The sequence below is a fragment of the Carcharodon carcharias genome, chromosome 13 (assembly GCF_017639515.1).
Source record: "Carcharodon carcharias isolate sCarCar2 chromosome 13, sCarCar2.pri, whole genome shotgun sequence".
In the NCBI taxonomy this organism is placed as follows: Eukaryota; Metazoa; Chordata; class Chondrichthyes; order Lamniformes; family Lamnidae; genus Carcharodon; species Carcharodon carcharias.
The window spans coordinates 137,091,168-137,163,256 of NC_054479.1; positions in this window are offsets into that span (position 1 = coordinate 137,091,168).

Consider the following 72,089-nt stretch of genomic DNA (forward strand, 5'->3'; position numbering starts at 1 on the left):
TATATTTAAGAGGGAGCTAGATAAACACATGGAGAGAGAAAGGAATGAAAGGTTATGGTGATAGCGGGTGGGAGAAGGCTCTTGTGCTACATAAACACCAGCATGGGTCAGTTGGGCCAAATGGCCTGTTTCTCTGTTGTACATTCTATGCAGTGAAACAGTGCCTCAAGGAGAGGAAGGGGGCACAGAGGAAATTTTAGAAATAGTGAATGGTCTGCAAAAGCATTTTTCTGATCTTTGATCTTGAGATAGCACCAAACACCGTTCACCCATCACCCCTTTGCTCGCTGGCCTACACTGGCTCTGGATAAACAAGGCCTCGATTTTAAAATTATCCCCCTTGTTTTCAGATTCCTCCATGACCTCTCGCTGCCTTACCTCTGTAATCACCTCCAGCCCCACAAGCTTCCCAGATACCTGAGCTCCTCCAATTCTGGCCTCTTGAGCATCCCCAGTTTTAATCAGACCACCATTGGCGGCCGTGCTTTCAGCTACCGTGAGTTCTAAGCTCTGGAAATCCCTTCTTTAATGTCCCTGCCTCTCTGCCTCACTTTGAACAAGTTTTGGTCATCTGTCCTAATACCTCCTTACATGGCTCAGTGCCATACTCAGTTTTATAGGGCTAAATTTTGCCATCGGCGAGCGGGGGGGTGCGGGGCCCACTCACCGACACGCAAAATGATGCGGGATGATGTCGGGAGGAACCCCTGATGTCCCCGCCCCATTTAAATCTTCAGGAAGGCGGGGGCACAGCTGAATTCGCTGTGGGCCGGCCGACCTGTCAGCGGCCAATTCAGGCCATTGACAGGATCATTAAAACAATTAAAGGACCTGCCCGTCCAACCTTAAGGTTGTCGGACAGGCCAGGAGCCCCGGTGGGCAATAGAAAAAACATGAAACCTCGTCCACCGGCGGGTTGAGGTTTCATGTAGGGATTTGAAAAGTTTAATAAAGTTTTAGTGTCAATTATGAACATGTCCCATCTCATGTGGCATTGTCACATGAGGGGGACACGTTAAGGTATTTTTTTCTCTGTTATTTAATGTTTTTAGAACCGTCAGCGATCTCCCTGAGGCAGCACTTAGCCTCAGGGAGATGTGTGCACTCTCGCATTTGGGGGAACCCCCTCCCCGCCTGCACAGGGAGCGCATAGCGCTTCCCACTGGACGTCACTCTGGGCGGGCCTTAATTGGCCAGCACACTTAAAATGGCAGCGGGGCCCCGGCAAAGCATCTTGGGACATTTTGTTACATAAGAAGTGCTATATAAATGCAAATCGTTGTATCCTTGCCATAATGAAAGAAAAGTAGTTTATACCACATGAAGTGGATGTTGCTTAATAGCAAACCTTTGTAGTAGAAACCTCGAGGCAGTTCTTGACAATAATCTTAAGGGATGTTGTAAATGGTTCTAGAGATATCAGATTGTAAATAGGTGTAATTACTGTCAAGCTACTTAGTTTAGTGTAGGTGTGCCGCTTGTCACATCCTGGTTAGCACTGAAGCAGAAGAGTACTTGGGATATGTGCTAAAGGGCAAAGCCAAGGTTTTGGGCTCTGAGGTTAAAGGAAGAGGCTTAATCGAAAGGGATATACTAATAAATCAGCATATTTAATATCTTACTGCGTAGAGAAAGCAAACTTGATGTGGGAGGAAAGTGTATGACAGCTGGTCAGATAGCTATTTTTAAAAGACATAAATGATGGCAAGGAGGCCTCTAGGCCAGAATTTTACCAGGATTTTGGCGATGGGCTAGGAGATGGGAGGGCTGGCAAAATGGCACAGGAAGGTATCGGGAAGGAAGCCCGACGTCTTCCTGTCACCACCCCAAATAGCGGTGGGAAAGCTGGCAGATCAGCCACCCGCCCAGAGCCCAGTTGAGCCACTTAGGTGGTCAATTAAGGGTCACGTCCATCCTCTGGGCCCTTCTGTCCACGTTGGGGAGACTGCCCAGTGAAACCTGACAGCAACCCAGTGGGGTCCGGGGTAGGGGGTGCTTCTTTTTTTGGGCACTTGATGGCTCATGGAGGCACCTCCACCCCTGGGTAGCAGTTACCATGCCCCCATAGTAACACAGCCACCTGTTCGAAAGATCGCCCCCCCACCCCCCACCCCCTCACCCCCCACATGCCACTTCCTCAAATGCCAGGGCCTGCCAGTCCCCAGTATCCCCCAACCCCACTTACCCCTAGCTGCTGAGCTGCTGGCCTCCTGATTGGGCTGACTGCTCTTTGGGGGCTGGACCTTCAGCCATCCCTGTAAAATGACAATCCTGGAATAAGATGGTGATGACACACAACTCATGTTCCAATGGTGACACTTAAATCCACCATGCAAATATTCTTGACGTGACAACGCCTTTGTCCCATCCCACAGATATTCACCCCATTATCTGTCATGAAGCAATATTCACTTTAATATTCGCAATATTAAGCCCCATGTGTTTTCACTTTCCGTAGAAATTATTCTTCTGCAAATTGCTTACATTTTCAAGCTCCCATGCTTAGCCCTTAGTCTTCCAGTTAAAACAAAGAAAAGTACAGCACAGGAACAGGCCCTTCGGCCCTCCAAGCCTGCGCCGATCATATTGCCTGTCAAACTAAAACATACACTTCCGGGATCCGTATCCCTCTATTCCCATCCTATTCATGTATTTGTCAAGCTGCCTCTTAAACACCACTATCATCTCTGCTTCCACCACCTCCTCTGGCAGCGAATTCCAGACACTCACTACACTCTGCATAAAAAACTTGACCTGCACAATTCCTCTAAAGTTTCCTCCTCTTACCTTAAATCTATGTCCCCTAGTAATTGACTCTTCCACCCTGGGAAAAAGCTTCTGACTATCTACTCTGTCCATGCCACTCATAATTTTGTAAACTTCTATCAAGTCGCCTTTCAATCTCTGTCGCTCTAATGAAAACCATCCGAGTTTCTCCAATCTCTCCTCATAGCTAATAACCTCCAGACCAGGCAGCATCCTGGTAAACCTCCTCTACACCCTCTCCAATGCCTCCATATCCTTCTGGTAATGTGGCGACCAGAATTGCACGCAATAAGTGTGGCCTAACCAAGGTTCTATACAGCTGTAGCATCACTTCCCAGCTTTTATAGTCAATATCCCTGCCAATGGAGGCAAGCATGCCATATGCCTTCCTGACTACCTTATCCACCTGCGTTGCCACTTTCAGTGACCTGTGGACTTGTACCCCCAGATCCCTCTGCCCCTCGATGCACTCAAGGGTTCTGCCAATTACTGTATAATTCCTGCCTGTATTAGACCTTCCAAAATGCATTACCTCGCATTTGTCCAGATTAAACTCCATCTGCCATTTCTCCGCCAAGTCTCCAACCAATCTATATCCCGTTGTATCCTTTGACAATCCTCTTCACTATCTGCAACTCCTCCAACCTTAGTGTCATCTGCAAACTTACTAATTAGCCCAGTTATATTTTCCTCCAAATCATTTACACATACTACAAACAGCAAAGGTCCCAGCACTGGTCCCTGCAGAACTCCACTAGTCACAGCTCTCCATTCAGAAAGCACACTTCCACTGCTACCCTCTGTCTTCTATGACCAAGCCAATTCTGTATCCATCTTGCCAGCTCACCTCTGATCCCATGCGACTTTACCTTCTGTACCAGTCTGCCATAAGGGACCTTGTCAAAGGCCTTACTGAAATCCATGTAGATAACATCCATTGCCCTTCCATCGTCGATCATCTTTGTCACTTACTCGAAAAACTTGATCAAGTTAATGAGACACGACCTCCCCTTCACAAAACCATGCTGCCTCTCACTAATACACCCATTTGCTTCCAAATGGTAGTAAATCCTGTCACAAAGAATCTTCTCCAATAATTTCCCTACCACTGACGTAAGGCTCACTGGCCTGTAACTTCCTGGATTATCCCTGCTACCCTTCTTAAACAATGGAACATCATTGACCATTCTCCAGTCCTCTGGGACCTCACCCGTAGCCAGTGAGGATACAAAGATTTCTGTCAAGGCCCCAGCAATTTCCTCCCTTGCCTCCCTCAGGACTCTGGGGTAGATCCCATCTGGCCCTGGGGACTTATCCACCTTAATATTCTTCAAGACGCCTCTAACACCTCCTCTTTTTTGATCTCAACATGATCCAGGCTGTCTCCACACTCTTCCCTCGACAAAGCCCCCCACATGTTAGTTGTTGATTTGCCTCCAGTCTAGATTCCTCAGTTCCTGCCTAACATTGTTATAATTAGCCTTCCCCTAATTAAGCACCTTAGCCCGAGGACTCCTGTTATCCTTATCCACCAGTACCTTGAAACTTACTGAATTATGGTCACTTTTCCCAAAATGCTCCCCTACTGAAACTTCGACCACCTGGCCGGGTTCATTCCCTAATACCAGGTCCAGTATTGCCCCTTCCCTAGTTGGACTATCTACATATTGTCTCAGGAAGCCCTCCTGGATGCACCTTACAAATTCTGCACCATCCAAACCCCTAGCGCTAAGTGATTCCCAGTTAATATAGGGAAAGTTAAAATCACCCACCACAACAACCCTATTGCTTTTATATCTTTCCAAAATCTGTGTACAATCTCCTGCTGGCAACTGGGAGGCCTATAGTAAACCCCCAACATTGTGACTGCACCCTTCCTATTCCAGAGCTCCATCCATATTGCCTTGCTGCATGAGCCCTTCTTCCACAAGGAGAGAAAACAGCAAGTAATGAATGTGAGAAATGGATTATGTGGTGAGAAAGGAAGAAAGGACAACAGTTGTGCATGGTAACAATGAGGAATAGGTGTGAGATTTGTCAATAAGAATTGGCCTACTACTACTCCTATTTCATTAGTCCCAATGAGGGTGAGTGTCAGAGTTGGCTCGGGAGAGCAAGGGATGGGTGGAGCTTTGAAGTGCGTTGATCTGTTGGGTGTTGTACAGTGAAATGCTAGAAAGTCAGACTGCTGGGCTTGGCACCTCAAAGTTTTTTTTTATTCATTCATGGGATGTGGGAGTTGCTGGCTGGGACAGCATTTATTGCCCATCCCTCGCTGCTCTTGAGAAGGCGGTGGTGAGCTGCCTTCTTGAACCGCTGAAGTCCATGTGGTATAGGTACACCCACAGTGCTGTTAGGGAGGGAGTTTCAGGATTTTGACCCAGCAACAGTGAAGGAACGGCGATATATTTCCAAGTCAGGACGCCAAGTGGCTTGGAGCGAAACTTCCAGGTGGGGTTGTTTGCATCTATCTGCTGCCCTTGTCCCTCTAGATGGTAGTGGTCGTGGGTTTGGAAGGTGCTGTCGAAGGAGCCTTGGTGAATTCCCGCAGTGCATCTTGTAGATGGGACACACTGCTGCTACAGTGCATCGGTATTGGAGGGAGTGAATGTTTGTGGTTGTGGTGCCAATCAAGTGGGCTGCTTTGTCCTGGATGGTATCAAGCTTCTTGAGTGTTGTGGAAGGCAAGTGGAGAGTATTCCATCACACTTCTGACTTGTGCCTTGTAGATGGTGGACAGGCTTTGGGGAGTCAGGAGGTGAGTTACTCATCACACAATTCCTTGCCTCTGACCTGCTCTTGTAGCCACGGTATTCATATGGCTAGTCCAGTTCAGTTTCTGGCCAATGGTAACCCCCGGGATATCGATGGTGGGGGATTCAGTAATGGTAATGCCATTGAACATCAAGGGGAGATGGCTGAATTCTTTCTTGTTGGAAATGGTCATTGCCTGACACAAGTGGTGTGAATGTTACTTGCCACTTGTCAGCCCAAGCCTGGATATTGTCCAGGTGTTGCTGCATTTCGATATGGACTGCTTTAGTATATGAGGAGTCACGAATGGTGCTGAACATTGTGCAATCATCAGCGAACATCCCCAATTCTGACCTTATGATGGAAGGATGGTCATTGATGAAGTAGCTAAAGGTGGTTGGGCCTAGGACACTACACTGAGGAACTCCGGCAGTGATATCCTGGAGCTGAGATGACTGACCTCCAACAACCACAATCATCTTACTTTGTGCTAGGTATGACTCCAAACAGCGGAGAGTTTTCCCTCCTGATTCCCATTGACTCCCATTTTGCTAGGGCTCCTTGATGCCACACTCAGTCAAATGCTGCCTTGATGTCAAGGGAAGTCACTCTCACCTCATCTCGGGAGTTCAGCTGTTTCGTCCATGTTTGAACCAAGGCTGTAATGAGGTCAGGAGCTGAATGGCCCTGGCGGAACCCAAATTGAGCATCAGTGAGCAGGGTATTGCTAAGCAAGTGTTGGTGACCCCTTCCATTACTTTACTGATGAGTAGACTGATGGGGCGGTAATTGACTTGGTTGGATTTGTCCTGCTTTTTGTGTATAGGGCATACATGGGCAATTTTCCACATAGCCGAGGAGATGCTAGCGTTAGAGCTGTACTGGAACAGCTTGGCTAGGGGCGCAGCAACTTCTGGAGCACAAGTCTTCAGTGTTATTGCCAGAATATTGTCAGAGCCCATAGCCTTTGGAGTAATCAGTGTCTTCAGCTGTTTCTTGATATCACGTGGAGTGAATGGAATTGACTGAAGGCTGGCATCTGTGATGCTGGGGGCCTCCAGAGGAGGCCGAGATGTATCGTCCACTCGGCACTTCAGGCTGAAGGTTGTTGCAAATGCTTCAGCATTATCTTTTGCACTGCTGTGCTGGGATCCTCCATCATTGAGGATGGGGTTATTTGTGAAGCCTCCTCCTACAGTGAGTTGTTTAATTGTCCACCACCATTCATGACTGGATGTGTCAGGACTGCAGAGTTTAGATCTGATCCGCTGGTTGTGGGGTCACTTAGCTCTGTCTATCACTTGCTGCTTATGCTGTTTGGCTTGTAAGTAGTCCTGTGTTATAGCCTCACCAGGTTGACACCTCATTTTTAGGTATGCCTGGTGCTGCTCCTGGCATGCCCTCCTGCATTCTTTATTGAACCAGGGTTGATCCTCTGGATTGATGGTAATGGTAGAGTGGGGGATATGCTGGGGCATGAGGTTACTGATTGTGTTTGAGTATAATTCTGCTGCTGCTGATGGCCCAGAGCACCTCATGGATGCCCAGTCTTAAGTTGCTAGATCTGTTCGAAATTCATCCCTTTTAGCATGGTGGTAGCACCACACAACACAATAGAGGGTATCCAATATCCACAATGACTGTATGATGGTCTCTCCTACCTATACTGTCATGGGCAGATGCATCTGTGGCAGGCAGGTTGGTAATGATCAGGTCAAGTATGTTTTTCCCTCTTGCTGGTTCTCTCACCATCAGCCGCAGACCCAGTCTAGCAACTATATCATTTAGGACTCAGTCAGCTCAGTTAGGAGTGGTGCTACTGAGCCAGTCTTGGTGATGGACATTGAAGTCCCCCACCCAGAGTATATTCTACACCCTTGCCACCCTCAGTGCTTCCTTGAAGTGATGTGCAACATGGAGGAGCACTGATTCATCAGCTGAGGGAGGGCGGTACGTGGTTACCAGCAGGAGGTTTTCTTGCCCTTGTTTGACCTGATGCCATGAGACTTCATGGAGTCTGGAGTCGAAGTTGAGGACTCCCAGGGCAACTCCCTCCCGAATGCATACCACTGTGCTGTCACCTCTGCTGGGTCTGTCCTGCCAGTGGTACAAGACATACCCAGATATGGTTACGGTGGAGCCTGGGACGTTATCTGTAATTCTGTGAGGGTGACTATGTCAGGCTGTTGCTTGACTAGTCTGTGAGGCAGCTCTCCCAATTTTGGCACAGGACCCCAGGTGGTAGTAAGGAGGATTTTGTAGGGTTGACAGGGCTGTGATTGCCTTTGTCATGTTCAGTGCCGAGGTCGATGCCGGGTGCTCCATCCGGTTTCATTGCTTTTTGTGGCTTTGTAGCAGTTTGTTACAACTGAGTGGCTTGCTGGGCCATTTCAGAGGGCATTTAAGAGTCAACCACATTTCCATGGGCCTGGAGTCACATGTAGGCCAGACCGGGTAAGGACAACAGGTTTCCTTCCCTAAAGGATATTAGTGAACCAGATGGGTTTTTACAACAATCAACAATGGTTTCATGGTCATCATTCGACTTTTAATTCCAGAGTTTTATTGGATTCAAATTCCGTCATCTGCCGTGGTGACATTCAAACCCATTTCCCCAGAGCATTACCCTGGGTCTCTGGATTACTAGTCCAGCAACAGTTTCTAGTCCAGTGTTATGCCACTTTCCTACCCACCTGAGGCCCTTGGCCCTCTCAGGTTTGAGGGACCACAGCCCAGTTACTCCCTTCCTCAGCCATTTCCATCTGTCTCCGCTTTGTTGGAATTTCTGGCCTTTACCACCCTTCCTTCGCAAACATTGAGCCATAACCTCCGACTAGTGCCGGAAAGTGCTGGTCCACAGAACTTAGAATAAATGCACATTTACCTGGTCTTGAAAATTGTGTTGCCACTTCCGTTCGCCAGAGCTACTTGGGGCCTGAAGCAGAAAAATCCCCGCATGCCCCAGCGAAGTCTAGATCCAGTGTAATCAGGAGGCTATGGTCCTTTTTTAATGGCACTAGCTGCTGTAAAGCTGGTAAGTTCAAAGGGCCAGGGACATTGACAGGTCGGGGGGGTAAGTGTCTAAGGCAAGTAGATAGGATTTGGGGGTCCGGTAGCCGGGGGGGGTGGGGGGCGTCCAAGGTCTGAGGAGAAGGTGGATCCGAGGGCCTGGAGGTTCATGGAGGGGTTGGTTTGGGGGGGGGGTTGGGGGGGTGGGGGGTGGGGGGGGTTGGTGGTGGGGGGGGTGGTGGTGGAGGGGGGTGGGGGGGATGGGTGGCGGTGAGGTGGGGGGTGGGGGGTGGTGGCACTGGGGATGGGTGGTGGTGTTGGTCTGGGTTTTTACAATAGTTACCCAGAAGTTAGAAGAGGTTTTAATACTTTACTAATACACAGCCTCCCTTTCCCTCCCTTTTCAGCATTCCAAAGGGACCATTCTCTCCGCAACATCCTTGTCACCCACAACGTCCCCTCTACTCCTTTCAACAAGCACAGAAAGTGCAACACCTCCTTTCACCTCCCTTCTCACCATCCAAGGCCCCCAAAACTCCTTCCAAGTGAAACTGCAATCTACTTGTACTTCTTTCAATTTACTGTACTGTACTCGCCGTCCTCAATGTGGTCTCCTCTACACTGGAGAGACCAAACGTAGTCTGGGTGACAGCTTTACAAAACATCTTCATTCAGCCTGCAAGCTTGACCCTGAGCTTCCTGCAGCTTGTCATTTTAATTCTCCATCTTGTTCCCACTCTGACCTCTCTGTCCATCGGATCCTGCTACACTGTTCCAATGAAGTTCAACACAAGCTTGAGGAACAGCAATTCATCTTTTGACACAGCACTCAACATCCTTCTGGACTCCATATTGAGTTCAACAACTTTAGATCATACCCTTTGCCTTCACCTTGTTCCATTTTGTCATTGTTCTCTTTTTGCTGGTGACACGACTCAGTTACCATACGTCTAAAGGAAAAGACATGGGCAAAGATGGTGGCATAGTTGTATTGTCACTGACTAGTATTCCAGTGACCCAATAGGGATTGAACCCCACCATGGCAGATGGTGAAATTTGAATTAATTAAAAGTCCGATAACAACCATGAAACCATTACTGATTGCGGTAAAAACCCACAATCTGTTCTGATGAAGAGTCATACAGACTTGAAATGTTAACTGTGTTCCTCTCTGCAGATGCTGTCAGACCTGCTGAGCTTTTCCAGCTATTTTTGTTTTTGTATGGTTAAAAACCCATCTGGTTTACAAATGTCATTTAAGGAAGGAAATCTGCTGTCCTTACCTGGCCTGCCCTACATGTGACTCCAAACCCACAGCAATGTGGTTGACTCTTCAATGCTCTCTGAACAAGAGCAGTTAGGGATGGGCAATAAATGCTGGCCTAGTTAGCAATGTAATGCCCACACCCCATGAATGAATTAAAAAAAGAGTTTATATAGCACTTTTCATAACCATTGGGCATCCAGCCAATAATGTACTTTTTGAAGTGTAGCCATGATTGTGATGTAGGAAAGGGCACAGCTAATTTGTGCTCAGCACACTCCACAAACAGCAAAGCGATAATGACCAGATAATCTGGTTTTTTTGTGATGTTGATAGGGGTAAGTACTGGCCAGGACACTGGGGATAACTCCCCAACTCTCCTTTAAAATAGAGTCACGGGGCTGAATTTTGCCGTCGGCGAGCAAGGGGTGGGGCCTGCTCGCCGACGCGTAAAATGACATCGGGGGGGGGGGAACCCGCAAAATCAGCTGTGCACCCGCTGACCTGTCAATGGCCAATTGAGGCCATTGACAGGTTCATTAAAACAATTAAAGGACCTGCCCGTCCTACCTTAGGGTTGGTGGGCAGGCCAGGAGACCCAGCGGGGAATAGAAAAAACATGAAACCTCATCCACCGGCGGGATGAAGTTTCATGTCGGGATTTAAAAAGTTTAATAAAATTTTAGTGTCAATTATGAACATGTCCCACCTCATGTCACATGAGGGGGACATGTTAAAGATTTTTTTTTTCTGTTAATGTTTTTAGAACTGTCAGCGATCTCCCTGAGGCAGCACTTAGCCTCAGGGAGATGTGAGCTCTTTCTCACTTTTGGGGAATCTCCCCCCTGCCCGCACAGGGAACGCATAGTGCTTCCCGCTGGACGTCACACTGGGTGGTCCTTAATTGGCCCACCCACCTAAAATGGCGGCGGGGCCCACTTCTCCAGCGGGGATCAGCTCCCCGCCCGCTGGAGATTGGGTTGGGTCCGCCCAACAGGCAGAAGGTTCTGCCCCATGGGATATTTTGCATGTACCTGAGCAGGCAGATGAGTCCTTGTTTTAATACCTCATCCAAAATATGGTGTAGCTGGGGAGATGTTGGCATAGTGGTTACATCATTAGACATAATAATCTAGAAGCCCAAGCTAATGCTCTAAGGTTATGGGTTCAAATCCCACCTAGGCAGCTTGTGGAGTTTAAATTTAATTAATAATTCTGGAATTAAAAGCTAGTCTCAATAATGGTGACCATGAAACCATTGTTGATTGATGTAAAAACCCATCTGGTACACTAATGTCCTTTTGAGGATGAAAATCTGCTGCGCTTCCCTTGCCTAGCCTACGTGTGACTCGATTCTTAAAAATGCCCTCTGAAATGGTCTAGAAAGTCATTCAGTTCAAGAGCAATTCAGGATGGGCAACAAATGCTGGCCTTGCCAGTGATGCCCACATCCTATGAAAGAATTAAGAAACCTGACAGTGCTGCACTCCCTCAATACTACAGTGATTTTTCTGTGCTCAAGCCTGGAGTGGGACTTGAACCTGGTGAGTCAGAGGTGAGTGTGCTACCAAGTGAGCCACGGCTGACACTAATCTGCTTTTGTGATTTTGATTGATGGATAAATATTGGCCAGAATATTGGGGTGTAACTCCCCTTCAAAATAGCTCCTTGCGATCTTTCATTTCAACCCGAGAGGGACAGGGACTCAGTTTAACATCTCCTCTGAAAGTTGGATAGAGAAGGTGTGCAAAGGCATGGGCTTTGATAAAGTGAAAAGGAAAATGATTTTCATTAGCAGAAAGGTTTCATACAGATTCAAGGTAATTGGTGAAAAAGCCAGAGGCGAAGTGATAAATCTTTTTACACAGTGAGCTATTATGATCTGGAATGCACTGCCTGAAAGAATGGTGGAAGCAGATTCAACAGGAAATTGGATAAATCCTTGAAGGAGAGAAAATTTGAGAGCTATGGTTATGGTCAGGGCTGTGGGATTAATTGGATAGCTCTTTAAGAGAACTTTGCTGTTTAGAAAAATGAGAGGTAACCTATAAGACCATAAGATGTAGGAGCACAAGTAGGCCATTCCGCCCATCGAGTCTGCTCTGCCATTCCATGAGATCATGGCTGATCTGATGATCCTTAACTCCACTTTCCTGCCTTTTCCCTATGATCCTTGATTCCTTGACTGACTAAAAATCTGTCTATCTCAACCTTGAATATAGTTAACGGCCTAGCCTCTATAGCCCTCTGCTGTTAAGAATTCCACAGATTCACTACCTTCTGAGAGAAGAAATTCCTCCTCATCTCTGTCTTAAATGGGCACCCCCTTACTCTGAGACTATGCCCTCTGGTCCTAGACACTCCCACAAGGGGAAACAATCCCTCAGCACCTACCCTGTCAAGTCCCCTAAGATTCTTAAATGTTTCAATAAGGTCACCTCTCATTCTTCTAAACTCCAATGAGTGCAGACCCAACTTACTTAACCTCTCCTCATAAAAAAATCCCTCCATCCCCACGATCAACCTAGTGAACCTTCTCTGGACTGCCTCCAATGCCAGTATATTTTTCCTTAGATAAGGGGACCAAAACTGTTCACAGTATTCTGGGTGTGGTCCAATTAATGCCTTGTATGGTTTTAGCAAGACTTCCCTATTTTTATACTCCATTCCCTTTGAAATAAAGGCTAACATTCCATTTGCCTTTCCTATTACCTGTTGAACTTGCATGCTGGCTTTTTGTGATTCATGCATGAGGACTCCCAAATCCCTCTGTGCAGCAGATTTCTGCAGTCTTTCTCCACTTAAGTAATATTCAGCTCATCTATTCTTCATAATTCTGCATAACTTCACATTTTCCCACATTATATTCCATCTGCCACTTTTTTCCCACCCACTTAACCTGTCTATATCCCTCTGTAGACTCCCCGTGTATCCTCACCACTTGCCTTCCCACCTATTTTTGTGTCATCCACAAACTTGACGATAGTACATTAATTTCCCTCATCTAAGTCATTAATATATATTGTAAATAATTTTGGCTCCAGCACTGATCCCTGTGGCACTCCACTAGTTACATACAGGTTGCCATCCTGAAAATGACCTCCCCCACCACCCCCCCCCCCGCCCCCCCCCACCCCATTTCCCAACTCTCTGTCTTCTATTAGTTAGCCAATCTTCTATCCATGCTAATGGGCTCTTGCCTTATTAAGTAGCCTTACATGTGGTACCTTATCAAACGCCTTTTGGAATGTATTACATTTACTGGTTCCCCTTTATCTATTCGGCTTGTTACCTCCTCAAAGAATTCTGATGAATTTGTCAGGCATGATTTCCCCTTCATGAAGCCATGCTGACTCTGCTTGATTAGATTATGCATTTCTAAAAGCTCTGCTATTACATTATTTATAATAGACTCCAACATTTTCCCAATAACAAATGTTAAGCTAACTGGTTTTTTTGTCTCCCTCCCTTTTTGAATAAGGATGTTATATTGGCAGTTTTCCAATTCTCTGGGACCTTTCCTGGATCTAAAGATTCTTGGAAGATTACTACCAGTGCATCCACTATCTCTGCAGCTATTTCCTTTAATATCCTAGGATTCAACCCATCAGGTCCATGTGACTTATCGGCCTTTAGCCCCATTAGTTTCCCTAGTACTTTCTCTCTAGTGATAGTTATTGTACTTATTTCCACTGTCCCTTTTGCCCCATGATTATTTAGTATTTTTGGAATGCTATTAGTGTCTCCTACCATAAAGACTGATACAAAGTACTTATTCAACTCCTCTGCCATTTCCTGATTCCCCATTATTACTTCCCCAGCCCATTCTCTATGGGGCCTATATTGACTTAGGCCTCTCTCTTCCTTTTTATATATTTACAGAAGCTCTTACTGTCCATTTCTATATCACTTGCTAGTTTACTCTCAAAGTTTATTTTCTTCCCCCTCTATTATGTTTTTGGCTTTTAAAACTTTCCCAATCCTCTGGCTTACCATTAATCTTTGCCACATTGTATGTTTTCTTCTTTCAATTTGACACTACCCTTAACTCCCTTGGTTAACCATGGTTAGTTTATCCCCTTCCTGCAACCCTTCTTTCTCACTGGGGTATATCTTTGTTGTGAGTCACGAACTATTTTCTTAAATGTCTGCCATTGTTCATCAACCATCTTTTCTGCTAAACTCCTTTCCAGTCCAATCCGGCCAACTCTGCCCTCATTCTTTTGTAATTACCCTTTTTTAAGTTTATTACATTTGTTTCCGAACTAAGTTTCTCACTCTCAAACTGAATGGTAAATTCCACCATGTTATGGTCACTGTTTCCTAGGGGATCTTTTACTCTGAGATAATTTATTGAACCTGAATCATTACACATTGATCAAAAATAGCTTGATCCTTGGTTGGATCCATAACATATTGTTCTCGGAAACAGTCCCCTCATTGAAACATAGAAGATTGTGAAGGAGCTTGACAGGGTGGACACTGAGAGGCTGTTTCTCTTGGTTGGGAAATCTTGAACATGGGTCAAAGCCTCAAGATAAGGGATTGATCATTTAGGACTGATATGAGAAGGAATTTTTTCACTCATAGGGTTGTGAATCTTTGGAATTATCTACCCGAGAGGTTTGTGGATGCTGCATCATTGAGTTTATTCAAGACTGAGATCAATAAATTTTTGACCTCTCGGTGAATCAATGGATTTGGGGAACCAACAGGAAAGTGGGGTTGAGGCAGAAGGTCAACGAGGATCATATTGAATGGCAAAGCAGGTTTGTTGGGGTTGAATGGTCTACGTCTTTTTCTATATTCCTATGTTCTTCTAAATTACTTCCTCCTGTAATGTAAGATTCCACGATTCTACTGCTGTGGATTTTTTTCAACTACTCCCTCACTTCATTGACCCCAGAAAAGCCTTCACTGTCTGCTATCCCTACACTTCCTTTACCACTCCCTGAAATATCAGGGTCACAAACCTGAGCGTACCTGGGATGCAGCTGATTTTGCCATCCATATGGTTTAACCACATCAAGCTCTATTTGGCTTTTCCCTTCTCTACCAAAACCATCTATCACGCTAGCATGAATCTGAAGGGAATTGATAACCTAAGGCTCCTTTAGTGTACGACTGACTGCCTCCTTAAATCCCACTCATCAGCTCCCACCACCATTACCTCCAACAGCAAGTGCAAGGAGCTCATGAATACATCCTTCACTAAAGTGAGGTCTTGTGTTGCTGTCTTGTTCACTTCCTGTTGTTTCTAAGATTTCATGTAATTAAGCAGGCAATGTAAAAGTTAACAATATCACCCTAGACGCACAAAGATCATTGTGTTAGTGTCAAATTCCCCAGATGTGTGCAATATCCCAGAAAGACCAAATTACAGGGCTGATATATGTGTGTCATGCGAAGCTTCGGAAATCAGACAGTGTGAATTAACTGCACATTAGCCTCAGTGCAATGAAGCTTCCTATCAGAAAATAGAAGAAGCTAGAAAACAAGAAAGAATATGAGACCCAACAGCAATGTACAGAACACTCATAGTGTATTCAGCTTTGTCTGTCTACAGTATCCCCATCAGCCGTATGGATAAGACATTGGCTTTGAAAACAGGGATTGTAGGTTTAGGTTCCATGGAGATGAAGTTGATTTTTATGGAAATGGGAGAAGTAGCTCTAATGTAGTATGAGCACAGGTGTATCTTAGGCTGAGGTTTCTTAGGTTTAATAACAAAAAAAAATTACTGAAATTTATTATAATTTTTTTTATCTTCACTTCACACCAAGGCTAAAATGTCAGTGTAAATTGAGCCAATGTAGGAAACAACACCACTTCCCACTGCTATTACTGAGTTGTGTGAACTCAATCTTAGCTCAAGTCTGATATTGCTATCTATGAGGTATAAAATTGTGCCTGCTATTTAGGCTTGCCTGCTCACTGAAAGGCCCCAGCTACCACTTCCAAAGATTTCCAGAGTTATCATGACTGTAGATTGTAGATTGTACGCCTGATGCAAGTGACATTTGCTACAATGTTTAATATTTGGCAAAACACATTTTTGTGACAAGTATAAAATTCAGAGCATGAGGCCTAGGCAATTGAAGGCGCAGCCGCCAAATGTGGGGTGAGTAAAATCAGGGATGCACAAGAGGCAGAATAGGAGGAGCACAAATATCTCGGAAGGTTGCGAGACTGGCAGAGATCTCAGAGATAGGGAGGAGTGAGGCTATGGAGGGATTTGAGAACAAGAATGAGAATTTTAAAATCAAGCTGTTGATTGACTGGAAGCCAATGTAGGTCAGTAAGCACAGGGGTGATGGCATTTGGTACAGTTTAAGACAAGGGCAGCAGAGTTTTGGGTGACCTCAAGTTTGTGGAGGGTAGAATGTGGGAGGCCAGCCAGGAGTGCATTGGAATAGTCTGGAGGTAATAAAGGCATGAGGGTATCAGCAGCAGATGAGTTGAAACAGGGGAAAAAATCCCAGATAATTCACATTCCCTTTCTATTTTGGATGTTGGCAAATGCTACCCTTACTCTGAATAACAACCTTCAAACTGTGGGTTTCATTAGGGGGCAGAGCTGCTCTTGGTCCAATTTTCCAGTATTTGCTGCACTAATGTCAGCATTGGCTCAATTGGTAGCAGGCTTGCCTCTGCATCAGAAGGTTGTGTGTCCAAGTCTCTTTCCTCTAAGACTTGAGCACATGTTTCAAGCTGCGACTGCGGAGCAGTACTGATGGAGGGTTACACTGTCGGAGGTGCCATTTTTCAAACAACATGTCAAACCTGCCCGCTCAACTAGACGTAAAAAATTCCATGGCATAATTGCAAGAAGAGCAGGGAGTTCTTCAATATTTATCCCTCAACCAGCATGGCCAAAACAAATTATCTCATCATTATCTTGCTGCAGTTTGTGGGACCTTGCTGTGTGCTGGTTGGCTGCCGCAGTTCCTACAATACAACAGTGGCTACACTTCACAAAAGTACTTAAATGGCTGTAAAGTATTTGAGGCAGCCTGAGGTTAGGAAAGGTGCTATAGACCCCACCACTTAGAGCAGGCACATAGGTGTTAACTTGATTTGCGCACTATATTCAGCAGACAGTAAAAGCAAAAATACAGTCAACAGACATTAACAGAAACAGCAACTCTCACTTAGCAATTGCCTCTGTTAATTGTTATCAGTTGCATTCAGAATCTCATCATTAAGGTAATCGCAATTCAACAAGGTGCAAACAACTGACTGAAATTGTTCGAAACTTTGCCTATGGTTGAAATTGGCAGAGGTTTTTAAATGGGTATTCATTGAATAGGAAGAATATTCATTGAACTGCCCAAATTAGTTGCCACACTTAACACATGGCCCAGAGGGGTTGAGTTTTCATAATGATATAAAAGCACCACTTGCTCACAAGGGATTGTGCAAACATGTTGGCCAGGATTTTCCAGCCCCTTAGTGGTGGGACACACCACAGGGGACGCAGCGGCCCGGTCAAAAGTCCATTGACTTTCGATGGGCCTGGACGATCCCAGTGGCAGGCAGAGCTAGAAAATCTCGCCAGTTGTGGGTTCATTTATTGGGGCTAGGCACATGGGAACGTTTATACAGAGACATTAGGTTGATGACATCAGAGCTGCAGAGCTATGTGTATATGAGTTCTGCTCAAAAGCAAAAGCGAAACTAAAACTGTATCGCAGGACACACTTCCTCCTAGTAATATCATGCTGCAATCTCTTAAAGGCGTATTACAACAAGTGGTACTTGATATAATGGAAATTGTCAGCACCATTTTCCTGCTATAGGTGGGTGTCCATGTTAAGCATGGATGGTGCAAGTTGTGAGGATTGTAGATTCATACAAGTACTTTCTGTTCTTCTCTCAGGTACCCCAATAACCCCAGGAGCAGAAACAGGAAAATATGCTCAAAAACCTTTATATCAATGAAGAAGAAAAAATGTGTGCATGTCACAAAATGTCTTCCTACAACAGCATTCCATAGAGGCACAACCCACAGTATAGCTGCTTTTGACTTGAGTTTTTCAAAGCCACCTCTCTTTTTGGCTTCTCCAAGAATGCTGCCTGTCTGAAAATCCCCCAGTGTAGTAACAACCCCTTTGGACTGGAACATTTTCTTCTTAATTAAAAGCTTTAAGAAAATGAAGCACCACCCAGGGTAATCCAACATGACAGCCTGCCCTGTATTTTAACAGGCCTGGAAAAGGAGCTTTGGATTCATTTCTAATGTGGATTCAATCGTTTTCCCAAAGTCTGAATCTATTAAAAGCCATTTTGTATAGATCTGAGAGTCGATATTTGTGATGTGAAAATTAGATAAACCATCCATAAGAGATGTTTATCTATATTCTGTTCAAAAGCATTCTTGTCCAACCACTAAAAGTGCAAGTGGATAATTGCATTCCCTTATTAACTTACAATAAAACAAGGCAAACTTTCAGAGAAGCTTCAACGATTCAGTGCTGTGCTTTCTTTCCCACTCTGTTTTGTTTCACTCTTGAGGGACTGTTACTGCAGGGCTGATGCCATTGTGTAATGACCTGGTAGCAGATGTCTCTCAGTAAAGTTACTAGTGGGAAGAAAGTGTTGTGGCACAATGTCGCACCATTGAACAAACATCCCCCTGAATGGCTCAGGCTGGGACTGACAGATGGAATAGAGTCACCCAAGCCCTGTGGAGGGTAAACTCTGTGACAGCTTGCCAGCAAAGGAACGCCAGCAAGAGTTGCTACTGATTTAACTGCTGACACCCAAAATTGGTTTGTCTGGCAATCCCTGGATAATATTTTGAAGGCCCTTGTTAACTACCCTGACTCAAATAAAATTACAGGTTGATTGCTTCGGAGGTGTGAGAATAGATGCACATTGTTTTTCCTGTGATTAATGTCAGTGACACCAAGTTCCCATTGACTAATAACTAAATTATTTAAGTAATAGTAGTCAGAGAGTGTGAAAAGGACCATAGTTGAAAAGTGATTAAGAAAAAAAAATCTATTGTGTTTCTGTCTGTTTGTATTTTTCTCATTTTATACCACATTGGTTTTCAAATTATTCTGCAAATAATGAAAATCATATAATAGAATAATCTAAAGGGAATAGGATTGCTACCTGAAAAGAAAGATTATGCAAAGTTAGGGGGATAAGGCAGGGGAGTGGGATTGGTAGAATGCTCTTTCAGGGAGCCAGTACAGACTCGATGGGCCGATTAGCCTCCTTCTGCACGGTACAGATTTTGTGATTCTAATTCTGTAATGACATCCTCCCAGGATCCTCTGCAAATGTTGACATACTCATAGAGGCTCTCTGGAAACATTGATACTTTACCAGAGATCTCCAATAATATCCACTTGCTCCTGCAGGAATCCCCTCTCCAAGCTTCCATAGAACAATGCCAGCTACTAAAATTATACTGTCATCACATAAAAATGCTTTTGTTAGTATACAACAGCAAAAATAACACACAAGGAAGATGACAAATACAACAAATGGACAATAGACAAACATAATCTGATGATGTATGGACTCCCTGGGATTCACGTGCATCTCCAAGAACCTGCAAACTCCAGCTTGAAAAGCAATGATGTAGCAACATTTCTCCATTCTCCTGCCTTCTTCTAGGTCTCCTTGCCCTAAGCATCATTGCCAAAGGATAGCTGTTTATGTTAGAATCATATCTCTCAAGACTGAATGTTTCTTTTACAAAATGGAAGGACATAGCATTATCTGCACATCTGGATGCTGACCTGGAATGCTTTTCAAAAGATCATAAGTTCAACTTGGAACTGTCAACAAGCAGGCGTCTTCCAAGAAAACACCTGACCTATATGGTACTTGAGGAAAATCTGGATGTTTGTTTTGAACTGCAATCACTTTAATTGATGGGGAAAAATACTGAAAAGGCAAAAGTTGGTAACTTCCTGGAAATCACATGGGAGAGAGAAAAAAGCTTTAAGTTGTGAACCTGCTGGTTTTGAAGGCAGTCTTGTTGGGGAACAAGCTGAGGAAGGAAGGCTACCCTAATTGGCTCTCTCTCTCTCTGCATAGTCTAAAATTGTGTGTGGCTATCAACCCGTAGAACCCTCGTCTGAGTGCAACTAGTCTGCATTTGGACCTGCAAAGCTGAGACCAGTTGCTGAGAACTTCTAGACGTCCACCAGGACCAAAGGGAACTCATGCGTCAAGACCCTGCAAACTTTATCCTTTATTTTATAATGCCCACCCTCTAAAGCCCCATCTCGGCAGAGAGACCCTATCTGTTTGTCCTTTGTTTGTCTGTGTGTTTGTTTGTGTCTGTGCTGGGGGAATTCTTTGGGAAGAGAAAGATAGTTATACTTCCCGATTACAATTGTGTGTTAACCAGTACTTGCAACTTGTTAAAAATAAGTTTCATTTTATAATAAACAATCGTTCTGAGTTTATTGAAAGAAGCCTGGTTCAATACTTTTATTCTGGGCACCAGTTGGGGGAATAGATGATTGGCTATTTTGGTGAGAAAATTAAACTTTTAAATTAATGGTATGGCCTGTGGAGTAGTGGGGCTAGATCATACACGCAATCCTCCCATCCCAGTTGTAATAGTTATATGTTAGAAAAGCATAATACTGTAGATGCTGGAAATCTGAATTTAGAACAGGAAATGCTTAGCAATTCAGACAGCGTCTGTGGAGAGAAACAGATATGATGGACGGAATTTTACGGCTCCTCCAGCCAATGGGATTTTCCGGTCCCCACTAGAGTCAATGGACTTTTGAATGGCTCACTTCATTTTCCAGCCCCACCCCCGCCACAACAGCGCTGGAAAATTCTGGCCAATGTTTCAGGTCATAATGACCCCCCATGGTCAAATGTTTCCAGATTTCTCGGGAGAAGGTGTGCAAGACCAGCATTGCTCACACATCACCTCATTTTTCCCTCCCTTGCTTTTGAGGAAAGACCCATTGTCCATTTAGAAGTCTTCTTCCAATTTGGTTAGTGACATTCTAGAGGATCTATTCAAACTGAAATGTCAGGTTTAGTCAGGAGTTGCTAGCGCAACCAAGGTACGTGTCAGTCTGACTGGAATTCAGGTGTGGTCTTGGAAAGTAACTTTTTTATCCAAATGGGGTGTGGGCATCATTGAGAAGACAACACTTATTGCCCATCTCTAATTGCCCTTGAGACAACTGAATGTCTTGCTAGGCCATTTCAGGGAGCAGTTAAGAGTCAACCACAGTGATGTACTTCTGGATGGTAAACAAAGCAGGTTTTCTTTTGTAAAGGGCAATAGTGAACCAACTGCGCTTTTACGTGAATGTATAGTTTCATGATCACTATTGCTGATACTGGCTTTTTAATTCTAGGTTTTAGTTAATTTACTGAATTTAAATTCCCCTAGCTGACATGGTGGGACTTGAACTCATACTATTGGGCCATTAGCTTCAGCCTCTGTATTACTAGCTCAGTAACATAACCACAATGCTTAACAACCATTGCTTAAAGGAAAATAAAATTTAAGACTCAAAATGATTTGATATTCCCTATGTTTTCTTTGAGATTTATGTGCACTGTGCTTCAGCAACCTGGCCACCTAGTCTTACTTTCTATTGCACCCAAACATTTGAGTAAAGAATATAAACTTCAGTTTGGCATCACAGAAAGTGTGATAATCTTAAGTCTCATAATATTTCCCTATCTCTCCAAACCTTACCGACATGTTGTAAATCTCACTTTCTTTATCTAATCCAATTGTCTTGCTTACTGAATGTAAAGGACTAAATCTACTTCTGGGTTCCTGTCCATAAACCCTCCACTCTGATCTCTTCCCAGCTCCCAAGTTATTATTGAGCCCCAAGTTTGAAAAAAAATTGAAAGTCAACTTTTGTAATTCATTTCTGTAATTTCTCTATAAAAACTCCCTTTTGGACAGATTCATTAATGGCTCAATTCATTCCCCAATGTGGGAGGGAGCTGAATGGAACAGGAAGGTGCCATACGTGGTTGCCATTTATGCTATATTAACTAATCTCGGCTAAGAACTCAGTGAAAAATGCTATAATTCACCACAGCACTCTTGGGCTATGAAGATCCTAAATGCTGTTTAGTAATTGGGCATTAGTTTGGAGCCAATATCGGGCTCTGGTGTTATACTCTTGCCCTCTTTCCGATATACTCTGAGAAGATAGTTAGATCAATGTTAGCTGGTCTCTTCATCCCCGAAGTTCAGGCCCTTTTCCCACAGAGACCCAGCAATCTCTGATATCTTATTCATTCTTCACACAGAAACCCACACAACAGGGTTGATTTTAACTGCTTCTGCCAAAAATGGGCGGGATTGGTTTCAACTTTTATACCCTGCCTGATTTTCTTTACCATCGACTTGAGTGAAAATGAAAATATGGCAGGATGTAAAGTGGACAAACTCTGTGCTTGGATTCCTATATGAAGGATAAACACGTTAGCATCTGATCTGTGTGGAATTAGACACGAAGCTGCAGTTTGCAGATTGGCAGATGAAGAGAGGGAATTAGAGGGGAAAAAGGTGAGAGGCAGCATTCATAAATGTAACCTTTTCAGGAAAAAGTTTTTATTAGAACCGGTAAATAATCTTTTTGAAGAACTTCCACTGACCGTTCACCTCCTAAACTCGTATGTTTGAAAAACACTGCACTGAATTTGCACATACTTTAAATAAAAGCTAAATTGTCTTCAATGAATGCTGGTTATTTAAATTTCATCTCAGTATTTGATGTGAGGAAGATGTAAAAGCTTTGCTTGGAAAGCAGCCTGAGATCGCAGTCTGGTGTGTGCATTGTTGCACCAATTCATGGCCACACCCATGTCACAAGGTCTGATACTTAAGGAGGAGGAAAGCCTTTCAGCCTGTCTTGATTCATCCAACCTGAAGCCATCACTCCTCCCATTGCTGCATCTAATTATTTCTCAAACGACTGCAGTGTTTTGCCTCTACTGCTCTGTACTGAAGTCCAATCCAAGGTATAAATAAAGACTTCCTTACATCAATCCTAAGGTTACCTTTCAGCAGTTTGAAACCGTGTCCCTGTTTCTCTTAACTCAGACCCCTGAAATGATAGGGTATCAGTCTTGTGACTCTCCCCAGCACTGCCTCCACAGATTGAATGTCTCCCTTGTTTGTAATTGCTCCAAGCGCAGTTTTATCAAAGCACTGTTTGGTTTGATCACAACTTCTTTTGATTTATATGCTGCCATTTGGCCATGTAGTCCAACATTCCACTCGTCAGATACGGAGAGAGTAATTATAAGCAAACTCGTCAGATGGGAAAACCAAGTGTTCAGGTAGAATGCTGGCTTCACAGCCCATCAAACAATACTCCCCATTGTCATCAATGGGGTAAAATCAGCCAGGATGTGAAACCTCTTCCCATCAGAATCAGGATTCAGGTTAAAACTTCGTCCTGTGACTCCCTAATCTTGAATCATTTTGTCAAATAGAATCACAGGATGGAATGGTAACACCCAATGTATTGCAAATATTGTTTCAATGATGCATCAACAATGTGTTGCTGTTGGAGTTGTTAGACACTGTCTTAACACACTGACAATCTACGGGTTTTGCTTCAGCAGTTAACCAGAGAGGAGTGAATCTAACCAGTTGTAGAACGAGCACGGAAAAGTACTCTGTGGACCTTTAATTAATTAAGTATGTCTCTATAAAGGTTGCAAACGCAGACATTGCGCAAGTATTAATTTTAACAGAGCAGAATATATGCATGTTAATATAATGGTTATTTGCCAATCACAGCATACTAGAAATATTGAATAGAGCATTTTCTGTAAGATAACTCTGAGTTATTTCAGCCTTCTGACAGTTGTGACACAATATCCCCAAAACAAAAACCACAGATTATGATTAGATTCACTAAATGCAGCGAAACACATGAGGTAATTAAATATAGTCGCGTATTTGGTGCATTCCTCCATTTGAATTTGAAATCTCTCATGGCCACATTTGCACTGTCCTATCTGTATCCATTCTTCCTACTGGCACCAGTATTTGTTTCAGGTTACAGGAAACTACATTAGTGGAGTGATGTAATATACTGTTGACTATAATCAGTGCGAAAGCCACATTGTTTGTTGTGGATGGCTAATCCATGTTCAGGCCTGCAGCAGGTTTGTAATGACACACGATGTTCCATGGAATATAAACCTGATTTGACTATGGGTTATGTGCTTCTTAGGGGCTTACAGTCAGGCTCACACAAAAGTTTAGGTTTTCTCTCGCACACTGATGTGTGATAAGCAAAAAGCACTATTATTGTTATTTGGTTTATGCCATCTATACTTTAAGCCCAGATATGATGGATTTGCAAACGTCTTACTGATGCATTAAAATTGAAAGAAGGGCTCGAATGACACAGGCTAATGCATGACCCGTGACACAAATTCTATTTTTTAAGTGCTCATGACAGATTTTTGTGCGAATCATAAGAAGGGAGCGCAAGAATGCAACTAACCTCAAAAAGGCAAAAAAAGCCCACCGCATTCAGGTGGCTTAAGAAAAACAAGTCAGTAATTGGGTAGGTAATAATGCTTAATGCCGATGGGTGATGAAATAGTTGACCTAATGCACATCAATCAGCTGTAGGGGTATCATCTTTTTGAGTTCTTTAAAATGTTGAAAGGCTAGAATAATGTAGGCATTGGCAAAGCAAGAACTATGAGCGCAGGACTAGAGGATTCAGTTTTAAAAATCACACACCTCAGACAAAAGTCATTAATTCTGCTGGCAAAGCAAAGGATAGGTTGAACAGACTCCAAGCAAAAGCAGTAGAACCTGAGATAAATCATTCCTAATTATCAGTTTCATCGGGGTGGGGGGCAGGTAAAATTGAACTCCGCCAAGGTCTCCAGACGAAAATGGGTCTTTTCTTTGGAATTTTCTTCCACAGATGTCTGGAGGCTGGGTCAATCAATATATTCAAATCTAAGTTAGACAGATTCTTGACTGACAAGGGGTCAAGGGTTATGGGGGAGGGGGTGCAGACAGGAAAGTGAAGTTAAGGCCACAGTCAGATCTGCCATGATCTTATTGAATAACAGAACAGGTTCGAAGGACCAAATGGCCTACACTTGCTCTTATTTCTTATGATCTTTGGATCTTATTTATGATGTAATGGGTCATTCACCCATTATACTCCCCGTCTGACCTTCCTATCCATTGACTTCAGTAGAGAGGGAAATTGGACAGGGTGAACAATTCAACATCATCCATTTTATACTATTATCCAAACTTAATCATGGCAATCAACTATTCTTTTTGCCCAGCTTTTTTAGCCATTTGTGTTATGAGATTGATATATTGGTTGATAGGATGGAGAAGAGGGGAATTATCTTTACTCATAAAGTTGTGGATCTTTGGCATTCCCTACCCAGACAACTGTGGATGCTCGGTTGTTGAACATACTCATTGTTTTCTGAGGCATTGAGACTGGTTCTGGGGCAGGTGGGACCTGTACAAGCTGGACGGGTTACATCTTAACAGGACTGGGACTGATATACTCGCAGGGAGTCTTGCAAGTGCTGTTGGGGTGGTTTTAAACTAGAACAAAGAACAAAGAACAAAGAAAAGTACAGCACAGGAACAGGCCCTTCGGCCCTCCAAGCCTGCGCCGATCATATTGCCCGTCAGCTAAAACATTTTGCACTTCCGGGGTCCGTATCCCTCTATTCCCATCCTATTCATGTATTTGTCAACCTGCCTCTTAAACACCACTATCGTACCCACTTCCACCACCTCCTCTGGCAGCGAATTCCAGACACTCACTACACTCCGCATAAAAAAACTTGACCCACACATCACCTTTATAGTTTTCTTCTCTCACCTTAAATCTATGTCCCCTAGTAATTGACTCTTCCACCCTGGGAAAAAGCTTCTGACTATCTACTCTGTCCATGCCACTCATAATTTTGTAAACTTCTATCAAGTCACCCCTCAATCTCCGTCGCTCTAATGAGAACCATCCAAGTTTCTCCAACCTCTCCTCATAGCTAATAACCTCCAGACCAGGCAGCATCCTGTTAAACCTTCTCTGCACCCTCTCCAACACCTCCATATCCTTCTGGTAATGTGACCAGAATTGCACGCAATATTCCAAGTGTGGCCTAACCAAGGTTCTATACAGCTGCAGCATGACTTCCCAGCTTTTATACTCAATACCCCTGCCAATAAAGGCAAGCATGTCTTGTGCCTTCCTGGCTACGTTATCTGCCTGCGTTGCCACTTTCAGTGACCTGTGAACCTGCACTTAAGGGTTCTGCCATTTACTGTATAATTCCTGCCTGTATTAGACCTTCCAAAATGCATTACCTCACACTTGTCTGGATTAAAATCCATCTGCCATTTCTTCGCCCAAGTCTCCAACCAATCTATATCCCATTGTATCCTTTGACAATCCTCTTCAATATCTGCAACTCCTCCAACCTTAGTGTCGTCTGCAAATTAACTAATTAGCCCAGTTACATTTTCCTCCAAATCATTTATGTATACCACAAACAGCAAAGATCCCAACACTGATCCCTGTGGAACTCCACTAGTCACAGCTCTCCATTCAGAAAAGCACCCTTTCACTGCTACCCTCTGTCTTCTATGACCAAGCCAATTCTGTATCCATCCTGCCAGCTCACCTCTGATCCCGTGCGACTTTACCTTCTGTACCAGTCTGCCATGAAGGACCTTGTCAAAGGCCTTACTGAAATCCATGTAGATAACATCCACTGCCCTTCCATCATCAATCATCTTTGTCACTTACTCGAAAAACTCGATCAAATTAGTGAGACACGACCTCCCCTTCACAAAACCATGCTGCCTCTCACTAATACATCCATTTGCTTCCAAATGGTAGTAAATCCTGTAACAAAGAATCTTCTCCAATAATTTCCCTACCACTGACGTAAGGCTCACTGGCCTGTAACTTCCTGGATTATCCCTGCTACCCTTCTTAAACAATGGAACATCATTGGCCATTCTCCAGTCCTCTGGGAGCTCACCCGTAGCCAGTGAGGATACAAAGATAGCTTGACAGGGAGTGGGAACCTGAAGGGTGGTCCAAATTGCAAGAAAGTAAAGTTGGCAACAGGAAGTAGTAGTGAGACTAGAAGGCAGGAGAAACAAAGCAGAGCATTGAGTATGCTTCAAATACGAAATGATGTAAAAAAGACAAAGTTAAGGGCGCTCTACCTGAACGCGCGCAGCATTCACAATAAGGTAGATGATCTAAAGACACAAATAGAGGTAAATGGTGTGATATAATTGTCATTATGGAAACATGGCTGCATGGTGACCAAGACTGGGATCTGAATATTCAAGGATGTTCGACATTTAGGAAGGACAGACAAATAGGGAAAGGAGGTGGAGTTACACTGATAATAAGGGATGGTTTCAGTGCATTAGTAAGGGAGGATCTCAGATCAGAAGAACAATGTGTAGCATTTGCTTGGTTGGAGCTAAGAAACAGCAAAGGGCAGCAGATATTGGTTGGAGTTGTTTATAGGCCACCAAACAGTACTGGTAATGTGGTGTATGGTATTAATCAGGAGATGAGAGAAGCACGTAGCATGGGCAATACAATAATCATGGGTGACTTCAATCTGCATGTATGCTGGGTAAACTAATTAAGCATTAATGCTGTTGAAGACGAGTTTCTGGAGTATGGTAGGGATAGCTTTCTAGAGCAGTATGTTGAGGAGCCGACTCGGGAACAGGCTATTTTAGATCTAGCATTATGTAATGAAAAAGGGCTAATTAATAATCTTGTTGTAAAAGAACCTTAGGGATGAGTGACCATAATATGTAGAATTTTATTTTATGTTTGAAAGTGAGATTGTTCACTCAGAAGCAAAGGTGTTAAAGTTGAGTAAAGGAAATTATGAAGGCATGAGGGACAAATTGGCTGAGGTGGATTGGGAAAATACATTAAAAGATAAACTGTACATAGCCAATGAGTAGTTACAGCACCTGTACATTCTTTCAAGGTGCAAAAACCCAAAATAAGTCAGTCAACCGTGGCTGACAAAGGAGGGTTAGGATTGTGTAAGATTAAAAGAAAAGGCTTATAAAGTTGCCAGAAGTAATAGTAAACCTGAGGATTCAGAGGTTTTTAGAAACAGCAAAGGAAGATCAAGAAACTGGTAAAGAAAGGGAGATTAGAATATGAATGCAATCTAGCAAAAAGCATAAAAACGGACTGTAAAAGCTTCTACAGATGCATAAAAAGGAAGTGTTTGGCTAAGACAAATGTGGGTCCATTGCAGACAGAATCAGGAGAATTCATAATGGGGAATAGAGAAATGGCAGAGAGGCTAAATGAATACTTTGTGTCTGTTTTCACTGAGGAAGATAGAGGAAATCTCGCAGATTTAGAGATCCAAGGGATTAGGGAGAATGAGGAGTTGAAGGAAATTAACATAAGTAAGAAGCTTATATTGGAGAAATTAATGGGACTGAAAGTTGATAAGTCCCCAGGACCTGATATTCTGCATTCCAAAGTGTTGAAAGGGGTTGCTATAGAGATAGTAGATGCATTGGTGATCATTTTTCAAAATTCTATAGATTCTGGAATGGTTCCTGGAGGTTGGAAGGTAGCAAATTTCACCCCACTATTTAAGAAGGGAGAGAGAGAGATAAAACAGGGAACTACAGACCTGTCAGCCTTACATCAGTCGTAGGGAAAATGCTAGAATCTATTATAAAAGATGTGATAAATGGATACTTGGATAATCATGATCTGATTGGGCATAGTCAGCATGGATTTGTGAATGGGAAATCATGTTTGATGAACTTATTTATTAATGCCCCAGTGTCTTGTCAATTTGAATAACCAGCAGCAAGCCTTTGTGAGTTTAAATAAAGGAGATTATTTATTCACGCATTCACCCCGAAGGTCTAACTCCATGTCATTCAATCAGCATTCACATGTACGCATGCGCACACACACACACACACACACACACTCTCAAGAAAAAATACAGTTAAAGAGAATAATGCATCTTTGCAAGTCATAAACAAAAGAATAGTTCATTGCTCATGTGTCTGACTAGTCTTAGTAAAAGGCATGGCGATAGCCCTGGTAAAGAAGGTGTTTTCACTCCTGAAGGGTAGTCTAGGTGAATTCAATTGCCAGAGTTGTGTATCAGGATTATTGCAGGATTCCCTCTGAGAAATGTATTTTCAGCAGGTCATGAAGTTTGTTACTTGTAGTCTTCTTACCAGAAGGTCAAGTTTCTATACTGGTGGACTTGAGGAACCACTTGTTGCAGTCTCCAGTTTTAAGACATATATGTTGCTACATTTGTTGCTGTGCCTTCTTGCGGTTTGCAGACTGATTGGTTTCTTCCTGGTTCGTGGGGTAATAAAATTCATTATCTGAGGACAATTTCAATCAGGTGACCACATGGCCAATACTTCTATTGTCTACCCAGATTGATGTGCAGTTTGAAGCCATTACCACTAAATGAAAGGTGGTTGGTGACCATTCACACCTACTTATGATTAGCTGGTTCTCCGGTTCTCTTTTGTTAAGTATCGAGCTCTGAGACAGTCAGTCTAGGAGCCCATGGATTTTGAGTTTTGCGTAAGTCTGCAAACAATAGGAGGTATGAATTCAACAAATGGTTTTTTCTTGGTATGTTCATTCAAGGGGGATACTCCACCCATGGTCATTCAATTAGGAACTTTCTCGAGACTTCAGATACTTTGCTGCTCCAAGTAAAACAACCCCAGCCTATCTAATCTTTCTTCATAGCTAAGAGCCTCCAGCCCAGGCATCATCCTGGTAAATCTCCTCTGCAACCTCTCCAGTGCAATCACATCCTTCCTATAATGAGGTGACCAGGACTGAATGCAGTACTCCAGTTGTGGCCTAATCAGCATTTTATACAGTTCCAGTATAACCTCCCTGATCTTCTATTCTATGCCTCCATTAATAAAGGCAAGTATCCCATGTGCCTTCTTAACCACCTTATCTACCTGGCCTGCTACCTTCAGGGATCAATGTACATGCACACCAAGGTCCCTCTGATCTTCAGTACTTTCCAGGGTCCCACCATTCATAGTGCAATAGGGCTTGTTTGCCCTCCCCAAGTGCATTACCTCACACTTTTCTGGGTTGAATTCCATTTGCCACTGTTCTGCTCACCTGACTAGTCCATTGGTATTCTCCTGCAGCTTGAAACTATCCACTTCACTATTTACCACCCTACTAATTTTCATGTCATCCACAAACTTCTTGATCATACCCCTTATATTTAAATCCAAATCATTTATGTACACCACAAACAGCAAGTGCCCCAGAATCAAGCCCTGCGGAACCCCACTGCAGAACACCCCTCGACCAACACTCTCTGCTTCCTGCCTCTCAGCCAATTCTGGATCCAATGTGCCACTTTACCTTGTATCCCATGGGCTCTTTCTTAACCAGTCTGCCATGAGGGACCTCATCAAAAGCCTTGCTAAAGTCCATGTTGACCAGATAAAATGCATTATCCTCATCAGCACTCCTGGTTTCCTCCTCAAAAAATTCGATTAAATCCATGCTGATTATCCCCAATTAATCTGTATCTCTCCAAGTGCAGATATATTCTAATCCTCAAAATTATTTCTAGTAACTTCCCCACCACCGGGGTTAGACTAACTGACCTGTAATTTCCCTTCTGCCCTTTCTTAATAATGGGACAATGTTAGCAGCCCTCCAGTCCTCTGGCACCTCACCTGTGGCCAGAGAGGATTTGAAAATTACTGCCAGAGCCCCTGATACCTGTTCCCTTGCCTCCCTCAACAGCCTGGGATGTATCTCATCCGGGCCTGCGGATCTATCCACTTTTAAGGCCGCTAAACCCGCTAGTACCTCCTCTCTCTCTTTCTCTCTATGTTAATTTCCTCTGATATTTCACAGTAAATTAGGAAAGCTAATAGAATATTATTGTTTATTATGAGGGGAATTGAATACTTAAGCAGGGAAGTTATGTTTCAGTTATACAGGGCGTTGGTGAGACCACATCTGGAGTACCATGTACAGTACTGGCCACCTTATTTAAGGAAAGATGTAAATGCATTGGAAGCAGGCTTCCTAGGCTAATACCTGGAATGGGAGGATTGTCTTAAGATGAAAGGTTAGACAGGCTAGACTTGCATCTGCTGGAGTTTAGAAGAGTAAGAGGCAACTTGATTGAAACCTATAAGATCCTGAGGGGTCTTGACAGGGTGGATGTGGAAAGGTTGCTTCCTCTAGAACTAGAGGTCACCATTTAAAAATAAGGGGGCACCAGTTTAAGACAGGGAAAATGGGAATTTTTTTCTCTCTGAAGGTAGTGAGTCTTTGGAACTCTCTTCGTCAAAAGGCGATGGAAGCAGAGTCTTTGAATATTTTTAAGGCAGAGATAGAATAGATTCTTGCTAAGCAAGGGGGTGAAAGGTTATTGGGGGTAGGTGGGAATGTGGAGTTGAGGTTGGGAATGTGGAGTTGAGGTCACAATCAACTGGGAGGCCAGCCAGGAGTGTAATAGAATCATCAAGCATAGAAGTAGCAAAGGCTTGCATGAAGGTTTCTGCAGCAGTTAAGCTGAGTCTGGGAACGATTTGGGCAACGTCACGGAGGTGGTCATAGGCAGTCTTTGTAATGGCGCAAATATGTGGCTGGAAGTTCATTATGGGGTCAGATATGACATCAAGGTTATGAAGAGCCTGATTCAGCCTTAGTCAGTTGCCAGGGAGAGGAATGAACTCAGTGAGTAGGGAGCGGAATTAGGGACCAAAGACAATTGCTTCGGTCTTCCCAGTATTTAACTGGAGAAAATTTCTACTTATCGGGTACAGTACTGGATCAGTACTCAGTCAAAAGGGCAGTGTAAATTATATTTATTGGATGGCAGGAAGGACTTTTACCACAGCTGTGGAACATTGTAACTTGTAAGCACTGTAAATCTGTGGAATTCTTTTTTTCAATGACTCTTGCGACAATTTCAGGTCATTGGGTTTCTGCTATAACTAACCACCTATTGGTTCTGTGATTTGTAGGGAAGTCTCAAGTTCTACATAACAGATGGGGGTGAAGCTGCACCAGATTTGCAAAGAAAAACACCTCTGTGGGCTGAAAATTACTGCTTCTCTTTCCTCCTGCTCTGGGTGCAGGATGTTGAAATTAACATACAAGTAAATACATGATTGTGCAGCTGAATTTCGCTGAACTGCAGATGAATAAATGATACTGTACATGTTTGTAAAACTGGGCTCTAATTTGGGGACCATGACCAATCTGACAGAGAGGAAGCAATGTACTGTTGCTGCAAAGTCTTAAGTGAGCGGATGACTATAGCATGTTCAATTAGAACTTGCCAGATGCCAGTCCCTCGCTGATGTGTCCAAGAATCTGTTGCTCTTCCCATGCCCTTCTGATAGTTCAGAAGCATCAAACCTGGGGCCTGCCAAGTCTGGAATGTTCAACAGGTCCACTGCTGCATCTGTGAACCTAAAAGGCTCTCTGTGCTCCTACAGGCCAGTCAGAATCCTGCCCCTTTAAGAGCTGCTGCAGACCTTTAAGTGCTGAGCCGCTTGCCATTTCCTGCAACCTCACCCCCTGCCTGCCCCCCCCAACCCGTGCCCACCCACAAGCCCTATACTCCAAATGACAGGGTTCCAATCAGGGCAATTTCTAATTACCTTAATATTAGAAAGCAAGGTTGATCCCAGAAATTACGTCAGTTTCAGCATTTATGACGGTCGGTTGGCGCAAGCCCTCCTTCCAGTCAGGCACAGGCCTGATTGGGAAATCAAGAAAGGAAGAAGGAAAGAAAGAAGGAAAGAAATAAAGAAATAAAGACCTCAGGATGTCCCAGTGCACCTTACAACCAATGAGGCATTTTTGAAATGTGGTCACTGTTGTATAGTCAATTAGTGTCATAAGTCAGCATTTTCACCAACAGAGCTGTGAAATATGAGACAAAAAAACTTACTCTGGCAGAGGATCGAGGTCTGTTGCCCCAATTTCTGATTACTGGGTCATCTTGCACAAGCATGAAGGTGAGCAGTACCAGACATTGGGGTGGTCATCTCTTCTTGGAATTGCATATTGCATCACATGTGGTTTATTACATTTGCATGATTAATACAGTCAAGCCACCAGTTAAAAACACCTGACATACTTACTACCAAATGCCACAAGGTTTTTACAGACACCCATAATGCCCCTGGGGTTGTGACCTAAGCAATTCTTTTTCAGGTGCCAATCATTTACGCTCTCTAATGTATCTTCCCTTCATTGCAAAATGCAACCGGATTGCAAAATATTGCTTAATCAGAGCACCTAATGTTCCAAATCAGAATACACTAGCGATACACAAAGCCATAAATGACTTTCCCAGATGACCCCTTGATATCCCACTTTTCTGTAAGTCCTATAAAATTCTGTGATACTCGCAACATTTTCCATGGGAATCCTTACTTGTGTTAATATATTCAAAGAATATGATATCTGACAAAGATAACTGTTGTCATGACAGGTTGCTGTAGGTCTTTGAATCAACCAAATGAGAATCTGATAACATCAATTCAATTTACCACAAGGAAATAATCTTCACGCACATCTCTTTTTTATCAGAGGTTAAAGAGGGTTTCTCTTTATAATAATTGGGGTGATCTGAAATTTAGATTGTAACTGAGGTGAGATCACATCAAATTTGATTTTAAGAAGTCTACGTCATAACCTCACATTAGGAGCAGTTCAGAGCAGTGATTTGCAATGTTTTTGTTTCTAGCCCTTCTAAGACACTCCAACACCTTTCTAAAAAAGTATTATACTGTGGAAAGAAAGAGAAAGTTGAATTTATATTACGCATTTCACAATCTCAGGACCTCTCCAAGTGCTTTACAGACGATTAAGTACTACTGAAGTGTAGTCACTGTTGTAATTTAGGAAATAGGGCAGGTAATTTGTGCACAGCAAGCTCCCTCAAAGAGCAATGTGAAAATGATCAAATAATCAGTTTTTTAGTGCTGTTCATTGAGGAATAAATATTGAACAGAACAACATGGATAGTGCCCTGCTCTTCAAAATAGTGCCGTAGGATCTTTCACATCCACGTGAACTATAGGCAGGACCTCAGTTTAGCATCTCATCTGAAAGACCGCACCTCTGACAATATAGCATTCCCTCAGCACTGCACTGGATTTTGTCTCTGGCGTTTTGTTCAATTCATTTCCAGGATACTCACCGGGCCTGGCAGCATCTGCGGAGAGAGGCAAGAGGGCTACAACTGAGCAAAAGCTGACACTATACCCTCACACAGCTGACAAAAGAAATGCTAGCCTTTGCATGATTTGTTAAAATGAGGCCCCATTTGCCTGTTCCAGTGATTCATACGTCCCAGGGCATTGTATTCAAAGTGGTCTTGCTATATGCAAAAAGCCAGTTTTCTTTGCCTACATAAGAACGGCCACTATACTTTGAAGTAATTACTCATGGCTAAAACATTTTGAGATGCTTCTGAAAGACAGGGCATCATACGCAAGCTAACTTTATTTCTAAGTAACGCCACCACCCCCCCCACCACACCCCACCCCCCACCGCCCGCCCCCCCCCCCCCCCCCACCCACCCAGTCATAGTGTTCTATTTCCACGAGCTATAATCTATACTTCAGTGTGGAGTGCTATTGGGTAAATGTGGAGTACTACAGGGTACATTGCATTGTGCATGTTTTATACTGAGGGGAATAAGTCACTGATTTAACTCAGGCCAGTGGTTCAGACTCATCCAAGCTCGATGGCATGAAGGTCAGACCATTTTACCTGCTGGACATTATTACATGTACCAGGTCTAACCCCCACTGAAACCCAGCATGCATTAAAGTCAATGGAAATAACAATAGTGAGCGATGGAAAATGGGTTGCCAATTCACTATCAGCTGTTTTTAACGCTTCTTTAAAGGCCTTCGATCAACATTGCTAAATGTCCAGTAAGATTGTTCCCTATCACTTGTCTGTGTGATGGTTTTCACAGATTGTACTAATCCTTCACCTCACGCCTCAGTTAACCAGTCCACCTGGTCTGAAACCTCAGCAACTAACCCCTTACCTCTCATTACATATACTAACAAGTAGCAGATTTGTTTCTCCCTCTTCTATTCAAATGGTATTAAAATATCGCGGAGCTCATACTTTGTGTAATTACCCCAAAGAGCTTACAGGTCACACAGTGCAGTCAGAAAACATTCTTCTGTGAATAACATTTTGAGAAATAGATCTTGACTGCTTCAGGGAATGCAGGTGAGGCCAACACTACACTGCTGTTAGGCATGGAGAGTATTCCCCACCCCCATAAGAACATTGGAGAAGTATCTTACATTCAGCTCACTATAGACCGTTGATTGGCAGGGCAGTGATACAGTGTGTTGCCATATCTGAGCAGTTTGTAATGCAGTGCTAAGACACATGTTTGCAATTGTTGAGCAGTCACTCCAGGGCCTAAAAAGCTTCTCTGAATAGGCAGAAGCCTCTCCAATAGTTCAGTGAGTAAGTGCATCATCTAAGGTCAACACAGGGTCAGTGTCGAGGTTATTAATCTCAGCTCAGGCAGTAGTTGGAACCCTATAATTGGCCAGGGAAGGGGAAAGCTTAGCCAGGGTTCTCAGTCAGGATTGTTGTCCAGTGACCACAGCTGGAAAATGCACGTGTGCAGAGGTCAGATAAGAATGGGATTTGAATTTGACTGTAATTGTTCCCATGATAAGACATGTTATCAATGCTCACTGTCAATGCTCACATGTGAAAAATGACCACTTAGGTAAAGTATTAGAGGGTGTGTGAAGGTCAATATTTAAAGCAGTGACATATATGAATTTTATAGATTATTTATGGCATTATGTCATGAAGGGTTACATTTCTAATGTTATAGGAATCAAGACGGTGTGTTGCACCCAGTGTTGTAACTTCATTCCACAACCAGTAGAAAATATTTAGTCTTGGGCTGTATTTAAAAGGAGAGAAAGGCTGGCCTTCATCAAAAATGGCACAGAAACTCTCTCTTGTTATATGAGAGATCTTTCTCTCATCTCCAAACCCTCTTTCTCTTCATCATAATCTTTCTTCTCTTACGCCATTTAATTGACACCACTGTGTGATCATTGCTCCTCTGAACTTCTCTCTCTCCTGTTCCTTGTTAATCATTGTGCTTTTTCCTATGTGCTCTTTATCCTCCCTCTATTCTCATTGTGTTAAAATCAAGATAAATCACTCCGCCTCTGACTCTAACTTATTCTTTGCTTCACCTCCCTAGCTTCCAAATTTTTCAAATTCAAGTTTCACATTTCCTAAGCACTACTTCTCAATATATAGCACCTTCTTGCTAGTGTTCAGCCTCAGTGATTTGGATTTGACCACACCATTGTTTCTCTAGCAGAACAAACAGCCCTCTGGGAGCAAGGTCCAAGAACTGGCCTCTAGATAAAGTACAGCTCACAAGCTTCTTGCAACCACCATGTAAAAATCCAAACTGTTCCTTTCTGCTTTACACTTGTACACAAAGCCAGCTTCAGCATCTTCAAACTGGTTAGTGTTCTCAGTCCTGGAAGACTGAAAGACTCTTCCCCATTTGCTCTCCTTTCTTGACTTCAGGACATCCCAAATCACTTTGCAGTGCATGAAGTACTTGTTGACGTGTAGTTGCTGTTGTGATGTAGGGAAACACCGCAGTCAATTTGCACACAGCGAGGTCCCACAAACAACCATGAGATAAATGACCAGGTAACATGTGTTTTGGTGATGTTTGTTGAGAGTGAAATATTGGACTTGAAGCAGCAAAATTGGGAGGTGGTGGCATAGTAGTAATGTCACCAGACAAGAGATCCAGAGGTCCAGGTTAATACCCTGGGGACACAGGTTCAAATCCTACCATGGCATCTGAAATTGAAAGCTAGTCTCAGTTATAGTGACCATGAAACCATTATTGATTGTTGTAAAGACCCATCTGGTTCACTAATGTCCTTTAGGGAAGGGAATATGCCATCCTTACCTGGTCTGGCCTATAAGTGACTCCAGGCCCACAGTAATGTGGTTGACTCTTAAATGTGCTCTGAAATGGCCTAGCAAGCCATTCAGTTGTATAAAAAGAAAAGTCAATAAAAAACAAAACCTTACAGACCACCCAGCATCAACCTAGGCACCAGAAAGGACAGCCCTGTCAACCCTGCAGAGTCCTCCTAACTAACATCTGGGGGCTTGTGCTCTCTTGCGGGATAGCAACAGCCTGACATAGTCATACGAACAGAATCATACCTCAAAGAAGCAGCATTTGACTGAAAGTGGCATCAAGGAGCTCTAGCAAAACTGGAGTCAATGGCAATTGGGGGGAAGCTCTCCACTGGTGGGAGTCATACCTAGCACAAAGGAAGATGGTTGTGATTGTTGGAGGTCAATCATCTCAAGCCCAGGGTGTCGCTGCATGAGTTCCTAAGGGTAGTGTCCTAGGCCCAACCATTTTCAGCTGTTTCACCAATAGCCTTCCTTGCATCATAAGGTCAGAAGTGGGGATATTCACTCATGATTGCATAATATTCAGCATCATTCATGACTCCTCAAATACTGAAGCAGTCTGTGTCCATATGCAGCAAGACCTGGAAAACATTCAGAATTGGGCTGATTACTGGCAAGTAATATTTGTGCCACACAAGTGCCAGGTAATGACCATCTCCAACAAGAAATAATCTAATCATCTCTTCTTAATGTTCATTATCAACACCCTGGGGGTTACCATTGACTGGAAACTGAACTGGACCAGCCATATAAATACCATGGCTACAAGAGCAGGGCAGAGGCTGGGAAATATGTGATGATTAACTCACATTCTGTCTCATCAAAACCTGTCCACCATCTGCAAGACTTAAGTCAGGAGTGGAATGGAATACTCTCCACTTGCCTGGATGAGTGCAGCTCCAACAACACTCAAGAAGCTTTACACCACCCAAGACAAAGCAGCCCGCTTGATTGGCACCCCATTCACCACCTTGATCATTCACTCCCTCCATCACCAATGCATAGTGGCAGCAGTGTGTACCATCTACAAGACACATTGCAGCAACTCACCAAGGCCCCTTTGACAGCACCTTCCAAACCCTTTACCACTTACAAGGACAAGGGCAGCAGATGCATGGGAAATCACCACCTCCAAGCCACTCACCATCCTGACTTGGAACTATATTGCTATTCCGTCTCGGTCACTGGGTCTGAATCTTGGAACTCCCTCCCTAACAACATTCTGGGCGTACCTACACCACATGGACTGCAGCGATTAAAGAAGACAGTTCACCATCATCTTCTGAAAGTCAATTAGGGATGAGCATTAAATGCTGGCAAGACACTCGCAAGAATACCAATATAAGGGGGAGGACAACAGTTTATACCATATGTGAAGAGAGTGTTCATTGGTGGCAAATAGCATTGCCATGGAGAATGTACCACAGATAGTGATTGACAGTTAACTGCCAAGCATTCTTTGAAAGTTAAACTAGGTGGCTTGACCCCGATTGAAGAATTATGCTGACAACCAATTTAAGATTGTCAGTCGAGCTCGCAATGTGGTGCATTTGTGTGTACTGGAAGCTCCATATAATAATACACAGGGCACTGATCTTTGCAGACAGAAAGAACATGTACACACATTGCGTCTGTTTCTGCTAAACAAAACAAGTGACTGCCATTTGCTGACTCCTTCCTCAGGGCAATGCCTTAACCATCAGGGTTAAGCTGCCTGGTTTAAATTTCAAACAATGCTTGGCAGTTAACTGTCAGTCAACATCAGTGGTGCATTCTCCATGGCAACGCCACTTGCCAACCAATCAGCACTCTCTTCACTTCCAGTAAAATTGTTTCTTCCCCTTATATTGGTAGTCTTGTGAGTGTCCTGATGAGTGCAAGACGAAAAGCTGCAACATGACTCTTTTTTCAGCAACACTCAAGAGAAGGAGAGATTTTTTGATTTGTTCGATCATGGGATGTGACAATCTTAAATTGGTTGTCAGCATAATTCTTAGAATACTGAGGATTATTTAGCAAATGTTGTCAACCGTGGAATCACATCTAACGTTGGACACTGTGTTTTGAGTTTTGCAAGCACGGGCTGATTGGGTAGGGTCTGTACCCTGTCCTTTGCGAGCAGCGGCTGGGATATGCTGGGATATGAGCAACAGGTGAAGCTAGCTGTTTCACATTGCTACAGTGCAGTGCAGTGCAAGACAAAAAGCTTGATCATTCACTCCCTCCATCACCAATGCACAGAGGCAGCAGTGTGTACCATCTACCATCTTTTCTCAGCAATACTCGAGTTCTATACTACCGAACGACTACCTTCTACTCTTCTTCAAATAATGCCAAAAGATCTTTTACATCCATTTGAGGGGTCAGGCATAGCCTCGGCTTAACATCTCGTACAATAGACTGTTCTCTGACTCAGAGCACTGAGCCAAGACTGACACAGAAGTAGACTTTGCCTAAACATCAAGCACCTTTCACCAGTCCTCCAGCTCTGGCTATCTGGATGAGTTGAAGAATTCTCATCTTGTTTCCTGGGGAGTCTTTAGTGGTTCCAACCACTCAACTCCTGCTCCTCACGTTTAACGGTATACTGTTGGTTTGGGTGGGGAAGGGGGAAAAGGAGAAAGAGAGAGGGTGAGGATCAGGGGAAAAGGGGGAGAAAACTCCTGAAAGGATAGGGAAAAGTAAGAGGAGGATATTTAAAGAGCCAACTCATTGGAGTGGAAGTGTGGTGGCGGGGGGGAGAGCGATAGAGGGAGATACAGGATGTGACAAAGGAGGGGAAAGTGAGTTACGGAAGAATAAGAGGGATGAAGGATGAAGGGAGAAGGCAGGTTAGAGGCTATTTGTAGTTTCTTTATTTGTATGAGAAATTGTGCTGTTTTTGTGGATTGGGCACCTTGCTTTATTATATATGGGCATGCATTCCCAGGTTTGGATGCGTGAACCAGACCCTGAGCTCTGGAAGTTTGGACAGCCCTGGATTATGCGAATATCCAACACATTACACTTTCCTTTTAAATCTCAGTCAAACTGTTTGAGCAAATAAATAAATCCCAAAACTTGAACAACTTAGCAGAACAAAACAAGGAAAGTAACATTCTAGGGAAAGTTTCCAAATTCCTGATTTTCAGCAGAAAGGAACAGAACAGAAAACAGCAACTCTAAAAACAGACTCAACATTCTATTCTGCCCAACAATGTGGAAGAAAAATGTTTGCCTAAGCGACAATGTCAAAGCATCATCCTTCCACTTGGCATAGTCATAAACTGATTATAGCTTTCATTTCATTACAATCTTGGCGGTTCTCTATTTCTGGCCATTTGCACATCCTCAATTTTAATCGCTCCCTTTGGTTGTTGTGGCCCCAAGCTCTGGAATATGATCCTTAAAACTCCCACCCCACTCTCTCCTCCTTTCAGACACTCTTTACAAGCTATCTCTTGGATCAGCAGTCCTCGGTATCTCCTTTTGCGGCTCAGTTCCAATTCTTGTTTGATAACGCTCCTGTGAAGCGCTCTGGGATGCTTTAAGTTCAAGGTTGTTGTTGCAGGGACTTTCCGGCTAATTGAAGCATCTGGATCTCATGCAGTCGAGGGATGGACTTGTCACAGCACTTGTTGTGAGCATCGCCAAGCAAAAGGCTGAGAGGAAAATCTAGCAAAGAAGTTCACACCCCGATTTAAAAAAAACATGAAAATAGGTGGGAAGGCAAGTGGTGAGGATGACACAAGGAGTCTGCAGAGGGATATAGGACAGGTTAAGCGAGTGGGCAAAAACTTGGCAGATGGAATATAATGTGGGAAAATGTGAGGTTATGCGCTTTGGAAGAATAGAGGAGCTGAATATTATTTAAATGGAGAAAGACTGCAGAAAGAGGGATTTGGGGATCCTCGTGCATGAATCACAAAAAGCTAACATACAAGTTCAGCAGGTAATAGGGAAGACAAATGGAGTGTTGGCCTTTATTTCAAAAGGAATAGAGTATAAAAATATGAAAGTCTTGCTAAAACTATACAAGGCATTTGTTAGACCATACCTAGAATACTGTAAACAGTTTTGGTCCCCTTATATAAGGAAAGATATACTGGCATTGGAGGCAGTCCAGAGAAGGTTTACTAGGTTGATCCCAGGAGGGGTTTTCTTATGAGGAGAGTATGTTGGGCCTGTACTCATTGAAGATTAAAAGAATGAGAGGCGATCTTATTGAAACATATTAGATTCTTAGGGGGCTTGACAGGGTAGATTCTGAGAGGTTGTTTCCCCTTGTGGGAGAGTCTAGGACCAGAGGGCATAATCTCAGAGTAAGGGGTTGCCCATTAAAGACAGAGATGAGGAGGAATTTCTTCTCCCAGTGGATAGTGAATCTGTGGAATTCTACAGAGGGCTGTAGAGGTTGGATCATTAAGTATATTCAAGGCTGAGATAGACAGATTTTTATTCAGTAGGGGAATCAAGTGTTACGGGGAAAAGGCAGGAAAGTGGAGTTGAGGATTATCAGACCAGCCATGATCTCCCTGAATGGCAGAGCATGCTCGATGGGCCAAATGGCCTACTTCTGCTCCTACATCTTATGGTCTTATGGTGATTTTCCTTCCATTGAAAGTAATGGAAGGAGGGTGGTGCAGGTCTGTAAAAAAAACTTATAAACCTCCCTGCTAAATGTTTCTCTCTGCATCCCCCCCACGTGATGCTTAATACCCAGATGTTAATGTTAGAAATCTACCTCACTGTCTTCACCAAAATGTATTTGGCAGAGTACTTTTCCTTTTTGCCAACTCACACCAAGTCCCATTCACCCTTCACCCCTATTTTCGCTGACCTAGAATTTGTTGAATTCTAGTTGAGCGAATCCTGAATTTTAAAATTCTCATTGTTTTCAAATCCCCCTGTGGCCTCGTTCCTCGCTATCTCTGTAATCTCCTCCAGCCCCACAAGCCTTTGAGATCGCCGCGCTCCTCTAATTCTAACCTCGTGAGCATCCACAATAGGTGGCCGTGCTTTCAACTTTCTAGAACCTAAGCTCTGGGATTCCCTCATTAAACCTCTCCAGCTCTCCAGCTATTTTCCTCCTTTAAGACACTCCTTAAAACCTACCTTTTTGACCAAACACTTGGTCATTTGCCCTATTATTTCCTCATGTGGTTCAGTATCATTTTTTTCTCATGCTTTTGTGAAACACCTTGGCACATTTATCATGTTAAAGGTGCTGCTTATATCATTATATGTTTCTCAGAAAGTTGTTGCTGGTTTTTGGGAGTAAGAAATGAAAAGACCTGTGCATTAATTTTATGTCAAAAAGCAGCGACAACTTGAATTCATTTAAAACTTGATATGAATTGAAAACTCATATAAAACATGGACAAGTTGTAGTGTTTGACAAACAGGCATCAGGAAATAGATATTGAGCAAGAAAGGAAGCAATTGATGGCATGGCCAAAATATTTATTTGAAGAGATAGATTTTGAGGAGGTTTCTAAAGGTGCAGAGAGAGTTCATGAGGCACAGAAGGAGGCCATTCAGTCCATTGAGTCCATGCTGTCCAAGAGGTTTAGAGAGAACCTCGAGTGAATTGCATCAAGGTTACTGAATGTCCTGTCACTATTGCTGGGGCAAAGGGAGGGGACTGGGTATGGACAGAAGGCTGAAGTCAGGGGAACAATGTATTCAGACGAGGACGTAAGGTTCCAGAAGATGGCTGAGCCAAGACCATGCAGGGATTTATAGCTGAGATATAACATGTGGGGCGTTGGCTGGCAACGTGGGTTTGCAAAGATAGCTGTGGTTAGCGGGGAAGGATAAAGCTTTGCACAAGTTGGAGTTTATAGAGAGTGGCAATAGAGGCCAGGCAGGATTAGCATTGGCATACTCGATTCTGGCAATAGGAAAGGCATGCGTAAGGATTAGGAGGAGAAAGAGAGGAAAATTGCCGTGAATACAAAAAAAAGGGAAAGAAAGGTGGAAATGGAGAGAAACAGGGGTTGGGTGTTGAGGCGAGAAACAGAGAAGGATAACAAGAGGAAGTAATGGAGAGAAAAAGGCTCAGGATTTTACAACATGAAACTGTTTTGGTTTTTGACCCCACCCCCACCCCCATTCCACCGGCAGAAATGCAAATTTCCACAGCTATAAGTTACGCCGGTGGTGTGTGGTGACTATTTTGTCTCCCATCCTTCCAGTTTCTTTTCTCCTGAAGGCAGTGATGTGGATCCACAAGGCTTTCTGGTTTTCATTCCTTTGCCTGTTCTTTAGGCATGGGTCCTCGCAGTGGATAGAGATCAGCAGCTGATCTAATGTGCTTTTCAGTAGGAAGTTTCTGCTAATTTATTTTTATTGTCAGTCGGGGCTCAGTGGGGTGCACTCTTGCCTCGGAGCCAGATGGCTGTGGGTTCAATTCCCACTCGACAAACTTAAGCACAAAAACCTAGGTTGGCACTCCAGTGACAGTGTCCTGCACTGTCTTTTGGGTGAGATGCAAGGCCCCTCAGTTGGATTTTAAAAATCCCAAGGTGCCATTGCAAAAAGAGCACGGATGTTCACCTCAGTCCCCCGGCCAATATTTACCTCTCAAGCAACATTACTTAAAACAAATTATTTGTTCAGTGTCCCATCCCATTGCTGCTTGTGGAATCTTGCTGTGCGCTCAATGGTTGCCAGGTTTTCTACAATACAGCAGTGACCACACTTTGAAAGTACTTGGTTGGCCATAAACAGCTCTTTGAGGCCCTGAGGTCCTGAAAGGGGCTATATAATGGCAAGCCTTTCTTTCACTAAACCAGTGGGTTCGAGACTAATAGTAGCATTCCTTCCATGATCCCATCTGAGATATCCAGCAATACTTGTCAGTCGGCATCACAGCCTCTAGCAGGAAACTCCTGACAGCATATGAAATGTTTTATCCTCAATGCTTCGGAGTTAATTTCCATTCACTCCTGGTTTCGTTTTTTTGTTAAAAACGAAAATATTTATTTGAACCACGCCTAATTCACACCGCACCTTATTCAGTGAAGCAAGAAGTGTGATAGACAGTGGAAAGGAGGAAGCTTCATCAGGGCATATTAAGTTTATATTTATGCTACATAAAGGGCAGCTAAAATAAGAGCTATTGTATTGATTAGTAAAGTTCTCAAGTAAAAGAACTCCATCACTCTGCAGTCGACTTCACATCCTAGTGGAGGTATTTAAGTTTTAGCTTCCCTTCGCCCATCAATATTAGATGTCATAAGCTCACTGGCACCCAGCATTGCAATGGCATTAATGTTTGGGCAGAAACATTCACGACCCACTCACTGCCAGCAGCAAATCCCAGACATGACACAGGCCACAGGGAGCTGGCATACTGACTCCCCACCTAATCTTCCACTTCTGCCCCCATAGTTAGTGGGAAATCTGGACCAGTTGTTTATAGCTCTTGTCAGGACGATTGTTTATTTTCACTTTTTCTCCAGCTTCTCCCATGGTTACTGTGAATGCCCCAGCCCAGCTTGATCCTGCCTGCATTCAGAGCTCAGACATGGTGAACTTTCAGCCAGCAGGCAGAGCGATAGGAGGTGGTGGCCACGGCACTGAAATATCCCAGCAGAATACTTCAGTCTGCCCAAGAACAGTGGGAATCGCTGTAAAATAACAACCCAGAGCAGTGAGACAGTGAGCAAAGACCAAGTTGGTCTTTTTTTGTCCAACATTTCATAGAACTGGAATTTTAAATTATTTATTTTTATCTCAAATATTATTTAGCTGTAGGGCAGTGAAGGCTAGATAGAGGCCATAGTGGAGCTTTATCCTGGAGTCCTCCATAGTCAGTGAAGTCAGCACTACTTAGGGTGAATTCCAAAGTTCTTACTACTGCTGCAAGCCTCATCCCAAGTTTCTCCCCAGAATATCCCCACTACTGCCCTCCTAGGGCCTTGACTCATCCTCGGAGATTTCAATCTTCATTTTAACTCAACTTGATTCCTTTCCTCTGATTTCATTACCCTTCTGTTCTCCTTAAACCCATCCCTCCATATAAAACTCTCCTATTCACAGCCACAGCCTCGGCCTCACCATTCCATTTGCCCACTCGACTCCCACGGTCTCAGTCAAAGACAAGGCTGCCTCTGACCATTTCCTTGTATCCCCCACCACTCATATTCCTCTTCCCCCTTTCAGCCCCATTTCCTCCTGCACCTGCCTTGGGAAAACAATCTCCCCCAAGTCACTTAAATCTGCACTTTCAAATTGTCTAGCCTTTGGTTCTCCCATTCACCACAAAACTTCTTCAGCTGAGGATCCGCTCAACAGCTCCCATCACTGTTAATTTTATAGTAATTAATTTTATAGTGATCAAGAGACAACTTGCTGAAGCTTTTCATCTTGCACTCAACAGGACAAATGCAAGAATGCCAAATTTCAAATGATCACAACTATTTACACTACTCTTTTTCTCTGTAGTGTAAATTGTTGTGAAAGTTCAAAATTTGGCATTCTTGTGTTTGTCCTGATGAGTACAAGACAGAAAACTTCAGCAACATGCCTCTCTTTTCAGCAACATTCAAGTTCTGTACTAAGAAGCGACTGTTAGTAATCAAGCGTTTAATTGTATTCCAGTGGTGGGTATTAACTGGGTACTCACCTGTCCTCCTAAATAAAAGAACAGACTGAAACTGGTTCCTAGGTTAGGAGGTGCATGTTTGTAACGTGTATCTCTGTAAATAAAAACTGATGAAGCGTGTAAAGATTAGACCTCTGTTCTGTCCTTCACCACCTGATTTTCTGGCATAGAACAATCACCTCATCAGTTGATGCACTTGTCCTTCATCAAACGTTTGCTATTTTCATTCTAGTTATTCACGACTCTACAGCCTCATCTTGTCCAGTATCAGAATATGTTGTAAGGAAATTATTTTCCCCACTATTTTGACTAAACTGCCTTGAAGGGTATTAAATATCTTAATTCAAATAAGGGGACAGAAAATTCTTACAAAAGTTGTTAGCACTGTCATTATTAGTCTAACCAAAGATCGGGAAACATTAACAAAATGGTTCAATAGAAACATTTGAAAGATGAGTTTCAGCCTAATAAGTTGACACCATATTGTTGAAAAATAGATACAGTTACCCGGATGCAGTCCTGTGTTAAAGAACTATGCTTTGGAGATCGGAATAAGAATATTTATGACAATTTATTGAAAGGTTTAAAAAAAGCGGAGTTTGATTATGTAAAAATATCACCCAACTTATTTTATTGTCCGGCTTTCAGGAATGCACTGATTAGGGAGCGGCTGTAATTTTAAAAAGGGAAACATTTCCATTAGCATTTTCCTCTAACAATCTTCCTTTAATAAGTGTTTTACCGCATGATAGCGTGCCAGGGTTAAACACTGTGTTAATCTCAGTTCTCCCAGCATCAAGCTTCACAGTGTGGGTAAGCTCTAACCTTTGGCATTCGATACAATAAGCAAGGCCTCCCCTTTTCACTTTATACCTCAAATTAATTGATGCTCCACAAGCTGCTGAGTCTTTTGAAGAGACATGGCTGCCGATTAAACAGCACTCCCATCACTTTCCTATGGCTCTCCAGAGAGAAGCGAAAGGCTGGGAAAGCTGGGACCCACAAGTTTCTCTAGAGAAAGGACAGCAATGTGCTGAGAGACTCGGAAAACTCATCAGCCGTGGTCCTGAAGAGACAATCTGTCCATATTATAGAGCGGCTGAGGACAGGATGCCAAAACCCTAAAGAACAGGAAGCTGCCAGTCGCAAACGAGCGTTCCAGGAAAAGAATACACATAACGTTTTTAACACTTGCCTTTTGTGCGTGTTGGTACAAGAGGTAGCTGCCTGGATTAGTGACAGAGTAGATAAGAGTCAGGTCACTGTTGGCAGGATTGCCTGCCTAGGGAAGACTTTTACATTTTAAACATCATCTGAACGAGCCAAGCTTCCTCTGTTGAACTTTCAGATGTCACCGTCTTTACTGCATTAAAGCCACTATACAAATGCAGGCTGTAGTTATCAAGGCTTAACTTCAGAAGTGTTAAAACTGTCAAGTCTGAGGCTTACAGTCAAAGGCGATATAGCTGGGACATTATCACACCCCAAAATCATAAGCGTGATTCAAACTGGCAAGCTGCCCCTGTCACGTGGGCCATAGAGGCTGACCACATGCCTCTGCCTAGGCAATTTGTGAGTGTCTTTCCTTAGTTTCCTTCACTAGAATACTGAGAAAAGTAAGAAACCACTGTGAAGTGAGGTGACATTTCTTTCTTTTAATTTAAAAGGGTGTATTCCCCTTCCCCACAAAGCCATATTTCAATTAAAGAAAAATAAGAAATAGTTACAATAATTATGAATTACTGATAAGACCATTCCACCCTGGCCTATATTTATCCCCCAACCAACATTATTGGGACAGAAGCCAGCATTTTACCAGCCTACTGTATTGGAGATGGGCTGGGTGGCTAGAGGGGTGGTAAATGACAGCGGAAATGTCAGTTGGGGGGGGGGGGCGGGGGGCGCGGAGCCCAACATCTTCCCACCATCACAAAATATTCCCAAAGGTGGGGGCAGCAACATCTCAGCCCCCTCCACCAACTGGAGGCAGGCAGTCAATTGAGGTAATTAACTTGGCTATTGATGGCCATTTTATGACTCTTTCTGCCTTTTATGAGAATGGGAATGGCCCCCTGCCACATCAGGAGTCTGCCAGGAACACTGAGACAGCCTTCCAGTTGCTTTCTGGGAGGGGCGTTCCTTTTCCAAGACTCCATGGCCCATGGAAGGACCAATCCCCAACTCCTGCAGCAATGCAACCCCACCCCCACACCTCCGCATCACCGCTGGAGAGTTCTCCCCTCTGATCGCCAGGGCCTTCTTACATTATACCAGTGACCGCACTTCAGAAAGTACATCATTGGCTGTAAAGCTGAAATCAAAACAGAAAATGCCGGAAAAACTCAGCAGGTCTGACAGCATCTGTGGAGAGAGAAATGGAGTTAGCGTTTCAAGTCTGTACTGCCCTTCTTCAGAGCTCTGAAGAAGGATCATATGGACTCGAAACATTAACTCTGTGTCTCTCTCCACAGATGCTGTCAGACCTGCTGAGTTTTTTCCAGCATTTTCTGGTTTTATTTCAAATTTCAGCATCCGCAGTATTTTGCTTTGATATTGGCTGTAAAGCCTTTGAGGCGTCTTGTGGTCGCGAGGAGCGTTATATAAATGCAGGTCTTTCTTTTCTTTTTGTCCCCAGCACATCTCCAAATCTCTTACCATTCCTTTGAGGGCATCAAAACACGGAGGCGCTCCTTCCTTCCTGCAGCCGCAGCCCGATCAGTGCCACTGCCCAGCCCTCGAGTTGGACCAGCAGCCCTGTGGTGTAGAGCTTCTAAGGACCAGGAAGCTGCCAACTGCAAATGAACATTCCAATCCTTAATTGGACAGCGGACTGCATTGGCTGTCGCCAGTAAATTGCCACCGAGGTCCCACCACCCACTCATGCAGGCTTGGGACCCACGTTTGCTCACAACGCCGGACTCACAGTGTGATGAAATCCCAGCCAGATTATCTGATCATTACCACTTTCCTATTTATGGGAGCTTGCTAGGCCCGACCATCTTCAGCTGCTTCATCAATGACCATCCTTCCATCATAAGGTCAGAAGTGGGGATGTTCGCTGATGATGTGCACAATGTTCAGCATCATTCGTGACTTCTTAGATACTGAAGCATGTCTAAATACAGCAAGACCTGGGTAATATCCAGTCTTGGGCTGACAAGTGGCAAGTAACATTCACGCCACACAAATGCCAGGCAATGACCATCTCCAACAAGAAAGAACCTAACCATCACATTCATCACCTTTGACATTCAATGGCATTATCATTGCTGAATCCTCCACTATCACTTAACATCCTAGGGGGTTATCATTGACCAGAAACTGAACTGGACTAGCCATATAAATACTATGGCTACAAGAGCAGGTCAGAGGCTAGGAATCCTGCAGCGAATAACTTACCTCCTGATTCCCCAAATCTTGTCCACCATCTACAAGGCACAAGTCAGGAGTGTGATGGAATACTCCCCACTTCCTGGATGAGTGCAACTCTAACAACACTCAAGAAGCTTGACATCATTCAGGACAAAGCAGCCCGCTTGATTGGCACCCCATCCACAAACATTCACTCCCTCCACCACTGATACACAGTAGCAGCAGCACGTACCATCTACAAGATGCACTGCAGGAATTCACCAAGGCTCCTTTGACAGCACCTTCCAAACCCACGACCACTACCATCTAGAAGGACAAGGACAATAGATACATGGGAACACAACTACCTGAAAGTTCTCACCTAAGCCACTCACCAAACTGACTTAGAAATATATTGCCATTCCTTCACTGTCACTGGATCAAAATTCTGGAACTCTCTTGCTAACAGCAGTGTGGGTGTGCCTACATCACGCGAACTGCAGCGGTTCAAAAAGGCAGCCCATCACTACCTTCTTGAGGGCAATTAATGCTGGCCTAGCCAGCAACACCCACATCCTGTAAATGAATAAAAAATAAATTGGCTGCTGCATTTCCTACATTACAACAGTGATTATAGAGTCATAGAGGTTTACAGCACAGAAAAAAGCCCTTCGGCCCATCGAATCTGCGCCGGCCAAACAAGTACCTAACTATTCTAATCCCATTTTCCAGCACTAGGCCCATAGCCCTGTATGCCAGGGCATTACAAGTGCACAACCAAATACTTCTTAAATGTTATGAGGGGTTCTGCCTCAACCATCCTTTCAGGCAGTGAGTTCCAGATTCCCACCACCCTCTGAATGAAAAAATTCTTCCTCACATCCCCTCTAAACCTCCTGCCCCTTACCTTAAATCTATGCCCCCTGGTTATTTATCCCTCCACCAAGGGGAAAAGTTCCTTCCTGTCTACTTTATCTATGCCCCTCATAATTTTATATACCTCAATCATGTCCCCCATCAATCTCCTCTGCTCCAGGAAAAATAACCCCAGTCTATCCAATCTCTCCTCATAATTAAAACTCTTCAGCCCAGGCAACATCCTGGTAAATCTCCTCTGCACTCTCTATAGTGCAATCACATCCTTCCTATAATGCGGATTCCAGAACTGCACGCAATAATCCAGCTGTGGCCTAACCAGCGTTTTATACAGTTCCAGCATAACCTCCCTGCTGTTATAGTCCATGCCTCGACTAATAAAGGCAAGTATCCCATATGCCTTCTTAACCACCTTACCTACCTATCCCGCTACCTTAAGGGACAGCTGGACATGTACACCAAGGTCCCTCTGATCCTCGGTACTTCCACGGTTCTACCATTCATCGTGTATTCCCGTGCCTTGTTTGTCCGGCCCAGATGCGTCACCTCACATTCATCTGGATTAAATTCCATTTGCCACTGATCAGCCCATCTGACCAGCCCATCTATATCCTCCTGTAATCTAAGGCTATCCTCCTCACTATTTACTACCCCACCAATTTTCGTCTCATCTGTGAACTTACTGATCAACCCTCCTACATTCAAGTCTAAATCATTTATACATACCACAAACAGCAAGGATTTCAAAAGTACTTCATTGACTGTAAAATACTTTGGGATGTCCTGAGATTCTGAAAGGGGCTATATCAATGCAAATCTCTTGTTCTTTCAGCTGAAAATAAGTCTTACCACCATACCAATGGTGCCAAGCTGTTCTTATCCAGTTGCCATTTAGAAAAATCTGTCCAATTTTCCTGATGGTTTAGTAATTTTATCCAGTGGGTACCTGACTCAGACAGATCAGAGAAGTCCTAAGTTGCACCCCTGGCCTATGCTGAGTTAGTTACTGCCTCTATCCTGGGATAAGGAGGAGAATCTGGGCTGGATTTTACGGCCTCCCACCGGGCATGTTTTTGGCAGGGTGGACACACAAGATATGACGGGTGGCCACCCACAGCACTCCTGCCCACCCATGTCCTATTATATGGTGGGTGGGTAAGGTGCCCTCTAGCCTGCCCATCCTTAGGCCTATTAAGGCCCTTCACTGCACAATTAAGGGGCAATTAAGGGCATAATTCTGATGGAAGGCAAGGTGAAAGTGGGCAGACCACATTTTCACCAACTCTGGTGAAAAAACAAGAAGGAAGGGGGAGGTACCATCTTTGGGACGTTTGCCCTCTGCGCATTAGGGGTGCCCCCCCCCAAGATGGCCCCCTTTGTGCCTCTCCCCCGGGCTTCAAAACCCAAACACCCCAAACCACCCCGCACACCCCCACCACCCCCCCCACCCCCCCACCACACCCCTCTCCAACCCCCACTCCTCACACGGTGCCCGATCCCATCACGCCCAAAAATCCTGGACTTACCTGAGTCCGATATCCACGCTGTCTTCTTCGTCTGCCTGCTTACAGTCCCAGCTGCGCCCACTACTAAGTTCTGGCACTGCTGTGACTGCAAGGTCTGCCAGCCATTCAGGCTGACCAGCAGCTCTGGAGGGCAGGACTTCCTTCCACTGACGGGCAGAAGTCCCACGCTGAGCTTAGTAAGGCGGCAGCATATTATCGTTGTGGGGCAGCCTTTTTTAAAGACATTTGGGGCAGGGACTAGCAATAGGACCCCTCCTTTCCCCACTCCCCCACCCCAACACCAACCCCCCAACTCTGCAAAATTCATCCCCTTGTCTTTCCTGGCTCTAGCTGGAAGTTTGGTTGTGTAGAATTTGGTTTGAACAGAGTTGGATTCAGCTGGGATAACCCGCCCTCACTTCCAAAATCCATGTTCCCCTCAGGCTGTGATCAAGTAGCCTTCCTTGCTTAGCATCAAACCACCCACATAATTAAGTATCACATGGTTGAGGTACTGAAGGGCAGCTGGAGCCCATGGAACTATAGAATTCATGAGGGCCAAGTCTTCAAGAAAGAAGAGGGCAAGAGAAGACAAGTTAGAAAGAAAAGCATATGTGGAGTATTCAATATTACATGATATTTACAGCAGAGAAACCAGCCATTCAATCCAACTGATCCGTGCTGGTCTTAACATGGCACAAACCTTTTCCCATTTTACTTCATCGCAATCTATCAACATAATAACAAAACTTTTATTTATACTGTGCCTTTAATATAATGATATGTCCCAAGGTGCTGCACAGAAGTGTTATCAAACTAAAATGAACACCAAGCCATAAAAGGAGGTATTAGGGCAGACGACCAAAAGCTTGGTCAGAGAGGGAGGTTTATGACAGCTTAAGCTCACCTCGGGGTCAAGTATGAAACCAAGGTTCCCAAGGGTCTGTTTCAGCCTCAGTCAGCTGCCAGGAAGAGGGGTGGAGTCAGAGGCTATAGGGAATGGAGTTTGTGACAGGCTCCAAAAACTCACACAAGCTTCTGTCAACTCAGAAACTCTCGAGACTGTAAATCAGGGTCTGTGTGTCGGTGGGAAGCATCAAAGCCAAACCTAATTTTATTCTCAACTTCGTATCCACAAAATTGAGTTAAGATATTTTGATGCAATGACAACAATTGGAAGGTTAAGACAGTATTTCTAGCGTTGCCATTCAACTCCCTCGCAGCGAGGGTTTCAATGGCATCTTCGACCCAGGTCCTCAATGATATAATAAACATTCAGGCCAATCACTGCCACTTTGGCTGCAATTTGCAATCTGCGCTCAAAATTACCTTCTTTCTTTAAGTTTCCGCTCAAACTTATTTGAAAATCACCAAAGGTAAAATCTTCCATGAACCAGTGTAATCAGGCAGACTTTTTACAGTGCAATTTTTTTACTTTTAAAATTTGCATTAAAAACATTCCTTAATTATATTTATGGGTGGTAGCTTGGTGCAGTTTCATTAATCCAGCTGCGTTACTCGCAGAAGAATAAGTATTTTTAATCGGAGTGTCTAGTCTCCCAGCTGCAGGGTGACCAGATTTTCAAAAGTCAAGAGAGGGACAGCTCCTGGTAATATAGAGTTTCACATTAAGGGGATATGAGAGTCTGTGTGATTGTTCCCCACCGCTGTGTAGTACTGAGTTCTTACTTCCCAGCCCCCTTATTGTGCACTTTTACCTGGAGCTGCACCACCTGCTGCACATTCTCCACCATCAGCGAGCTCATGATCGCTAAAAGACACTGTCAGCACCACATCCAGGAGGGAGGCCCAGACAGATCTCACAAGACCTCCTGGAGCACGGGTCCAGCTGAGGTGGTCTCCCTGGGATCAGCTACCAATAATCCCAGGGTGCTCCCCCCACCGCCCCCTCCCCTTCCCCCTCAGCCCCTGCTGTATCTTCTCGCTTTACATTCCATTTGCATTAGTATTTCGCCCACCGCCTTGTCCCCATTGGCAGTTAAAGGTTGTCCAAAAAGGGAAAAGCTGAAAGCCAGGGCATTTGAATGATGTTGAGGAAATTATCGGGACACTGGGACATTTAATGAAAATCCTGCACTGTCCCAGCAAAACAGGGACACCTGGTCACCCTACCAAGCTGCGCCTCACCCAATTTGAAATAACTGAAAATTACTTTGGAAAGCTATTCACTAGTTTCATGGGTACACATGAGTCTGTTTTTTTTTAGTAAATTGAAGGAAAAATCAAAGCTTTAAGAAAGTGCCTATTCAAACCCACGTGCTGAAGGCCCACAGTTAGTGGAGACTTGCCATGGTGGTTACTCCAACCTGGGAGTGAGGGTGGGACCAGCTCCGGTACAATGTTTTGTAAAGTTAAGTTTGGGCTTGACATTCCTCAGTTCTTTGCTCTGATTTGGCCAGCTATGGGCAAAAGTACCAGTGCAACTATCGTAAATTCTTGGCCTCTTTTTTTTTAAGTGTTTTTCACAGTTTCCTCGATGGCTCATCTTGATGGATAACTAGGTCAGCACTTGGTGTGGTAAATGCAGACCAAGAGAATTCCAACTTTGATCCTGTCCTCTGCTGAACAAAGGGATAATAATATACTTGCCCTCAGCACCTCTTCATGGGCATTGTCAAAATATCATCATGTTGCACGTGCCATTTGTTTATACCAGCAAATTTCTAACTTGCAGGCCATCTATTCCTGATGAAATAGGCCCTGTCATACTGAACAAAGCCACACTGAAATTGGAATTAAAACTGTGGAAGGCTGAACATGTTTCAAGGTTTCAGCACAAGTAATTTAGCAACAACTGACCTGCGCCTCCGTGTGCTATACCCAGAGCCATCAATTGCTGCCTCCTGATGTTGGCATTTCAAGCAGCCACCTGCATTTTCAATGTAAACTGTGGAATTCACCAACAACCCATTTTATCAATTCTTCAGACCCCCTCAACATCAGTGAAAGGCAGAAAGTTTACCTTCAGGATTGTAACTAGAAATGTGAAACGCAGACATCTAGACAAGCCTCAGCACAATTATCAAAGTAGCTCTCTGTCTCTGCCTCTCTCTCTCTTTCTCTCTCTCTTTCTGTCTCTCCATCTATCTCTCCTTGCCTCTCTCCCTCTCTCTCTTTCTTTCGATCTGTGTTGGAGCCTGTCTCCTCCACCTTCTTGCTTTTGTTGTGCAGTGAAGTACAGTGTAATTTCATGAGCCTTTCTTAGCTGCCCAGTTCGAGACGGTAATCCACTCTGTCTCCTCTTAATTAAAGCAAATAGCCCATGCTTACAATAGTGGCTGAGAAGGCCCAGCCCAGCTATCCCTCAGCACAAGGAGCTAATTGATTTTAAATGACAATGGTGTTTACATTGGAAAACCAAACCCTTGTCTTCAAGCTCAATCTCTCTTTAACCCTGGAAGCCTCATGAATATCAAATGGCTCAAATGTCCGCATTGTAGCTTGACTAGCCCTTAATGTGTGTGGTGTCACACTCGAGCATCTGAAAAGATAATGGAGTGAATTCAGATTTATATCCTAGCGTTTTGCAGTGGCTGATGATGACAGTGCAGTTATGGCAAGACAAGAAGTCCGCAAATCGCGACAAGGACTAAAGTTTGACCAAATGGATAGGATTTCAGGAATTTAGTGGGGGAGGGGCCAGATAAAAGGTTTGCATTTAAAGGAGCTCTTACACTATATCCTCATTTCAGGACCAGGAGCCCACACTAACCTCTGTACATTGCTGTCATATATTATAGTGGTCTTTGTCCCCAATCTGCTGTAGACCCCTCAGTCTTAAAAGTGGTTCTCCACTTCTGAATCACCCTCCAATGGGTTTATAGGAGAGTGAAGGAGCTAGATAATGTAAACAATTTCGCATCAATAGTTATAAGGCATATTTTTTTAAAGAAGGTTGTGGGTTCAAATCCCACTCCAGAGATTTAAGCCCATAATCTCAATTGACATTCCCAGTGCAGTACTGGAGGAGGGTTGCACTTACATGCCAAAGTATTTCACAATCAACAAAGAGCATCATGGCACAAGCAGACTAACGCACCAAACTAGTGCAACACATTTAGAAAGCCAGTGAGGTTCATAGAATCATACAGCACAGAAAGAGGCCATTCAGCCCATTGCCATTGTGCCGGTTCTGCTGGTAGACCGGCATCCACAAAATAAGGTGATAGGTGTTACATTCTATCCCTCGGAGATATGCAGAGATGACACAAGTTATCACAAGATCAAGTTCGTAAACCTCAGTGCCATCGTCAACAACCATCGTACCTCAAAGACTATTTCTGTACTAAGAGAAAATAGACGTAATCAAACACACAACAATTGAACAACTGAATACTACAATAGGTGTTTTCTGCTGTTTGGTAATGTGGAAGCCAGTAGATTTAGCCTTGCCAGTATCATCGGTTGTCCAACCCACTCCTTGATGGGGTGCCTTGGAAATCATCAAGCTGTTAAAGGTGATTTTTAAACATATGTTCTTGACTCTGCAAGACTGGTGTATCAGTTGACAGAACTGCAATAACTTAAAAACCACAAAACAAGCAGTAGCATATTGAATCTTTCTTTGAGGGAAAAAAAAGGACTTTAAAAGGGAAATGACCTACTGAAGAGAAACATTTTCCCAGCTTGTTTGTTATTTTACCAATCTCACAGACAGTAAAATATTTATGCTATGCTTCTGCCACCAGCAATTCTGCTGAAGCCAACTTTGTGAAGTGTGATCACTGTTGTAATGTATGAAACACAGCAGCCAAATTTGCACTCAGCAAGTTCCCACAAACAGGAGCCTAATAATGACAAGATAACCTGTTTTCTTATTGATATTGGTTGAGGGACAAATACTAGCCAGGACAGTGGGGAGATGTCTCTTCCCCTTCTTCAAAATAGTACATTGCAACCTTTTATGTCAGAGGACAAATGGGCCCTCAGTTAAAAGTCTCATCCAAAAGACAGCAACTCCAAACAACAGTGTAGCACTGCTCTGCCTTGGGTTGGGAATGTCAACTTTTAGCTGGGAATTCCAGGCTTACCACCACCACCACCCCACCCCCACGCCCCACCCCCCCCCCCCCCCCCCCCCCCACCCCCAACCCCCACCCCCCCCACTCTTTCTCTCTCTCTCCACAGAGCAGCATTTGCCCGAACTCAACTGTTGCTTAGCTACAGATGATGTTGGTGACTCTGGCCTCTCCGGAGAGAAATAATCCCAATCCTCCATGCTTTCAGTTGTGAGGTGGTAAATCAATCAATGTCAGGGAAAGTGGTGATTATGTGTCAGGGTGAACAGGCTGCATAAACCTTGGTTTGTATTCCCTTGAGTTTAGAAGGTCGAGGGGTAATCTCATTGAAGTGTTTAAAATGATAAAGGGACTCAATAGGGTAGATACAGAGAAAGTGTTCCCTCAGATCAGGAGTCCAGGGTCAGAGAGAATGATCTTAAAGTTAGACCATTTTTGGTCTAATCAAAAATCAAAGAGTATGATTTACACAGAGGGTGGTGGAAATCTGGAACTCTCTTCACCAAATAGCTGTGGGTGTTGTGCCAATTAAAATTCTCAAGGTTGGGGGTCATTGGGTTTTTGTTGGTATCAAGGATTAAGGAGAAAAGGCAGATAAATGAGTTGAGGTATAGGCCATGTTGGCTGCCTTATATCTTGTAAGGTGATGGTTTGTGCCATGGTGGCCAACACTGTGTTAAGCATCACCCGGTGTGACTCAGGAGCCCCACTCTGGCACAGCAGCCTCTGAGAAGGTGCCCGATTTGCTGCCCTCTGTCTCTGGGCCCTCTTCTCGGCCAGCCGAGCTTTTCATTTCTGCTCACCTCCTTCAAGGTCCTTCCAAACAGTCAGCTTCCAGAGATCACGGCCTAGAGCTACTGTCTCCCAGTTGTCATTGTCAATATCCACCATTTTCATATCTCCACTACAAGGGTGTCCTTGTAGCAGAGGTATGGATGCCCAGGAAGTCATGAACCAGTGGCCAGTTCACCGTATAAAAGGTCTTTGGGTAAACAGTCGTTATCAACCCGGTGAACGTGGTCGAGCCAGAGCAGGCACCATTGTTTAATTAGCAATGAGTGTATGCTGATTGAATTAGCACACTCCAAGACCTCTGAGTTGGTGACCTCATCTTCCAAAGAGATGCCAAGGATATGCCTGAGACAGTGAAGGTGGAAACTGTTCAGCCATTTCTCTTGTCCAGCTCCACCCATTGTAGGGGAATGCCTTGATAGTTGATGCAAGCACTGCGGTCGCCCTTGTCCTTGTACAGGGTCACAAACTTAGCATCACGGATATCATGGGGCACTGACCCCTCCCTCCAGCAGAGATAGAGAAGTTTGTGCAGATGCTGCAGGAGTGCCAATCTCCCATGCTTGATGAGTTCAGGCGGTATAGCATCACTACCTGGAGCTTTACGCATGACAAGCGAGTCAATAGTTTTGCTAATGTCCTCGACTGTGAGTTTGATATCCAGCTCTTCCATGACAGGCAGGCTTTCTATGGTGCCCAGAGCTTTCTCAGTGACAGCGCTCTTCCTAGAGTTTTTCTTATTCATTCATGGGATGTGGGCATCGCTAGCTGGGCCCAGCATTTATTGCCCACCCCTAATTCCCCTTGAGAAGGTGGTGGTGAGCTGCCTTCTTGAGCTGCTGCAGTCCATGTGGTGTAGGAACAACCACAGTGCTGTTAGGGAGGGAGTTCCAGGATTTTGACCCAATGACAGTGAAGGAACGGAGATATATTTCCAAGTCAGGATGGTGAGTATCTTGGAGGGGAGTTTCCAGTTGTGGTGTACAACTCAAGGTAGCGTTCCACCCAAACGCCAATTGTTATTACAGTTGGTGATGATCTCTCCTGTCTCTGTTTTCTGTGGAGCTGTTTTCTTTGCTAATGGACGTTTTGCCTTTTTGATCATTTCATACATGCTCCTAGCATTCCCTGTGTTGCAGACCTCTGAATATTCTGACAAAGCTGTAAGCAGTATTTATTGGCGCACTGCCCAGTGGGCTGTTGGACTTTACTTCGAGCGGCTTTCAGTGCATTCAGAGCCTTCTCGCTCGGATCTCTCTTGTAATTGATGAGAGCGGGTCACTTGGTTTCGATGATAGGTTCCATCCAGTGATGTTAGCCTCGGACCAGTCAGCATTTTTCTGTTCTTGCTTCCCATAAATTATGAGTACGGTATTGTAGATGGTGTCTCAAAGTTTCTGCACTCTGTGTGGGAATGTTGGAGAGCGCCTGTTCAATCGAGTCGAGAAAATGTTGGTTTTTATCTGGCTAGGCAGTATGGCTGACATTGACACAAAGATGGTATTTCTGCTTCGAATGAAAAAGCTTCAAGTGTTGCATCCTAACCCTGGTGCACAGCAGGGAGTGATCTGTATCACAGCCAGCACTGGTAGCTGTGTGCATTGAGAATACTGCTCAGAGAGTTACATCTGGCGATGATCAGATCCAGCTGGTGCCAATGCCCTGATCTTGGATGTCTCCGGGACATTTTGCGGTTTATTCTGAAAGAAGGTGTTAGTTACACAAAGTTTGTGGTAGCAGCAAAGCTCAAGCAAGTCTCTGTCCATTCTCAGTTATCTTTCCCAGGCCATGTTGTCTGAGGAAGGAGGGCCATAGCCCATGGTTACATTGAACTCTTCCAGTAGGTAAGGATGTTCTGAGTTAGGGATTCTGCTGATAGCAGCGTCAAGCTCCTCATAGAAGTGCTCTGTAGTGGAGCAGGTTAACTGGCCCTGTTTGAGAAGTGGGAGAGCGGGAGAGGAGTGGTAGAAAACACATTCAGAACCATTTGTGGGTGGGTTCCATCACTGAGAGTAACAAGCTCCTTATAGCAAAATCTATACTTTCCTCACATATTTCCTCTGAACTCCTCCCTGCCAGATGATCGTGTGATGTTTTTCTATCAGTGATCCACTCTCGGCAAAGCTGGTCTTTTTTGGGGAAGCTATGTCAATGTTCAGCCTATCAAGTTCCATGTTTATCACATCTGTCCTGCACATGTTATCACCATCTGCAAGTTGTCTGTCAATCCTGTGCACATGATCAAATCAAATAATTGGCAACTTCTTTCTTTCCACATTAGCAGCAGTGTGTGTACCATCTACAGGATGCACTGCAGGAACTCATCAAGGCTCCTTAGACAGCACCTTCCAAACACACGACCATTACCATCTAGAAGGACAAGGGCAGCAGATAGATGGGAACACCACCACCTGGAAGTTCCCCTCCAAGTCACTCATCACCCTGACTTGGAAATATATCACCGTTCCTTCACTGTCACTGTGTCAAAATTCTAGAATTCTCCCCTAACAGCACTGTGGGTGCTTTTTTTATTTGTTCATAGGATGGGGGCATCGCTGGCTAGGCCAGCATTTAGTGCCTATCACTAATTGCCCTTGAGAGCTGAGTAGCTTCCTAGGCCATTTCAGAGGGCATTTTAGAGTTGACCACATCGCTGTGGGTCTGGAGTCACATGTAGGCCAGGCCAGGTAAGGACATTAGTGAATCAAATGGGTTTTTATGACAATCAACAATGGTCATCATTAGACTTTTAATTCCATATTTTTTTATTGAATTCAAATTCCATCATCTGTCATGATGGGGTTCAAACCCAGGTCCTCAGAGCATTACCCGAGGCCTTTGGATTATTAGGATGGTGACAATAGCACTATGCCACCACCTCCCCAACATCACAGGGGACAGCAGCGGTTCAAGGAGGCAGCTCGCCACCACCTTCTCAAGGGCAATTTTAGGGATGGGCAATAAATGCTGGCCCAGCCAGCGATGCCCACATCCCATGAATTGATAATTTTTAAAAATTGTTTTGTTTGTTTGATTGGTGCAATGTATTCCAACCACCTGTTGAGCAGAGACTGTAATCTCCAAGTACCCATTGAAGCAGACAGACCATGGTGGGTCAGTACCTTACTTGTCAGAGCTGCCCAACTGGAAATGCTAAACTAGAACAAGACCCAGCAGAATCTATCTCTCCCCATTGTGTGTCCTCAACTGCAACACCATGACATCATTTTAGAAACGTAAATGATTGTAACCCAGGGTCAGCGGCATGGTTAAGAGAAAATCCACCCAAAGAAGGAAATTCAGACCCAAATCTGCATGGCAAAAAATCTTGAAGACAAAGGTAAAAGTGCAGTAACCTTCCCTAACGGTTAATGGATAAAGGTACTGCCCAGAGTGATACCGAGCTGTTCAAGCCAGAAATGATTCAGCATCAATTTCCAGTTTATTCAAGGTCAGCCTCAGCCATGGAAGCAATTGGATCTCCACAATTAGCCTCTGATTCCTAGTGATGGAACTCAATTTAACCCCAGGCAGGGTTTCCGCTCCTGATCGCTGTTCGTCAACACCTACTCGAAGTGTGCCTGTACAGCCGTGAAATGGGGATCGGTTCCACCTCACTCCTCCCCCATAATAAGTCACCGACACTTTCCATGCAGGCTTATATTTGATGAACAATCACTTGGACAGTGCATTGGAGTTGCCAGCATGCGCATAACTTTACCTAGCATGAGCCAGTGTTTTCAGGAGTGAAGGAGACAAACAAAAGAATATATTTTACACCACTTACAGCATTTACCACACATGTTGACCTTTCCTGCAAGACACTGAGGAAGAAAGGAACATTTGCAACCATAGCGTGTTAACTCTGCCTGTCGGACATTTGCTTGTTTACATTCTGCGCGCAATGAAGGGAGAATCAGGAACTTGGCCAGTGGCAGATTTTTCCAGGATTATGTCTATTACTGTCCTCCCTGGGGGAATGCCTGTGCCAGGGTGTGTAAGATCTTGCTGCTAACTGGCAAAGCATATTCTGGTGTAAGGGGGTCGGTGTGCAGATTCATGGAAGCAAAGTGATTTGATTGGCAGAGTCAGCGCCCATTAACACATTGGTAGAAGCCCATTTTCTTAACATAAGTGAAATGGATCAGGATTGCACGAAGGATGTGAGTTTTAAAGGATTCCACATCGCAGCGGATTTACTAGCCCTCTCTGAGTCAAAAGGTTGTGGGTTCAAAGACTTGAACACAGACCTCTAGCCTGATAGTCCAAAGGAATGCTACACAGTTGGTGCTGCTGTCTTTCAAATGAGACATTCATCTTCTCTCTCACGACATAAAAGACCCCATGGCCTAAATTTTACCTATGGTGGGCACGCCCGATTGGCTCAGCGCTACTGGGATGGGGGCAGGAAGAGGGCGGGCACCATGACATCTCCATGGGCAAGGGTGAGCACTGAGAGAAAGCTCTCTGAAAACAAACGGCTGCCTCAGGGAGCTGGAGGCCTGACAAAGCTAAAATAAAGGTTTTAAAAGCTGAAAAAATGTGTCCATGCATCATCATTAATCACCTGAAAATGGAGGCAATGAAAGTGCCGCCCACAGAAATGTATTTTTACTTTATTTCGCCAAGGAAATTTTACCCCACCCTTGGGTGAGTTTAGGTGAAAAATGCAAAAGCCGCCTGGCCGATTCGCCCGTCTGCCAACTGTAAGGTTGGACGGGCAACAAAAAATCGGAGTCAATTGCGCTGTTAATGGGCTTAGCAGCCCTCTTAATTGTAGTTGGGCGCGCTTCCAGCTTTTGCACACGCCCGCCGAGTGAAATATCGCGCGAGTGCGCGATGACAGCGGGACGCTCGCCCGACATCTTCTCATGTGATTTTACACCCGATCAGTTCAGGGGCGCACCCGCCCGCGGGACATAAAATTCTGTCCCATGGCACTATTTTGAAGAAGAGAAGGGGAGTTAGCTCCAGTGTCCTGGCCAATATTTATGCCCCAACTAACATCACCAAGAATCGATTACTTGGTCATTGTCTCTGTGGGAGCTTGCTGTGTGCAAATTGACTGCCAGTTTTTTCTGCTTCACAACAGTGGCTACACTTCAAAAGAGATGTATTTCATTGATTGTAAAGCACCTTGGGACAACCTGAGATCGTGAAAAGTGACATAGAAATGCAGTTCTTTCTTTTCTCTTTATATCCTGTTAAAGATTAACCGCAGCCAGATCCCCTTGAAACTAAAGCCAAACACCCACAAAACATACGGAAATACAAACATACTAAATAGGAGCAGAAGTAGGCTATTTGGCCCCTCGAGCCTACTCCACCATTCAATAAGATCATGGCTGACCTTCTTGTGTTTCAATTTCCACATTCCCATCTAACCCCAATAACCTTTGATTCCCTTGCCTAACAAGAATCTATCTACCTCTGCCTTAAAAATATTCAATGGAGCCTCCACCACCTTCTGAGGCAGAGAGTTCCAAACGTGCACAACCCGCTGAGAGAAAAAAATTCTCCTCATCTCTGTCCTAAAAGGGCGACCCCTAATTTTAAAACAGTGCTCCCTAGTTCTGGACTCACCCACAAGAGGAAACATCCTTTCGATGTCCACCTTGTCAAGACTATTCAGGATCTTGTACACTTCAATCAAATCACCCCTCACTCTTCTAAACTCCAATGGAAACAAGAAATTTATTCTTTCATCGGATGTGGGCATCACTGGCGAGGCCAGCATTTGTTGTCCATCCATAATTGCCCATGAACTGGGTGGCTTGTTAGGGCATTTCAGAGGGCAGTTAAGAATCAACCACATTGCTGTGGATCTGGAGTCATACATCATCCAGACTGGGAAAAGATTTTTTCTTTATTCATTCACTGGACATTGGCTTCACTGAATAGGCCAACATTTATTGCCCATCCCTAGTTGCCCTTGAGAAGGTGGTGGTGTGCTGCCTTCTTGAACCACTGCGGTCCATGTGGTGTAGGTACACCCACAGTGCTAGGATGGCAGTTTTCCTTATCTAAAGGACATTAAGGGAAGAGTCATACAGACTCGAAACTTTAACTGTGTTCCTCTCCGCAGATGCTGCCAGATCTGCTGAGTTTTTCCAGGTATTTTTATTTTTGTTTTGGATTTCCAGCGTCCGCAGTTTTTTGACTTTATCCTAGTCTGCCTTTCCAGTGTCTTTAATTCTTATTTTGGGATGTGGGGTTAAAATGTGAAATGGCTCTGGAAGGCTATTTACATCAGCCTGACTTGCCTATTCAGAAACAGCTAACCAAGATCGTTGGCTTCACCGCCGAAAGTCAGTTTTATGTATTAATCATTCTTTATGGGCACAAGAGCTTCTTGACATCAATCCTAAATGTGCCTTGTCCTGTTCTCACAGTTTGCTTTCAAGTAATAGTCTGGATTCGACTTTTACATGCACTATTACATACACCTCTACAGAGTCATCTGACAGCTCCTATGAAAAGCCAACAGACCCAAGTTTCTTCACTGGCCAATCAGCCTGTGGTCCTAGAAACCATTCACATGGCTCTTTTTTGTACTGCTTGAATATCCCACTGGCCAAAAGTGGACACAGCGCCCAAGTCTCAGTCTGATTGGGTGTTTTTATCATTATATCTTCTGACTTACAGCCTTGGAACATATTTCAGCATTCTGTTTACTTAGTTAATGTTGTCCAAGGCATGTCAAGGACCAAGTCCAACAGTCCTAAATCTTTTCAACTAGTTCAACAACCTTGAAGGTATTTTAATTTTCTCCCCCTCTCTCTAAGAGGCCAAGATTTCTCTAGTCAAAAGGTAAGTCCACCTGAAATAGCCACCCGCCTAATGATGCAATGGCTGTGTGATGAAGGTGATGAAGCACAAAGTGAGGCAGTGATCAGGGAAAGGCCCAACATGTCCCTCCTGAGTTACATGGAGATATTGAGGACATTCTGTGATTTTCTACTCCCAGTGGGAGCTGTGCTCACAGTAATAAGCATGGGACAGAGATAGGGCTGGGGAATTTTAAGTGTTAGCTTGGCTCAGCAGCATTGCTCTGGACTTTGAGACAAAACTTGCGCTCATAATCTAGACCAGAGGTTCCCTTGAGAGCACAGGACACATGGGTTTGGTCATAGAAGTCCCGAGATTACTGGTGCATTGTGTCACTAGCCAATGTGCTCATGACACATCAGCATCCCTAACACCCACATGCTATATAACGGATGTGAGCGGAATGTTTGGTATTTGATCATCGTGAATGGGCGCAGGACATGAAGCATAAAGCTGAAAATGTTGATCCTGGTGAAGAAATAAGTAAAGCTGGACCAGAAATAAATAGTAAATATTGCCCTTCCGACTTTGATTTTGGATTCACATTTATTGTCTCTCGACTGCAAAGTTTTGGCTCCTAGAAGTGGGGGAGAGCGCATGGGGCACAAGTCACATAGCAAAGAAGTTTGGGAATCTCTGATCTAAACTAACACTTCGGTGCCTGCAAAATAACTGTCCCAATTTTAGCCTAACATGGCCAGCAGGTTCGAGTGAGAGACCCCTTCCATACTCCACCCAATTTCTTGAATTCAATGGAGAGGAAAATTGGGCGAAGAGTAAAGCAGGAATCCAACCCAAAACTGCCCATTCCCATATCCGTGGGGTTAAAGTAGAGGCTTACACTTCAAAAGCAACTTGTTAGTTGTAGCAGTAGTCATGAGGAAGTGACAGCGTCATATAAATGCAAGTTCTTTCTTTATAGACATTGGTGCCCTCGATCATGCACAGGTTAGTGGAGATCAAAGGCCCTCCTCCCCCTGACATGCAGCCTGCACAGTTTAGTCAGTCGCTGCATGTCGGCAGGCCCGCCTGGAGCTGGGAAAATTGCAGCGGACACAGGAAGAGGCCCTTAAGTAGTCATTAATTGAGCATTTAAGGGACTCAAGTGGAAGGCGGATGGTGGGGGGGGGTCAGAAAGGTTGGCCGTGGGCCTCCCTGTCCAGAATTTGCTTCCAGTGGAGGCGGGAAGGCATAAGATGTTGGTCCCGATGCCAACCTGCCAAATTCTCAGGCCTGCCTGCTGCATTCCTCGCCTCCTACAGGGGGCAGAAAATTCTGGCCAACGTCAGGAGGGTTCCCGGTCCTGGTCACCAATCAGTGACCTGCGCTGAAATGTCGGCTTTAGTGAACGTTGAGTAAAAGCAGAATTCACATTTGAGTCAGATAGTCTGCCCACACCCAGCTCGCAGAAGAAGAAAGACCATTGTGGGTGAGTTACCAATGTGAGTGGAACCGGGATCCATGAAGAGATCAGTGCTCTCAGGTCAGCAGATGAAAAGACTGGGATTGAGAAAATATGAATTACTTGAAAGCTCATCTTGTGATATAATACCTTCCACAGAAACACATTCATACCCAGGGGCCGTGGAGACAAAGGCTGCTACATTCAATTTTATTCAGCTGTAAATGGCTTGAAATGTTAGGCGTGTCCTAAAGATTTTAGTCATTTTGAAAAAGGTTTCACTGACACACACACACACACACACACACACAAAATCACTATTTTTCATGGCTAAACAATGGGTTTATTAGTGTAAACATCTAGTTAACAAAAGAATGTAACAATCTTTCCTTTGAGAAATTTCCAGGAGCCAATGTGGGCGTCATTGTAAAATGTTTGGATTAACAGGGGTTAATAAAGTAAACAAAGCAACAGCCCTTGAAGGGAAGGGGTGGGGGACAAACAGTTCTAAAAACAGCAAATACAACAGGGAGTCACAAATCAGTGCAGTACAGTACACTCAAATACACACACACACACACACACACAAACACAAAAATGCAGCCTTCAGGGTTCCTTAGTGCTTCGACAATTATCAATAGCTAATGCTCACAGAGCCAGGCTGAATGGGGCTGAGTTGAACCTGTTGTCTGGTTAACGTATTTAGTGAGGCATGAAAGGAGTCTCCACTTATCCTGGGCCTGTGCGTCTATGTGCAATCAGTATGTGCCAAAGTGTTGAATTATTCATATCTTAAATAAAGAATTGGCTGGAAAACTTGCTTCAAAGAATAATGGACCTGTTAGACCTGTCAAATTTTCACCAGCAATCACTAAATTTGCACTACCAAATTTGTTTACCAGCTGTGAAATTATTTCTCTGAGCGCAACAAAGGTGAAGAGGAACCAAAACAAAAATACCTGGAAAAGCTCAGCAGGTCTGACAGCATCTGCGGAGAGGAACACAGTTAACGTTTCGAGTCTGAATGACTCTTCAACAGAACTGTTCTGTTGAAGAGTCATTCGGACTTGAAACGTTAACTATGTTCCTCTCCGCAGATGCTGTCAGACCTGCTGAGTTTTTCCAGGTATTTTTGTTTTTGTTTTGGATTTCCAGCATCTGCAGTTTTTTGCTTTTATAAAGGTGAAGAGGAGTTGCATGGTCAGATGGATGGGTAAAAGGACATAACTAGTACTTGAAATTGGTGACTGGGTTGAATTTTACACTCCAATTTCCCCATTGCATTGTAAAGCTGTTTGTTCCCATCAATTTTCTCCCTTCATCTCTGGGTCAGATATCCATTCCTTAAGCCATGCTACACCTAGAGAATGAGGATGGTCAGCTATTCCACTCTTTTTGTGCATCACCATTCTGTTTCCACCATCAAAGCATTTCAAACGTTGGTTAAACCATTCTAAGGTTTTTTTTCTGCTGTTTTACACTACCTTACTCAAAAATCCATTCTAAGAGTTGCTCACTCATTGGGAAGAAGAGCTTCATGGCATTATTTCTGCTCCAGGTCTGCTAGCTTTGCCCAGGGTTTCAGAAGCTGATTGTCAAAGCCCTACAATTGGCTTCCAATTAGGCACTTTACAGCCTTCCAGACTTAACATTGAGTTCAACAACTTCAGACCATGAACTCTTTCCTCCATCCTCACCCCCTTTTTTTATCCCCTTTTATCAAAATTCATTTTAACTTTTTAATTTTTATTTTTATTCATTTTTTAAATTTTTATTTTTATCCACTTATTTTTATTTTTATTTATTTTCATTTTTATTCATTGTTTTATCCCCACCTTTTATCCTATTTTCAATCTTTTTCCCCCACTATCGTCACCTGCCCCCACCCCAACCCCACATGTGCCATCTGTCACTTGTTCATGTTGTTCTTTCCAGAGTGCTTACTCTTTTCCTGCTATTATCACATTCTGCTTTCTGACCTTAATGCCACCATCAGCACCTCCTTTAACCAGCACCACCATCATTAACACCCCTTTGTCCTTTTATCCAATGACATTTCTGGCCATCTCTCCTTTGCCTCCAACTATCACAGGCCTTCTATCCAGCTTCATCTGCTCCACACCCCACCCCCCCCCCCCCCCCCCCCCACCTTAAATAATATAAATTCCATCACATTTTTACTTCTCTTTAGCTCTGAAGAAGAATCAAAATGGACTCAAAATGTTAACTTTGTTTTTTTTTTCTCTCTCCACAGATGCTGTTAGACCTGCTGAGTTTTTCCAGCATTTTCTGTTTTTGTTTCAGATTTCCAGCATCCGCAGTGTTTTGCTTTTACCCCACTATTGTCCTTGGCTGAATCACCAAACTCAGCACAGGTGGAGGAATCTGTCATAAATATAAACTTTTTTGACCCAAGGCTGTCCCAAGGTCAAAAAGTTTCCTATAAAATAAAACATACTGACTAATCAGGACTGCAGGCAGTTTAGTAGTTACACATTCAAAAAACATTGCTCCAATATCGTATCATGCTTCCTGGATCTTTGGCACACTGTGTGAATTGGAGTACACTATGTTTTCATAGTCTTCCACTGTAAAAAGGAGTCTACACCCAAATTCCTTCATCCAAAGCATTTTAATCTCCTTTAACATTATTGCCAAAGCCACTGTTTAGTGACTTCCACAAAAAATAGACCAAAACCCTGCAACACAATTTGCTGAAAAAAACACTCATTAAAAAAAACCCTTGCAAGTTACTGCAGCCCAGGTAATAAAATATACTTTAGAATGTTTCAGTCACCCAAAACCAGTGACCCTGGTTATTGTAAACCTGAAGTTGTTTTGGTGTTGACCTAAAACCTGGCCGCGCACACACCAATGTATATTTAAAAATTACTTGCATTTATACGGCACCTTTCACAAACACACTGGATGTCTCAAAGTGCTTTACACCCAATGAAGCACTTTTGACTGGAGGAAACACGGTTGCCAATTTGCACACAGCAAGCACCCACAAACAGCAGTATGATAATGACCAGATAATCTGTCTTTGTGATATTGATTGAAGGATATTGGCCAGGACACCAGGGCTACTCCTCTGTTCTTCTTCAAAACAGTTGCTATGGGATCTTTGACATCCACCCAAGCCGACAGATGGGGCCTCAGTTTAACATCTCATCTGAAAGACAGTACTTGCAAGATGCAGCACTTGATTCTAGTTCTCAAAACCAGGATGGGACTTAAACCTAGAACCTTACACTTCAGAAACAAGTGACCAACTGAGCCCCAGCTGATGCCAATGACCACAATGTTGGTTGGACTTTGTGTGAGAGTGTAAAATGGGGATGGGCAGCTATTTTACATTGCTCTCGACTTTTATCTTTATTGAAGTCAACAGGAACAAAATTTGGGTGAGGTTTATAAACAGGAGGCCGAGACAATATCACTCATTTCACATCATCGTCTAAAGTCAAAACTACAAACTTGACTAAACGAAAATTGTAACAGAAAATTAAGATATAAAAACAAATTGTGCTTTAATTGTTAACTCAATTAGGGCGAGGTTTGTTGGATCACACAAGAATATTTTGGTATGGCCATGGCCTGAGTAAAAACACCTTCCAATGAAACGCTAAACCACGCTGACCCAGAAAAAAACAAATTCGCTTTGTTGGCCTGTGCTGAGTTAAGAGCTCACCTGAGACAATAGTTCACGCACTCTCCATCAGCTCAGTGCCTTGGTCAAGGGGAAAAAAGCCAGCCCTGGTTGTCCATCCTGATTGTCATCCAATAAAAACCCTCTCCCCACACCTACAGTCCCCCCCGCTGGAAAATGCCCATGTGTGGAAGTCGGGCAAGAGAAGGGTCAAGCTCAGTAACGATGTTCCTTCAGTGGTCCAGTACTCTGCCAGTACATTAGGCAGAACTTTCCATTCTGGAGACTAAGTGGCATTGGCGGGCAGGGAAGTCAGAATGATTCCGATTGGGCGGCAGGACAGATTTTCGTGCCCGACTTTCTGCTTTTTGGCTAATTAATTATGCATCAACAAGGAGCTCATCGAATCTCATGGCTGGCCAGGGAGTGATTCATCGGTCCCGCATTACTTCATGGGATCGAAGGTCCTGGCGCCATATTTAAACGGCACCCCCGCACAGACATTTACTCGCTGCAGGACAGGTGTGTACTGAACACCTGATTTACTATGGCAACCAAATGCCATAAACCGTTCTGGCGTTCTCCTCCAGACCATCCAGCAAACGCACAAGGTTCTCTTTCCAAGGGCTGGGAGAAAGAGGTCCTCCCACCTGACTGCATTGGCCTGGGAGGAGGTCACTAGGGAGGTCAGTGCCCACGGCACACAAAACAGGACCGCCCTCCAGTTCAGGAAGCAAATTAATGATCTGATCCACTCCTCGAGGCTAAGTGAAACTTATACTCACTCTGAGTTCACGCTCTCACAAAGGCATCAGGCAATCTAAGAGTTAGAGTCCACAGGGATGTCACATACGACCGGCAGATGGAACACCAGCACTGAATGTTTGCCAGCCGCTTTAAGATCATCAAAAACGGCATCCTAATCCCTTACTGTAGAGGAATCAGCACACACAACAGGCAACCATGCTTCTGAAATGCTCTTTCATCCGTAGTGCCCACAGTCAATCCATCTGTCTTTATGCAGAGCAAGGTGTCCCAAAACCAATGGGAGAGAGCCATGACTGGAGGGGGTATCCCAGAGCTCAGGACACTGTCCTCTCATGAGGAGCAAGCCACTGAGCTGGCTGGTGAGAGCAGAGATTATTCTTGTGGGGAAGGTAAGATCGACCTCCCCCAATTAGCCACTGAGGGTCCAGCCAGTATACATCGGCCACTTGTGGACAATGATGTGAGTGACCTGTAGTGTAGGAGTCTGCTGAGTCAATCACTAATTATCTCTTCTCTCTATTCCAGCCACCAGCAAGAAAAGAAAAGGCAGAGGAAGACACCAAGCAGACACCTCTGCCCCAGCCCCCAAAGCACCTCAGATGAGGAGACAGAGGAAGTATCAGATGAAGACCCGTCCCTGCATTCTCCCACACCCCCCACCAGCACAGGTGCACGCATTTGGTGGGTCCTCGTTCTATAGTAAGCGCAGGGTCACAATCTGGTGATCACCTCATAGGCAACAGCAGGCGGAGGCAGTGACAACTGAGGTCTTTGACGCTCGGAGGTCTTCTGGCGACCAGGCCCTTGCAGAGTCCAAGTCCAATGATGAGCCTCCGCAATCAGCCCTGAATATTGGAGATGCAGAGACAGGCAGGGGAACATCAGGCAGAATTATCATAGGCTGTCACCAGACTGGAACAAAGGATGGTGGTGTCCATCCCATGTTCCGTCTGATGTCGTGGCTCTAGCATGCGAGTGCATCGAAGTCTCCATTGGAAAGGTGGCAGCCACCTTGCAGACCCAGGCCTCACAGTTTCTGCCGGGTTTGCGCTCGGACCTGCACACCATAACTCTTGCCATGGGTACATTTCAGCAGTGGCAAGGCAAGAAGAGGACAGGGCACCTCGACCTCCCTCCAGGTGACCCTTCTCCTCAAGGAGTCAGGGACAGGCCCTTGGGCACGCAAAGGGAGAAGGACCCCACCAGCCAGCCACCTCAGGGGCATCTACCCAGGACACTCCAAACCCCCTCAGCCTGTGAACCCCTCAACTCCAGCAGGTGAGACCGAGGAGGGTGCACCTGCCCCAAAGCAGGAAACCCTGACTAGGCCAGGGCCATTCAGGCCAGGGGCCTCCAAAGGATGCTTTCCAAAGTCATCTCAGACAACAGGACATAGCAGGCTATGGATGTCAGGGCTACACCTAGGCGTACACTGGTGGCATGGGTGTTTGTTCACTATACATAATCTGCACTATTGTAAATACATTTTGCATTTCTCCCTCTCCAAGTCTCAGGTATTTACTGTCTAATCAATGTGATGCAATGTCCCACGTTCATTCAAGGGTTCAAAATGAACCCCCAGCCCCATATTATCACTGACCTTGTCCCTCCATTTCATTAAGTCTCACTCAATCTCATCACAGGGAATCACCATTCGTTCCACTGGGCACTTCATATATGAAAATGCTGGCTGGACAAGACACATGTAAACCTTGCATCTTAGGCAGACATTATGTGACCTCATGAGAATTGTTTGTCAAGGTTAGTGATTATCCTGGTGCTGTCGCACTGAAGTCTGCAGTTTGTGGATGTTGTAAACATTTGTTGCAACCAACGTTGGAATCTTTTCATCCAAAAGCACTTTGCAACGGCGTTTATTTTATGACTGTGAGGTTTTGGTTCAAGACGTATTCATCGTCGAGCATCGTAGCCTTTCATGCCTCCCTGCAGCATAATTTTGTCTCTGCTTTTGACAGTGAAGTTATTTCTTTGTTAGTTCCCACTCTCCCCGTGCATGATGCTGAGTGATGGAAGTTGGTTCCAGACGGGGATGAGTGTGTGACGTCAGAGGTGTGTGCTTATCCTGATAAACCCGTCCACTCACCTGGCAGAATCATAGTTTGCTCCTGAACAACTGCCTAGCAAAGCTTCACAGAATCTTTCTATGAAGTCACAGAACGCAAATCGATGTGTAATTCATGGCATGCCTGTGCATTCCCAGAAATGACTGGCCTTTGTGAGATGGACAATGTAATGGTACAAATGTGATGCTCCAGCACGTCTCCTGAATGCTCATCAGTATCTATGAAGGAAATAAGTTATCATTGATTGCTGTGTCAAAACTGACTGGGCCACGTCTCTCCGAGATGCCAAGTCAATAAAGGACGCAACCTTGGCAGGCTTCCAACGAATGCAGGGTAATGAGTGTTTATCAATAATCACA